Source organism: Myodes glareolus, chromosome 17 (genome assembly GCF_982192425.1).
Source record: "Myodes glareolus chromosome 17, mMyoGla1.1, whole genome shotgun sequence".
In the NCBI taxonomy this organism is placed as follows: Eukaryota; Metazoa; Chordata; class Mammalia; order Rodentia; family Cricetidae; genus Myodes; species Myodes glareolus.
The window spans coordinates 64,813,720-64,885,808 of NC_142042.1; the positions used below are offsets into that span (position 1 = coordinate 64,813,720).

The 72,089-nt window shown below is 42.1% G+C and overlaps 4 protein-coding genes across 5 annotated transcripts; 3 read left to right on the top strand and 1 right to left on the bottom strand.

Annotated features, from left to right (window-relative positions):
- The first annotated feature begins 2,740 nt into the window (after window positions 1–2,740).
- On the top strand, window positions 2,741–4,801 carry LOC125415008 (uncharacterized). The gene is made up of 2 exons (XM_085677983.2): window positions 2,741–2,899; window positions 4,037–4,801. The coding sequence occupies exon 2, from the start codon at window positions 4,056–4,058 to the stop codon at window positions 4,491–4,493; it is 438 nt and encodes a 145-aa protein (XP_085534109.1). The 5' UTR covers window positions 2,741–2,899; window positions 4,037–4,055; the 3' UTR covers window positions 4,494–4,801.
- Window positions 4,802–39,416: 34,615 nt separating this feature from the next.
- On the top strand, window positions 39,417–41,261 carry LOC125415006 (uncharacterized). Its single transcript, XM_087897298.1, has one exon. The coding sequence runs from the start codon at window positions 39,432–39,434 to the stop codon at window positions 40,926–40,928; it is 1,497 nt and encodes a 498-aa protein (XP_087753424.1). The 5' UTR covers window positions 39,417–39,431; the 3' UTR covers window positions 40,929–41,261.
- A 14,720-nt stretch (window positions 41,262–55,981) lies between these two features.
- Window positions 55,982–57,735, top strand: LOC125414997 (uncharacterized). Its single transcript, XM_048457100.3, has 2 exons — window positions 55,982–56,140; window positions 57,154–57,735. The coding sequence occupies exon 2, from the start codon at window positions 57,173–57,175 to the stop codon at window positions 57,602–57,604; it is 432 nt and encodes a 143-aa protein (XP_048313057.3). The 5' UTR covers window positions 55,982–56,140; window positions 57,154–57,172; the 3' UTR covers window positions 57,605–57,735.
- Window positions 57,736–66,073: 8,338 nt separating this feature from the next.
- Window positions 66,074–70,090, bottom strand: LOC125414983 (uncharacterized). Of its 2 annotated transcripts, none has more exons than XM_048457083.2 (2): window positions 70,067–70,090; window positions 66,074–66,688 (listed from the first exon to the last, which is right to left on the bottom strand). In XM_048457083.2, the coding sequence occupies exon 2, from the start codon at window positions 66,669–66,671 to the stop codon at window positions 66,441–66,443; it is 231 nt and encodes a 76-aa protein (XP_048313040.2). In that variant the 5' UTR covers window positions 66,672–66,688; window positions 70,067–70,090; the 3' UTR covers window positions 66,074–66,440. The 2 variants fall into 2 exon arrangements, with proteins under 2 accessions (XP_048313040.2, XP_085534108.1); XM_085677982.1 differs by lacking the exon at window positions 70,067–70,090 and adding an exon at window positions 67,374–67,521.
- Window positions 70,091–72,089: the final 1,999 nt, after the last annotated feature.

A 72,089-nucleotide genomic window follows, 5' to 3' on the forward strand; every position in this document is an offset into this window, starting at 1 on the left:
ATTTCCCTGCCTCTGTTTCTTTAGTCAGGGCATGTTCAGGTCAAGGGATGATTAACAATGACTTTAGCCTGCTCTTATAAAGCAAAGATTATGTAGCCATTGTCACTACCTAATAATTTGAGATAGAGCTGACAAAAGGTAAACCTGAAAGTTGGGTAAAAATGAGTAAGGGAGCTAACACAATCACAGAGGCAAAGAGAGAAACAGATCTAAACCCAACTAAAGCAGGCTGAAGTGAAGAAAGAGGCTTGAGGTTCAGGTGTGATGGTGACTCTGCCACAGCCCACAGAGGTTCAGGTTGGTGATAACACTAGGTAACAATGGAGTAGAGGGAAGAGGAAGGCAGCAGAAACATCATATGTGCTTTGCTGAATCCACATAACCTCTCCTCAGATCATCCTGGAAGATCCATCACAATGGGGTGCTCTCTTATATGGGATGCCCTAGACACTGTTGATGAAGACTCGTCTGGAGCAATGGCTCAAGGATTAAGAGCACATGCTACTCTTGCAGATGACCTGGGTTTGGTTTGTGGCACCCATATGGTGGTTCACAACTTCACTCCCATTCCAAAGGATTCAGCACAGTCTTCTGACCTATGTGGGCATCAGGTAAACACATGGTGCACATACATATATGCTAGAAAAGCTTTAACACACATAAAATAAGATAAATAAAAGTGAAAACAAATTTAAAGAAGTCTTCAAACATTGTTCAGAAAAAAATGTCCTTCTTTCCTTCCATCCTTCATTTGTTCATTCATTCATGCTTCAGTTCTACAATTTCCAACTACTATGCAGATGTGATACACCAGGCAGCAAGTTCCCATGAATGAGAGCCAGTGGCTATTGAAACAGAGTAGAAGGATGGTCTTGACTCAAGTTCACAAGAGGTGATCTAGCTGTGCATCCAGCAAGTGCCCTAAAAACATTTGGGTGTTTGTTTGTGGAGGGGAGGAAAGAGAAGTGTGGGATGAAGAAGAGGCACCATCTACACACGTGTTTTAAGATCATTTGGATGCTCCAAAGGTCACACCCTTTAACAGATAGTGTTTGGAATGTGGTCCTGAGTCAGTGACATCAGTCTCATGTTATGTTGGTCAGAAAACATTGCTGGTGCCAGGGCTAAGGGAATGCTTCTTCATATGCCCTCAGAACACACAGGTCTCTTGACAGGGCAAATCCCCAGAAAACAGCCAGTGTGAAGAAAACATGCTGTGTGGCACATGTTCAGATGTGTCTCATCCTAGCCACGCCCTGTACTATCTTAAAACCTCCTCCAGAGTAAAATCTACTAAATTAAAAATAGTCTTTTTAGGAGCTGGAGAGATGACGCAATGATCAAGAACATTGCTGTTCTTGCAGAAGACCCGAGTTAATTTAGTTTCCAGCACCTATGTAATCAGCCATAACCATCCCTAACTCAAGTTCAGTGGAGGTTACCACCTTCTGACCTCCAAGGGCCCTTTATGTATTTCATGTATGTGCATACATGCAGTCAAAATGCTCATACGAAATAAATGAATAAATCCAAAACTGTTGTTTTAGCCTCACGATCCTTTCCTTCCTCTCTCAGACTCTGACTGACTGGAAGCTTCACGGACTATAGGGTTTTCCTGCCCCCTTTGAACCAGTACCCCTGAGGGCTCTCAAGGACCAGTTCTGTGCCTGTTCAAACTAATGCTGTTCTTGTGATAATATGTGCTTCTTCTTCATGTAACAAATATCAACAGAGTGTCATTTCTATCAAAGGAGCTCTCTGCAGACGAAGGCACTTTCCATGGTAAATGTGGAACCCCTTTGAGAGAGACACTACATCGCTTTTAACCACGGGGGCTGCTGGCCTAAGAAAGTCTCTGAGCTATTTGGGTATCTTATTTCTTCCTATTCCAATTCATTGCCCTCCAGGGCTTTTACAGATCTAGAAATGCCTATGGTTTATCTGCAGAGCCTTGTATGTATCTAGCAGCCTTATTCCTACTTCACATGTTCATCTTGGTTACAGTGAGGGTTCCCTACAAGTCAAGCCCATTTCTGGCTCCCCACAGAGCCATTCAAACCTCCGCTGTTGGCCCTAAGATGAAGGTGATTACAAAGGCTTCCAGATTTTCAGGTATGGGGAAGAAGTCAGCAGGGCAAGGAAAGGGGAAGCCGCCACCGGCAGCTGGCTGGGTGGAGTGGGAAGAAAGGCTACCCTGGAAAACTGGCCAGCTTTAGCAGCTGAAACTTCAGAACCAGGCTGTGGGGAGAGGGGGAAGGCGTGGTGAGGAAGGAAATCAAGTTTTCCCAGGTTAGGGACCAGTCAGAAAGGGGTGCGGTTGAGGGGGGTGATAAACAAATAATTTTTAAAGTGTAGAGTTCCGTGGAGGTGGGAGATGTAAGGAATATACACCAAGTTCTGATCCATCCACGCAGTTTGCAGCGTTTATAATCGATTACTTCTGTATTCCAGCCCCACCCATCCTGCTCCCACGTTCCTCCCCTCTGTGCTTGTTGACATGCATACAGTAGTCTGCCAAGCAGAATACAAGGACTGGCCATCTAAGGAAGACAGCAGGTGTTGGGACCACTACAGACCTCCTCCAGGTCAGCTCATTAACCCTCTCCCAACACAAGCATGACACCTGGGCCTGAGGAGGAGGGTGACAGGGAACCCAGGTGACATCATTGTCAGACCGTCGGTGTCATTATACCAGCTGGGTGGTTTCCATCACAAAAGCTGAGTCAGAGGGTGAACTACGGGAGGAGGGTGAGTCATGGGTGACTGGTAAGAAATGAAAACAGAGCAGCTAGGGCAAGTCTGTTTCCTGGAGATGTCCCTTCTTATAAAAACCCAACTGGCCATTGCCTTCACACAAGATCCACGCTTAACAGAGAGCCTGCTCTTCTCTGCACATTAGGTGAGTCTCTGCTTGCAACGGATTTGAAATTCTTGCCTATTTTTCACTAAGGGAAACTATACAAAGCCAATGTCTGTAACAGGGTTGATGTGGGGTGCTATCTAGAGTTAGAGAACATTAGAATTTCTTGCTCAAACTATAGCACAGCTGGGGTCTGAAGGGAGATGGTTCAGACAGCCACCTTGATAGGTAGACAGCCGTGGAATCAGAGATCAGGGCAAGGGAAGGAAGGATCCACGTCGAGATGTTCACCAAAGATCACAGTAGGACACAGGCTAAGGCTTCAGCCCAGAGAGCTTTCAGTGCTATTGCAGCTCTCACTGGGAGGGAGCTCAATATACAAATTTAATACATTCAGTGGACCTGCCAAGCATGTTTTCTGGTCCGTATGGAGCTTAGCAAACTTCTAGTCTGACAGAGAAGGTGACACGTGTGGAATTGAGATGCCAGGCATAGACAGTGCTAGTGCCAGGAGAGATGTGGAAAGGGGACGTCCCGGAGGATGTGCGGCTCAAAGATCACCCCAAGTGGTGGTCCTACTGCGAACTATGATAAAAGAGTATTTGGGAAACAGACATGGAAATAGGAAAATCAACAGGAAACTGTGAAAGCCTGGACTAGAAAAGGCAAAACCACACAAGTGTGGACTGATAGGCAGGCGCCCTGCAGGTCATGTTCTGATTTAGTTCACAAAGAGGTTGTTTTCCAAAAGTCCTGGTGTGAATACACAACCCTCTCAGAAGCCAGCTATTTTTTTGAAACATTTTAGTGCTTTTTCTTTTATTATTAATGCTTTTGGTTAGTCTAAAGGCATAGGTTTTCGTGTGAGATTTCATAGGCATATGTCATTCTGCTTGGCTCTTTTCACTCTTGTCTTGGAACATCTTCAGTTAGGTGTATAACGTGACCAGGGAGAATGAAAGTAGAAAGGAACCCACTGAGATGGACCAGAGCAAACCATCCTTTGGCTCTTTCTCTTGAAAAGGTTCAGAAATTATGACCTCATGTTTTTCTTTCAAGCGTAGAAGGCACCATGGAAAGGGGCTCTTTCCTTTAAAAGGGCCTACAATGAAATTTACTTGACTTGAAGTTACCTTCTGTTTCAACGATTTACTAAGTCTGCTTCTCTGTTTCCAGGATCAAGTGCTATCTAAACATGAGTTCCCACCAGCAGAAGCAGCCGTGCACTGCACCCCCTCAGCTGCAACAGCATCAGGTGAAACAGCCTTGCCAGCCACCACCCTCGGAACCGTGTGTCCCCAAAACCAAGGAGCCTTGCAACCCCAATGTTCCTGAACCCTGCAACCCCAAGGTTCCAGAGCCCTGCCAGCCCAAGGTGCCTGAGCCCAGCCAGCCTAAGGTTCCAGAGCCCTGCCAGCCCAAGGCGCCTGAGCCCTGCCAGCCCAAGGCACCTGAGCCCTGCCACCCCAAGGCACCTGAGCCCTGCCACCCCAAGGCACCTGAGCCTTGCCAGCCTAAGGCACCTGAGCCCTGCCACCCCAAGGCACCTGAGCCTTGCCACCCGGTTGTTCCTGAGCCATGCCCCTCAAATGTCGCTCCAGAACCGTACCAGCAAAAGACAAAACAGAAGTAACGTCGTCCACAGCCACGCCATGAAGACCTGATCTCTGGATGCCAAGGTCCCTTTCCATCCATTCTGCTTATGTGTCCAATTCCCCGTACTTCACATGATGTGCCTTGGTCTTCATCCCTCCTTCTTTGCACCATCTAAAGAGATGTCTCTCACACTCGTTCTCTGGGGTTCCTGAGCCTCTCGACATGGTCCAAAGTCTCCTTGAATGGCTAATCTCCCTATGGCTCAGGATTCAACTGAAGGAGAATGGGGTGTGGGACAAGTGAATTTTCAGTGTTCTTCTCCAATAAATACCTTTTAAAACTCCACTCCTGACTGTGTGTGTATGTCAATGCTTTATCGAATTAACATTACTTTTTCAGTATCAAGCAAGCAGGAATAGCACAGCAAAAACTACTCCGGAGGTCTATAGCTAAAAGATGCCCAATTTCTGAGTGCGTGTATGGGGTGGGATTCTGTGTGTGTGTGCATGTGCATGTAGTTTTTATACAAACAAGACAGACACATTGGTACAGAAATATTCAAGGCTACTCAGTGTTTATTACTTTGGAAAACCACAGCTATTTCAGGATTTTCTTCTTTCCCTGGGTGGTTCCCATCCAAAGGTGCATGGTTCCTGCTCCATCTCATCACTGACTCTGAAGCCTTTGCCTCAAAATTGTCCTTGTTCTGTTGAATTGATTCTCTTAAAACTATTTCAACGAAGCAGTGCTGTGTGCTTCAGTCTGCTTATTTGTTCTTTGTCTTCTCTCTCTGACATCCATACTGCCAAACACAGAAACAGACTCCAACATCAAACATGTCTGCCAAATACACACAAGGGAAGAATCCTTCACACAAACATTCAGACACGTTTCAGCTCGGTTAGGTCTTTAAAATCATGCAACATACACTCTGCATTGCCCCAGTCAGTCCTTTTTGATCTGATGGTGTCCCCTGAAGATGGTGCCTGCCCTAAGAAGGAAAATGGTCCCCATGCCCTTCCCATGAAAACGTTCTTTTCCCTGCCCCCCTGTCTTTCTCCCTCTCCCATGCCCCTCTCATTTTTCTCACATTTATACACATTATCATTATATATTTTACTTCCCCAAATAACACTTAAGAGAAAATGCATCAAAAGAAAAGGGGGGAGAAAAAGTGTAAACAGGTTTCAGAAGACATATTGGTACAGATAAGACAACAATATAAAGTTGAGTGCAGGCCGGTTACTATAACTTAAACTATTGGATGGAGCAAGGGAGTGTTGAAAAGTATCTAGTTCATATTCCAGATACCTGGTGTGAGGCGTTAATTACTAAAGGTTGCCAATAAATCACATCTCTGAATTGCTGGACCAAGATCTATGGCTCTTGGCTTTGGTTTACCCTAATGACCCTCTTTCAGATTTCCCTGATGGTCAGAAGATCTGTGATCATGGAACTGACCGCAGAAGGCAAGGAAAATTTTCAGAAGGGTTACAGTGATCCCTGGGATGTGTGTAACAGGAGACACGTAGTACCCATGTTGTGTACATGTGCTCCATATTTACAAAGTGTTCAGGGATACTTGGGAAACAAAACCCGATTGCCAAGGATTTGCAAGTTGGGCGGCTGGCAGAGAGAATGACATCAATTGGGTCCATAACGTGTGCACTCATGTGAGATGACTGCAAATTATGGCTCATAGCCATGATGGAAAAGGTCATTGATGTTTCTAAGAGTAGTCACTGTTAAAGGGACAGGTTTTTATTTTTGCTTTGTACACAGATGTGATTATGTGAGTTACATACCATGATGTTTTCTATGATCTTGATACTGTCCTTGAGTTATAACCTTGGTATATGACCTTGAGTTAGATACTAGTCAGAACACTAGCTTTCAAAGAGCCTGAGAGTTGAGAAAAATCAGTCAAATTCTTTATACTTTGGAAGACTGAGGCAGAAGGATTACAATGGATTGTAGATTCATCTGGGATTATAAAGTCATTAGGGCCAGTCTCAAATTAAGTAGAAAAACATATTTGGGAGTATAGTTTAGTAGTCTACCATGTGACTAGCATGGGAGAAACCCTATATAAAATACCCAAGAGCACACACAAAAATATACACTTTGCTTATCTGCTGGATTCCACTGGGAACCAGCCATTTTTGTACATGTGTCAGCATTACATTCAACAGGAAAGGATGTGGCTGACGCATCATCCCCAACAGATAATGATTAGTTATTCTTATCTAAATGTGAGATCATACCATTATCAAACAAGAATGATTGTGAAGGAAAAAATTCTGGACAATATCAAGGTCATATAAAATACCATGGCATTTAACACACACAATCACATCCGTGTCCAAAGCAAAAATTAAAGCCTGGCAGTAAATGCCGCAAGATACATGTAGTGTCTTTGTCTGGCTGCTGAGTAAAAAGTGTTCACCATTCTATTCTTTGAATGTATCTGTATTTTAAGCATTGACCCATAAGCTGAAATTGCATTTATATATAATGTTTCTTTAAATGGTCTTTTTAACATTATAACAGTCTAAAATTTTGAAGAGCTAGAAGAAAAAATGTTTATTTCTGAAACCCAAAGCAGTTTCCACAACATTAGCCCCAGGATGAAAGTAATAGGGTCCACAGTCTTAAGTCTGTTGATTTGTGGGGTGGGGGAGCATTCGTGAACCCAGGAGCAAGCTTGAGTGTGACATCCAATAACACTCTATCCAGTTTACAAAGATTCTAGTCTCACTCCCTGAAGTTGACTGGCTCAACTCCACCATTCCCCACAGCTCACACCCTGAAGTGAGAGCTGTCTTTCTCTGAGTCAACGGTAGAGGGCACTTGCTGCCTTTTTATGACCAACTGGAGGCCCACAGGAAGGTTGCAGCACAGGCTCACAAGGTTCTTTGCTGACAGCACCTGATGCAGATAAAGCTATCAACACTCAGGTTCTTCTTTTCATGCATCTTGGTTTCCTCATTTATCTCAGTATTACTGTTAGGAGGACCACAAGTCCCCATGTGACAAGCCTGGCAGAAAGAAAAAGATGTTGAAAGGGTACATTTGTGTCCCTGAATCTAACAAACTACTGAAACAGTGCAGCCTGAAGATAGGGGTTTTCTCCAGGAATCTTATTCTCAGGGAAAGCAAAGGCCCTAGGCAGGGTGGTGACTTGACTCCCCAGAAAGACGTTTCTCGCAGTTCTAACAACCTGACAGACCACTTTACAGGATGAGAGTAGAGCCCAGGCAATGGCGTGGGTGGGCGGGACCACACTTTGATCAGAACAGAATAGATGGTATGTCCTTGGCCAGCTATTTAATCTTGAATCTCATTTAAGGACCTGGAAGATAGACTTTGAGGAGGGAGTATGCTGGATGTCCTTGTCTTTCTTTCCAATGTGGCCACACTGAATAAATCTTTTTCTACTTTCCACTGTTAATTTGGGTCTTTTAAAATATTTTTAGGTTTATTTATTTTATGTATTATATGAGTACTTGACTGCATGTACATGTACCACGTGTGTGCCCAAGAAGGCCAGAAGAGTGGGTCAGATCCGGAAATGGAGTTTCCCATGACTTTGAGAACCAAACCCAGGCCCTCTGAAAGAGCAGTAAGTGCTGTTAACCGCTGAGCCATCTCTCCAGTCCTAACATGGCTCATTTAGTCAGCAAATTGAGGATGAGTGGGTGCGGTTGGCTTCTGGGCACACAGGCTGTCTTTGATATCACCCACATGTGTTAAAGAAAAATGGCACGGTACCTGGTTTATACATGAACCTTTTCGTTTCATAATATTTTTACTAATTATTTGGGAATTTCACATCGTGAGCCCAAGTATATTCACTTCTCAACATTCCTAGGTCTACCCCTGAACACTTGTGACTCCTCCCCTCCAAAAAAAAAAAAAAAGAAAAAAAGAAGAAAAACAAGCCCAATTTGTGTTTTCCATATACTCACTGGAGCAAGGCCAAACTCCCAGGAGCCAGCTCCTTCCCACCTGCACCCCTACCAGAAGCCATCATTTCTGGAGAGCTACACTTCAGCACCCTTATCACAGTTTTCAAGGGTCCTCTTCCGTGGCTCTCTGTCTAGGCTGTTACATATTTTAGGGGGTGTGGGCACCATAGAGGTTGTCATAGGTCTTCTATGTCCCTCCTTCTCAACTGTGAGTCTGTAGTCATTAATACCATGGCAAAAGTTGCTTCCTTGCTCTTTACCATCAGCATGAGCATAGATCATGGACATACACATGGTTTCTGATGACAACATGGACCTCAGACATCCACATGGTCTCTAGCATCATCACATGTCGTGTATCTCATCGTGGTCCCCAGTGGCAGTACAGACCACAAACATTAACACTGCCCTCTGCCATTGCATAGGCCACAGACACCATCATAGCTCTCCATGGCAGCATAAGCCAAGGACATCATCATGGCCTCAGGTGGCAACACAGGCCACTGAGATCAACATAGCCCTCTACAGCAGCACGGGCCACGGAATCAACACTCTTCAGCACGGACCGTGGAGACCCACAAGAACTTTTTATAAATGAGGTAATACTAGATTGCTGGCTGTATCCTCTTGAGTTCTGGTTCAGGCGTCTCTTCCCTGAGTAACTGTGCCAACCACCTTCCTAGTCAGCTTCCTCCACCTCTACTTAGTTCCCCATTTCCTTTCCTGCTCTGCCTTTGCACCCCACCCATTTCCTGGTTTATGTTCAACACTTGCCAACTACACCTACTTCCCCAGAGTCGAGTGGCAAGACTGAACTATTTTTTCTCTTGTTAGGCCTCCTCTGGTATTTGTGTATTAATAGGCTCGGTCTCAATGTGCAGAGCCCTTGCCAAACTGCGCTGTAGTTACCATGTCACACACTCCACTTGGACTCAGATACGACTTCCCATGGAGGCAGAAACCTTCTCTGTATCCCCTGGGCACAGCCTGCTCCACCAAGTTGTCTAAGTCATTGAATGTCTGCTGGAGTATGAGAGTCCATTCTTTTAATGAATAATTGATTTGACAGCAACATCTGCCTTGTGGATTGGCAAAACGGTTCCTTTCTACCCAGTCACCCAGGTGACTCGGGCTCCTTGTCCTGTGTAGTTTGATTACCTTCCAGGTCTCTCCACTTCACACTGCTGTATTAAGTTGAAATGTCTGGTTACAGAAGAATAGATAAAGAAAATGTGGTACATTTACACAATGAAGTATTACTCAGCTGTAAAAATCCAATGACATCTTGAAATTTGCAGGCAAATGAATGACACTAGAAAAAACCATCCTGAGTGAGGTAAGCCAGACTCAGAAAGACAAACATGGTATGTACTCACTCATAGGTGGATGTTAGATGTAAAGCAAAGGATAGTCAGGATACAATCCTCAGTCCCAGAGAGCTAAGTAAAAAGAAGGACCCCACCCTAGGAGGGGGACATAGATAAAATATCCTGAGTAAACAGGATGCGTAATGGGGTGAGCAACAGGGGAGAAGGGATGGAGGATGAGAACAGAGGGAACAGGATGGTTGAGTTGAGTGAGGGACAGAGAGGAAGAGCAGTAAAAGAGGTTTCTTTTTTTCATTTTAACACATTCCTTAATTTTTCATTAAAAATTTTTTATTTAATTTTTTTTTCATTTTACATACCAACCACAGTTCACCCTTCCTACTATTCTCCTGACCCCCCTTCCCACCTTCATATATTTTCCCCACCTAACCCCCTATCCACTACTCAGAAAGAGTAAGTCCTCCCATGGGGAGTCAATAAAGTCTGACATATCAAGTTAAGGCAGACCTAAGCACCCACCCCCTGTATCTAGACTGAGAAAGGTATCCATCCACAGGGAATGAGCTCCAAAAAGTCACTTAATGCACTAGGGATAAATCCTGGTCCCATTGCCAGTTGTCCCATTAGACTCTCCAAGCCACAGAACTCTCACTTACATTCAGCTTGATAGAGGGAGCCATTATGAGGTTAGGGAGAAACCTGGTGCTAGCGAAATACCCAGGAACCCACAAGGATAAATTTAGCCTAAGTTTTCCCCACCTTTCTATTCCTGAGGATGAAACCTTTCTCTCTTCTTGTCTTAGGACTCCTCCCCTTCTCACTTACTAAGACTGTGGACCTAAAAGTTCCAAATGTAATATTTTCCTTTAAGTTCATAAATTTTAACTTCTATTCCTAGTTCAAACTTGACTCAACAGGTTTCCACTTCGCTGACAAACACATCCAAGCATCAGTTGCTGACTACAATCTACTTCAAATGACGTTGAGTCCTGGGCTTGCTGAAAGCTGATGTGGACCAGACCAGCTGATGTGAATGTTCCCTGTCTCTGTAGTGCAGTCAGTGAACCAAATGCTTCTAATAAATGTCCCATTGCCTGAATTCCCTCCTTACCTTTGACTAGCCTTTCAGCTTTCTTGGGTCCTGATAACAATGCCCCAATGTCAGCTTGAAGTACTTACAGAAATGAACACATCAGCCCATGTTCCCTGCCCAAAATAAGTTCAAATGCTGAGACAAAGGGGAGTTTCCCTGGCATTGGGGTACAAAATAGCTAATAATGCCCGTTAACGTACCAAGAAAATAGGCCCAGAATTATCAATTAATGGATTAATTAACGAAAATGACTCTACAATAAGATAAGACACTTTGGTTCTTTATGCAGAACCACAAAAACGAAGAGGATATTTAGGATTATAATTTGGTTGCACTCAAAGATCAGAGTTACAGGGCCTGGTAACAGAGGATGGTCACTGCCCTAGAAAAATCTGTTAGCTAATGGTTCTTAGGCCCCGATACTATCTTTAAATCCCTCAGCAAGCAGGACCCATGATTGACAGGTCCTGTCATTGGTACTTGTGAAGGGGGGAATGAAGGGCTCAGCCATGACAGGCTTAACAGGCACCACCCAGGAAAGAACCATTCAAGGAAAAAGTTATCTAATGTTCCAAAGGAAATACCTAATGTTCTCTCCATTGTCAATAGGATCTCCTGATGTTCCTTAGCCCAGTACACATTCATCCCCTTTCACCATGACAGCCCTACACAAATGTCAGCCAATCAGTTATGTTTGATCTTGTCTGTTTGGTGGTCTATATGTCTCCTGTATCTGAATTACCATTTTTATCACATTTCAAGGATTTTCTGCTATGGTTTTGCTGGAAATGTATTTTATGTTTTCAGAATGAAATTATTCTCCTTCTATTTCATGAATCTTAGATTTAATCATTTCATAGTTTCCCAAAAATCTTGAAAATTCCGTCACCCTTCATATTAATTTATGTTTGAATTTGTTTAAATGTTGTAATTCTTCCACCTTGTATTTAATATTAGATATTATATTACTTTATCCATTCTATTTTTTAAAAAAGATAGAAGTTCCTTGATCCATCCTATTGATGAAAATTTCCACAGAAATTTTTATTTTACTTATTGTGGTTTTCATTTCCAGGATTTAAGTTTGATTTTTCATAAGTATTTCTTATTAACATATTTACTTATTTATTATTTTGTATGTATGCATATATGTGTGGTACATGTGTGTATAAGTTGTAAACAGAGACTACTCTTTCATTCCCAGCCACCCAAACCTGAAAAATCGCACAGAAACTACATTAATTACAACACTACTTGGCCAATGGCTTATGTGTATTCCTAGCTAGCTCTTACATAAATGAACTCAATTATATTATTTTATATTTTACCAAGAGGCTTGTGGTGTTCCAGTAAGGTTCTAGCATTTTTCTCCTTTGGCAGCTTCACGGTGCCTCCCTGACTCTGTCTACTCTCTCTCTCTATGTCTGTTTGGATTTCCCACCTTCCTTTATTCTGCCCTGCCATAGGCCAAAGCAGCTTCTTTATTAACCAATGGTAACAAGAATATTCACAGCACACAGAGAGGAATGCCACATCATCTCCCCTTTTCTGTCTAAACAAAAAGAAAAGTTTTAATTTTTACATAGTAAAATTACATATTAAAAAACAGATATCAAGTAAGAATTACAGATACAATATTTAGTCTATTTGTTTCTGGAAAATTAAAGAAAAATAGTCTATCGTCTATTTTATCTTTGTGAGCCTAAATTTCATATCTAATTTATCTATAACTATAACTATCTGTCTTCAATTCCATCAAAGACCCCGGAAAGATAGAATATTGCCTAAGTAAACAGGAAGTGCATAGTAAGCAGCCTCCAAAGACCTAGAAATAGCAGAGACATCTTGCTGCCTGGACAGTCGCACAAAGTTCTTTTGTTTCTTTTGTAACGTTGCGGTACCCATCTTCAGCCTACAGGCCCATAGTATCTTGCAGACTTTTCAGTGAAGCAGGAAATTTGAAAGACTGTTTCATCTATATTGGAATTTTGTCAGTCACTTTCTTTTGTGTCCTGCAGAATGTCTGGCAGACTCTTTCATGAAGCAAGAACCCTGAAGGATTGTCTCACCTTTATGCAAGTTCAGCAGTCATTTTTCTGTGGGTCCTGCATGTCCAGTTCATACAGCATACCATCAAGCAATCCAAGCAAGACTAGTTTGTTGACAAAATGGCTAGCCTTGTCACATTGAAGGCAAATTCCATAATGAGTTTATTTAATGCCCATCAACCTCTCTGAAGTAATTGGTGCTGCCAGGAGCAGATATGTCTCACTATTGAGAAAAGTCTAAGTTCTTAAAACCTTTTAAATGCCACATTCTGTAGGTTTTTGAAGTGTTGAAGATTATCTATCTAACTGAAATATGTCTCTATATATCTAGAAAACCTAATTAACATGACTACAAGCTTGACTATTATAGATGACTGTAAATCTATAATTTTTAATTATACATTACATTTTTAAATGAGATGCACAAACATAATACCTTAAACAAGAGAAGAAATACATAAACACAATGTAACAAAATCAACCTTAAATTTGTATCAGTAGACCAAGGTCCATACCAATGCAAAGTATTCATCTTTATATCATATCCTCTCCCCCCCTTTTTTAGTAGAAATTGAGTGTGATCATTAATCATTTATAATCAACACCCTTTAAATGAAAACAAACATTTATGAACAATCATTTTGGGAATTTAGGTGTTGTTTTCTCCAAACTGCCTTCTGATGTGTGTTGGGCAAAGTATTTTTAGGGTTCATGGAGACCTTTTGGGGATCTTGTTCCATCAAACCACATGAGCCTGAAAGGAATCCATGGGTTCTCATCTTCTGTGGAAACAAAAGCAGAACCATTTTTCCAAAGCAACATATTCTTAGACCCAAATTTTGAGGTCAAGATACCTTTAACATATAAGTGTGTGTGTGTGTGTGTGTGTATGTATGTGTGTGTTGGTTTAGTTTAGCAGTCCCCAGAATCAAATGTCTCTCTGCAGTCAAAAACTTCAAAGAAAACACAATAATATTCATAATCCAGACTCCGTGTATATTCCATCATCAAGTCTTATTTTTCTTTACTCCTTTAATCTATGACTGTCCGTACTCTTTTACTGTCTCTTTAAAGATTTTTTTTGTTTCTCTTTTTTTAATTTTTATTTTTCCATTCAATTATTTACACTTACTTCCCTCCTCCCAATCCCCTCCTGCTCCCCCACACCTTCTCCTCCCTCTCCCACCCTCCTTGAGAAAGGGTCAGGAACTCTGCCCTGTGAGAATTCCAAGGCCCTCCCCCCTACAGGGCTAGGGAGCTGTGCATCCATATAGACTTGGGTCCCCAAAAGCCAGAACATGCCGCAAATACAAGTCCCAGTGCCTTTATCATGGCTTTTAAAATTATATATTTCATTTTGTAACTGTCTATACATTTTTCCCTCTCTTTCCCAAGCCTATGTATATTTTTAGACATACTATGACCCTTTCAGAGGTTTATTTCTGTCTGTATCTGTCTTTATTGCATATCTGTAATTATTTTCTAACCAGGAGCTCTTTTAAAATAGTAAATGGCTTGGTCACAGCAGCCATGGACGCTGGCCCTACTTCTCTTGGCCTTTCACTATGGCAGAGGTATGTTTTCTGCCAGCTCTGCGAGCCATGCTCACCACCCCAGCTCTAGGGATACAATGGGTCCGTGTCCCCATTAAGAAACTTGTAGCACTCTGCTCACAAGCGCTAAGTGCTCTGTAGCAGGACCTCCCAAAAGATCCAGAGCAGTTCATGCTGCCAGTACAAACCAGGAAGCCATTTCTTAAAGGAGCCACACCTCTGCTTTCAGCCTGCAAAGAAAAAAATATACGGTTACCAAGAAGCTGTGCTTGGCTCCCATTTTTGTGGGTCTAGAAGCTCTCTTTTTTTCCTTAAACTTTTTTTAATGTCTTATGTGGATCAATACCCCAAATTGTGGGTGTCATTGGTAGGACGAGACTGCTCTTTTATTCCCAGCCGCCCAGGTTCAAATAATTGCACAGAAACTATACTAATTACAACACTGCTTAGCCAATGACTTATGCATATTCCTAGCTAGCTCTTACATCTTAAATGAACCCATTCCTATTATTTTATATTTTACCTTGAGGCTTGTGGTTTACCAGTAAGGTTCTAATGTCTTTCTCTTTGGCAGTTTCATGGCATCTCTTCGACTCTGCCTACTCTTTCTATATATCTCTGTTCAGATTTCCCACTTGGCTATATTCTGTTTTGCCCTAAGCCAAAGCAGCTTCTTTATTAATCAATGTTAATAAACCATATTCATAGCATACAGAAGGGAATCCCATATCAATAAGCAGTCAAGCACATATGTCCCATGTGTGTGGAAGCTGAAGGCTAATGTTAAGTCTCTACCTCTATCACTCTTCACTTTATTTTTAAAAGGAGGCCTCTCACTGAACCCAGAGCTCCATTGGTTAGACAAGCTAACCAATGAGCTTTGACCACCCTCCTATTTTCTTCCCCAAAGCTTGGATTATAGGTGTGCAGCATCATCCCCAGCTTGTATATTGAATGTGGGGAATCTGAACTGAGGTCCTCATGTTTTTATAGCAGCCATTTTATCCCTTAATTCCCACTCAATTTCTTTAGTATTTCCATCTTTTTATCAAATTATTTGGTTTTTTTCCAATTTATTTGGGGAGTGTGTATGTGCATATGTGTGCATATGCGAGTGTGTGTGTGTGTGTGTGTGTGTGTGTGTGTGTGTGTGCTCATAGGAATGCCCTCAGAAGCCCAAAAGGGGTGTTGGATTTCCTGGTAGTTTATGAGTCACCTGACATGGCTTCTGGGAACCAAATTTGTGTTCTCTAGAAGAATAGCAAGTGTTCTTAATCACAAGCCCACGCCTCTAGTCATCAAATTCCCCTTTTATATTTTGTATTAACTGTCTATTTGTATTTCCTCATGACTTTTTCAGGATCTTTCTGATTCTTTAAACATTTTATGGTTGCTACTTTGAGTTGTTTATCTGAGATTTCATTTACTTCACCTGCATAGAGGTCATTTCTATGAACTCGCAATTTTGAAGGGATTATAATAACATGATATCCTTTTCACTTGTAATTTTTGCATTGGAACTTGTGTATCTGAAGTTAAGCCATAGGTTGTATTTTATTTTTGTAAAGTTTATTTATTTTTTTTTCAGCAGAACTGTGCACACAGTTCAAGAGCAATTTAGTTCTTGTAATACGATGTTGCTTTCCTTGAGTATGTGCTAGTTGGGTCATCCTGAACAGTATCTAATACTCTTTTACTTCTAAAATACTATATTCATTAAGTACCATCAAAAGCTAAATGTGTGTCCTTATACTTAAGCATAGTTCTCACCCCTCAAGGAGACTACTCTTTGCAGCAGATGAAGACTATTGCAGAAAAATCACAAGCAAAATATAGGGTTATGAAGCCCAATCCAGTGAATATATGTACCAAACTTTCTTGTTGGACTGTCTTTGGATCACTAGCCTGCAAATAATGACCCAGAGACTTATTAATTATGAAAGCTTGACCTTAGCTTAGGCTTTTTTTCTAACTAGCTCTTATAACTTAATTAACCTATTTCTATTAATCTGTGTTTCTATTAATCTATCACATGGCTCTGTTACCTTTTCTTAGTCTGGCACTTCCAACTTGTTCTGAGTCTGCCGGCAAAAATCCGATGTGCCTAGATTCATCCCTTGATCTCTCTATCTACCTGGAAGTCTCACCTATTCTCTTCCTGCCCAGCTATTGGTCATTTAGCTATTTATTAAACCAATCAAAAGGCACTTTAGGTACAGACACATCTTTACAGTGTAAAGAAATATTATGTAATAGATATATCTAAAAACATATCTGGCACAAAGGGTTCAGATAACATTGTGGAAATGGGAGCAGAAAGGTTCTAAGAGCCAGAGCACAGAGAGTTTGCTGTGAGGTAATGTCTCTGAGAAATGCCAGAAACTAAACCCATAAAGTCTCATTAACATGACTGCCCAAACATGAGCCGAACGAGGTTAACAATAAAGGATTTGCCAAAGCAGATGGGGAAAATACTGTAAGCCCTCAATCATATACAAAGATATTCAGGCAATTAAGGCATGCTGGGAGTGGGACAAATAGTCTTATCCAGGTTGAGAGCCCACCAGCTGATTGTTCAGTATCAATGGTCAATCATGAAAATATACATACAAATAAAACTATACAGACTGAGTGGGTTACATTTAGAAATATATGCGTATGTACATACATACATGCATGAAACAACAATTAATGAAAAAGAGGCTATGAATTTGAAAGAGAGCAAGGAGGGGTAAATGGGAGAACTTTGAGGGAGGAGGGAAGAAAGAAGTTGAATAGCTACAATCTCAAAATATAAAAGAAATAATAAAAAAGGTAACCCCACAATTAAAATATGGTCACATTCAAATAAAAATTAATCACTCCTTAAGCACCAATTGTTTTAGGGAGTGAAGTATCTTACAGTGGTCTGTTACTAACAGTAACTGAGAGTCTGTGTGGAAAGTGAAAAACCCCAGGGTAAAACCATTGGCTCATACAAGGTTTATAGAGAAAAACAGAGGAAGAACTGCACATAGAAGGCACAGGAGATGAAGTAAGGAAATTGATGGCAAAGGATGGATTACCAATATTTCTTCAAACTATGTGTTACATCCCTAACTCTCAGATGGATATTGCATGAGCCCAGTCTATATTCCTCAGGAGAGAAAAATGGAAAGAAAAGAAAAAAAAAACGAGATAAGTTACTTAGAGTATAAAAACATTCTGTCTTGTTGCTTTTCTGGATTCTGTCTTGAGAAGCAGTGTTGTTCCAGATTCATCATGCAGTCCAGGTCACTTTCTCTGAGCTTTCAGAGAATCCTAAGTTGCCCCACTATTAACTCAACAGGGTCGACTTCTTCAGCTCCAGATGCTGCTTGTGGAGTCCCATGCAGGTCACCTGGTCTGCTCTTAGTCTACACCTTAAGCTTCAGACTCACTAAATTGATTGCTTTTGGATTCACAGTCTCACACAGCCAACACTACTGTATTCTCTGTGCCTCTGGATCCTCTATCTCCAAACTCAGGTGTAGAGGGAGCCACAGCAGGCTGCACTCCCGCTGCCCGGCTAGCTTTACCCGAAATAATTACACGGAAACTGTATTCATTTAAACAGTGTCTGGCCCATTGTCTTCAGCCCCTTATTAGCTAACTCTCACATCTTGATTAACCCATATCTAATAATCTGTATGTCACCACGAGGTTATGGCTTACCGGCATGAGTCTAGCCAGCATCTGTCTCAGGAAGGGGAATCATTGCCTTCTTCCCAGCATTCTGTTCTGTCTACTCCACCCTCCTGTGTTCTGACCTATCAGGCCAAGCAGTTTCTTTATTAATTAATTAATGAAAGCAATAAACAGAAATAAGACCCACCTACATCACTCACGGTTTGGTCCCAAGTTTCTGAGCCCTCTGCCATAGTTGTGCCCCACTCCCAGCTCTGTACCCCTCTACTTCAAGGCATCATCTTACACTAGGGACATTTGTTAGCAGCTCCTGCTTCTACCCTTTTTGCTGTAGGACAGCATGGCTGAAGCTATGCTTAATTTCCCTTCATCGTACTACCATTTTGTGGGGGGTCACAATGTGTCCACACAACTGAAGAGCACGACATTCTCCTGCATTTCAAGCAGAATGTATCTTCATTTTTATCCAACGTCAATGTCACTGCCCCTCCTCTCACTGGAGTCCCTGGCCTTCCTCTTGTTGCTGCGATCTCCCTCACACCTGGGCACCGGTGCCCATACATACCAACATCTTTTTGTTTCTGCAACTCAGATGGAGTGTATGTTTTGTAACATGTTTTAACACAGATTCTCATGATCAGAGCTTAGGACAAAGTCTTATGAGCATGCTAGTCTCTCTGGGAACAAAAGCCTAGAAAAAAGGGATATGAGACAAAGGTGAATTTAATCAAGCACCCCAAAACGAAGATTATAAAGAATGTTACTAAATAGTAAGTCTCTGTGAACAACTAGAACTTGAGTCTCAGGATTTGTTGAAAGAGCAAAAAAAAAAATGTTACAGATATATTGTTTCTGAGATGAAGAGAGAAACATCATTTATAAGCTCGTGACCTCCAAGAACTGAGACCACTGCATCATCAGAGATGCTGAAGTTCAAGCTTTCATGCTGCAAATTCATTATAAATTCTCACAGACAGCTAATACCTTGACATCAGAAAACCTGGGTCATGAAAATAAAGAGTCCTGAGAAATTTGAAGAGTCAGTCTCTACATCAGTGATAGGTGTGAGAGCAAGATCCAGGAGATTTAGAGGGTGATGGAAAGGTTCCAAAAAAAGCCTCAAGAAAGTCCCAGGACAATTAAGTTGGAAGAAAAACAATTACCCATCTCCTGAGAAGAGAAACAGTAGAAAAAGCTAAGATGGCTGAGGATGTGGGATGCTCCCTCAAAATCTGTCAGAATTATCTTCTCTGCAACTGAGGCCAGATCCCTGGGCATAAGAAACATTGCCAAGGAAGAAACAGAGTTTCTCAAAAGACTCAAAACTGCCTTAGACACTCACTATGCCAAACAAACAGAATTAGCAGGGTTGGGGTCAAAGTGACTCAATCTGTGGATGACAGAAAGACTTTGGTGGGGGAAAGGAAGGGCCACTCAGAACAGAAGAAGGAAGCTATCTTAGGGAAAGAAACCTAAGAAGGATCTATAATCTAAGGGGAGCAGGAAATAGAGATACTTCCCACACTGAGTGTCAGGTCATCAGAGCCACCAAGGGACCTAATCCCATTCACAAATGGGTTGATGGAGGACAGAGGTGCATGAGCACAGAGCAGGATCTCCAGTGGAGCAGAGATCTGGCCAGAGCTCCCACGACTAGGCTCCTGAGAAGTGTTTGATGAGTAAGAAACCTTGAGCCAACTCTAAAGCAGAGCTAATGTGATACCAGAAACTTAGGTAGGGTGTGGCCCTGACATCACCCCAGAGGAAACAGCTAATCAAATGCTAGCATTAAGGGAAGTGCATGCCAAGGAAAGGCAGTGGAAGCCCATGCTCCTGATGAACCTTCACCTGCTTCCTAGCTCATGCCCTAGCACAGACTGACTTGTTCCCTAATGGAGTCCTGAAGCTCTCATTGGTTTGAAATCCTCCCTCTCTCCTCGTCCTCTTCCTACTCCTTATTCTTCCTCTCTCTTTCTCTCACTTCCTTCTCCCCTCCTCCCTTAATTTCCTCCGGACCTCTTGCATTTCCCACTTTCACGGATCTGTAAATATATTCGGATCAAATTGCCCACTGACTAAGGGGAGACATTTTCCTTTTACTAGCTCCCTAGGCTCGGATCCTCTGCTCAGAAGGTACTCAAATGAATCACGCATTCTACATCCTCCATGTCCTCTGAAAGAACCAGAAATGCTGATCCCTGACCCCTCCTGCATTTCACATCAATTTTCAAGAGAATAAATCTGAGTTGAAGATTAGAGACCTGTCCAAGAAGCATGACTTTCTCGTTCCAGAAACCAAAGAACTTCCTACTATTTTAATTTGTTGTCCCCCAAGAAATCCATTGTCCATATCAAACAAACCACAAGGAGTTGGCACAAAAGACACCCAGGTGATATCATAGTCAGAGAGAAAGTACACAAGAAAGAAAGAGGGAGGGAGGGAGGGAGGGAGGGAGGGAGGAATGAAGGAAGGAAGAAAAAGTTAAGCCAGAGACTTTCATTGTAAAAGAACTTGCCAAAATGAAATTCTACTTTCTTAGAACTGATTTTCTGTGTAAAATGCCAGGGGATCATAAGCCAGCCCATATCAAAGTTCCTAGTCATGGTCTACCAATATCCCTAACCCAGGTTATTCTATAAATTTCTGGACCATGCTCTACTGATGTCCATGAACCTGGCTACATGGATGTTTCAGAGCCCATGTACACCTCAAGGTCCCTGAGTCTGGTTATACCAGGGTTACTGAACCAGGCTGTACCATACTCCCTGGACCATGCTCTACTAAAATCTCTGATCCAGGATATATTGATGTCCCTGAGAAGATATATAGCAAGCTTCCTGGGGTATCCTTCGCAATGGGCAATCCAGGTCCATTGCAGTGGACGACCAAGCAAGCATAACACAGTCTAAATACTGACTCCCAACAAGCCAACCACCAGCTCATGAACACTCTCTTCCTGCCTGTTTCTGTGTCTCTTTTGCCTGGAGACCATATAACCACATAATCTATTTGTAGCCTAAAAATATGTGTCATGATACGTTTCCTATACCCTCTGAATTAGGCAAAGGTCTTGGTGCCTTGGGTGCACTCTTTAGTTCCTCAGAATTCATGTGAAAAGTGATTCTCTATATTCCATTTTGCCCATTAAATTACTTTTAAGTCCATTCTTGTCACTGGGTGACATTTGCTGAATCTTGCCCATTCTTTTGCCTCCCTTTGTGAGATAAGACCTATAGACGGATAAGGGTTGGTATAGATGTCATCTCCCTAGTCACCATGAGCTTCCAAGGAAGCACATAGATTGAGGTTCTCTGGATATTTTGTTGTACAATAAAACCCAGAGCTTGTCACCTAGACAGTCATGGTTAAAACACAGGTCTCCTCTTGTTCTGTTCCATCATTCCTGCTCCAAGTCACTAGTATTCCAGTATCCTGCCATGGGTTCTTGCATATGAAAAACAAATAAATAAGAGTTTCATAGTCATTATTGTCTATTTTCCTTCATTCACTTTACCTTTCAGATACTCCAAAGCATGCGGACCCACACACCTTCACAAAGAGATATATAATTAATGTGCTGGTTGGTTTTTGTCAACTTGATACAAATATATACATGTCTAGAAAGAGGAAATCTTAGTTGAGAAAATGTCTCCACAAGACTGGCTTATAGCCAAGCCTGTTGGACATTTTCTTGATTAATGATTGGTGTGGAAGGGCCTCGCTCACTGTGGGAGGTACTGCCCCTAGGCAGGTGGTCCTAAATCGTGTAAGAGAGCAGGTTGAGCAAGCTAGGAAGAGCAGGCCAGAAATCAGCATTCCTCCACAAGCCTCTGCTCTAGTTCCTATCTTTTAGTTCCTGACCTGACTTCCTTCAGGAAGGGAGTGTGACCTGAGACTCACATTTTGTTACCCAGCTATCCAGCCACACAGTTACCCAGAACATAATGGCCCACAGCCCAGAGAGTGGATATCTGTGTTTCCCTTCGTCATAAATGGGATGTTAATGTCATACCATCAAGGCTCAGGAAAATCACGAAGATAGGGAAGAAATATTGTAAATATTCTTATTTACAATAAGAAATATTGTAAATATTGACCTGGGTGAAACACTGTCAGCCCAACTTCACCTGTGAATCACAGCAGTTACACAGTTCCTGCAAAGACCTGCAGGAGTTCAATGCAGTAAACACTGCAGCATGGAAGGGAGGGCGCATGAAACAGCACCCCTAGCTGAGAATCTATTGGCAACTGAGGAGGAGGAAGATTAAGTTTCTTTAAGTGTATATAGCCTTTGGTGTGTAGACCAAGATCCGGTGGATATTCCTACCCCATGAGTATATGAGCAGAACAAATTAGACTTAGTAGATTATAAAAGATAGACAGACAGATAGATGATAGATAGATAAATAGATAGATAGATAGATAGATAGATGATAGATATATAGAAGATAGATAGATAAATAGATAGATAGATGATAGATAGATAGATAGATAGATAGATAGATAGATAGATAGATAGATAGATAGATAGACAGATAGATAATCAGGCAGGCAGACAGAGGCCGGCTGGCCGACGGATGGACAGACGGACAGACGACAGACAGACAGACAGATAGATGACAGAACATGAAGTTGGGGAAGGGTAAATGGATCTGAAGTAGTTAGACAGGAGTTGGTGAAGGAGTAAGAGATGCTGTTAGTATAATCAAAATATACCATATATGGATGAATTGTCAAAGAATTAAAAAACATTATTAAAAGATAAAATTAAATACTAAAACAGGAATATATCTTCAGCCGTGATTACAGGAATGAGGATATTTGATTTACCCCAGACAAATAATCAACTTGGAGTTTAGTGACCAGTGAGTTATTAAGCTTTAAAAATCATGGGTGAGAGTTAAAAAGAACCTCTAGATAAATCCCCTTTTTAGTTGTTTAGAGTCCCTCATATTCATAATACCAGTAGCTGTACATTTTAGATACCATTTCCCACACTGGACCTGAATACTTAACTGTGACAAACCCTGGAGTCATCTCTGGGCTCTGGGTTCTTTCATCACTGGAATAAACAGTGATATGAACCTACCTCAGCTTGTACATCCCTTACAGGACAGATGATGTCATTCTCTCTGCCAGTTTGACAATTACTCATTGCCTTGTTGAACAATCTCTTCAGACAACTGCCACACAGGTCTGTCACTGCCAATGGAATTTGTGTTGGTTACACACCATACAGGAACTACCTACCCCAAAGAATGTTACATACTTATTTAAAAGATTGTCATAATTTTTTTAATCTCATAGAAAATGTTTAGAATATATAAACAAAATTCAGGCCTTTAGAAAAAAATGAATGAAAAACACCATCATGTTAACAATGTGTGCATACATATGGCTCATACAAAAAATTCTGACACTAAACATGGAAAGATGAAAGTTATCTCTGATAGCACTCACTCTCTTTTTTAATAGCATTGTGCTCCCCCCATGATATAGAGCTACTTAAGTTCAACATTAAAAATACAGAGGCCAGCAAAGATGTTGCTAGACTGGAAGAAACATATCTCTTATCCATCAAGAATGTTCTTAGGTTCCTAAAGATCCCAGATGAACACACAGTCCAGGGATACAGACCATGCTTCTCTCTTAAACATGCTCATGGTTCCCTCTTCCCAATTTCTTCCCAGTCTTTTGCTAGAGGGCTTCCGATATTCCCACAACCCCTACAGCAGCAGCCCAAGGTATTCTAGTTCGGGCAGTTGATTTTTTTATGACACCAGTTAAGTACTAAATTAAGGCCTGTCTCCTTTCTGCCTATATTTCTTCCTCTCAACTCTTTCCTCCAGTGACTTGGTAGAGATCCCAAAATGTTGGGATTTTGGTAGAGTGTTTCCCCCTGTTCAGTATTTCAGAAAGCAGAATGCTGCTTCTGATAGCTTTGAAATTAATACTACACACAGTTCAGGAATTTTCAGGTCCACAACTTGAATGACCTCAATTTGCACAAATAAAGAAATGCACACTTGGTTTCTCATTAGGGTCCTCTCTTGATTTACTCATCTTTATTTGCCTTTGTCCCAGGATAACTATGATATCCACAATTGTTGAAAAAGATTCCATGTAACAAATTGAAATTCAGAGAATTTGATATATCCTGGGTGGCACTTTTTAAATTCTAAAATTAAACAAATGTCACTCATAGATCTTTGGGTCTATCACTAGCTAATGAGTTTCTCTCCAACTCCCAGCTATAGAGTTCTTGCTCTCTGTTCTATCTCTTGATCTGTATGTCACCTCCTACATCACACCAGCAAGCCTTACATTTCTCCAGAGCAAAGAAGGGAGTCTAGATTTGCAATCACACGAGACCCTGCTGAGCCTAGACATCTTGGCAAGTCCATTTCTCAGATGTACCACAAATTTGGCATTTGCAGGAACATCCCACACCATGGTCTCACCAGATTTATGAACACTGGGTTCATGTCTGATTCCTCAGATGACTCTGTCTCCCCAGTTCATCTGACTTCCTGAGAAAGTTCCTTCCTTCCATCATCATGTGGGCAAGAAAAGGCAGGGCACACTCTTCCATAATCTTCTTTGAAAAAATATAAGCATAAATTTAAAAATTACATGAAACATTACTAATGTATTTGTTTTATACTATAACATCATTTTTCATTAGCTCTGATTACTGTGACATAGAAAACAGAAACCCACTGAAAAATGTCAGTCTTCAAATTTCTCTAATTTCTGACTCATTTATTTAATAAAACTATATAATAATTATAATTAGCAATTGTCTTATTAAAAGATAACACATTAAAATAATTATCGATAATTGATACATAGGCACCATACATATTTGATACATATGATTAATTCATATATATATACATATACATATATGTGAAAATGTTGGGATTTTTAAGCCTGAAATACATATTCCGCTGATTTAGAACCACAGAAGTTTATTTTGTGAGGCCACCATAGCTGCAATTGTATGACCAGGAGCCTCTATTTCCCTTTGTGTTTGATATTATTTTCCCAGTCTCTCTACTTCACACTGTTGTGTGGGTGTGGAAAGCGAGCATGGAGAAAGCAACTTTCTAAAAGCCTGACCCACAGGCGGTCTTCACCCCTTTTTCCGCAGTTTACTGAGTACAGCACAGTCCTGTGACTCATCTGGACGGACAGAAATTGGCAAGTGTGCTACATGTGCGAGGGAAAGGGATGAAAAGGGGAATATTAGTGGTCTTTCAAAACCTACAGTCTTTTCTCTACATCACCAAAAATACGCTGGCTTCCCTTCACATAAAAATATTTCCTCTTAAAGAAACAAACGTTTGAGACTAAATTATTCTCATCCCTCTTCTCAGTATCTGAGATCTCTGAAAGGCATGCAGTCTTCTCCATCGTTTCCTCATGTTTTCATGGACCAGAAAATATTGACATAAATAGCTACCTTTTGTTATAATCTGCTGGCCTGCTCTGTCACCTGGGTACCCCGTCCCTTTAAGATACAAGCCATGCCTACTTTCAACCTCTCCCTGCCCCCTTCTTCTGCAGAGGCAGCTTCTGCCTCCCTCCCTTTTCACTCCCTTTCTCTCCTTCCCCCTTCTCCCCTTCCCTTCCCCTCCATAACTCACTAAATAAACTCTATACCCAAACTCTCTTTCTACAAGTCATATCTGTCTGCCTCTCCTGCTGTAGTCTCCCACTCACCAAGGGGAGGCCTCAGATGATCCACCGCTGCCCCTTGTGGGACCACTCCCCCACCACCTGTTTATAACAGATAACACCTTTCAGGCTGGAGAGATGGCTCAGCACTAAGAAGACCTGCTCAGTTCCTTGTACCTACATATGGCAGCTCACAACTTCCTGTAACACACACACACACAGACACACACACACACAGACACACACACACACAGACACACACACACCCAACTTCACTGTGTGGAGAAGGAGTCACTGTCCTTTGCAATAGTCTACTGCTTTCTAATAGCATACTCTACAATTAAACACAGGGGCCGGGGGGGAGGGATTATTCAAGACCCAAGCTGCAGCACATGCATATGATAAAGTTTTATTTACAATTAGAATCAGTAAGAGATTAACAAAATAACTTGTCACCAATCTTATCCACCTCAGAGCATATTTTCCCCTCTCTTTGTTAAGTGGAGAACTTTCATCTTTCATCTTAAATGAAGCACACTGTGGCTTTTCCTTGGCACATATTAATATTAGAATTAGAATTCTTATATTCTGAAGCCATTTTTTCTGTAAAATAAGGATTGTTTGAAAAAAAAAAAAGCCCTGCATTATGATGGCAGGAGATCTGATAACCACGGTGAATACTAGGCGACTAATAGGGGGATAGTATATATAGTATGGAAATGTTGGACAAAGAGGCGATTTATAATCCAAAAGAAGATAATGAGAAGACAATAGCTTTCATAATTCTGCTCAGGATGAAATAGAAATTACAATTTATGATTGTTTTTAATTTGGGAAATTTCCACCTAATAGTTTTTGACAGTGGTTCACTTTTTATAGCTAACACATGCAAAGGAAGAGCAGAGGTTAGAGGGAGCTAGAGTAATATTTTATCTGTAGGGTTGTATGTCTCAATAGCACACTTTCGTCTAAGCTGATTGCTCCTCGTACTCAGGGTCTCTAGTAGTGTCCATGGAGATGGCTGCTGCTGTAAGCTACGTGGCCAGTGTGAATGAGCGCTCAAGCCTCCAGGAGACACAGGCGGTACAGTTCTTCTCATAGCTTCATCCTTTTATTATTTCCCGACACAAAGGATGCTTGTGGGGCAATGACTGAGGTAGCTGCTGAGGTTTGTGAAGTGATGCCAAGCGAAATAAGAGAAAATCCTTAACGGTCTTGTGTATGCACTGTTCTCACACAAGGAATCCATTGTTTACATGTAAGTTCATGAAGAATATGCTTTCAGGGTGGAGGTCATGTATACAAGAGATCCCATTTGTTGAAGATGCTTTCTTTCTTCCATTGTATAACTTTAGCTTCTTTGTCAAAAATCAGATGTCCATAGTGTATGGGTTAATATCAGGGTCTTCAATTCAATTCCATTGGTCCTCCTCTCTGTTTTTATGCCAATGCCAAGCTGTTTTCATTACTATAGCTCTAGAATAGAGCTTAAACTCAGGGATGGTGATGCCTCCAGACATTCCTTTATTGTTCAGGGATGTTTTAGCTATCCTGGTTTTTGTTGTTGTTGTTGTTGCTTTTCCATATTTGAAAATCAGTATGGAAGTTTCTCAGAAAATTGGGAATCAATATGCCTCATGACCCACCAATACCACTTTTGGCCATATGCACCCTCTCCTATACTGCCCAAGGACCTAGTTGGGGACATCCCCGTGAACACGTGGGAACCCCTCAAGAGACAAGTCTCTTGCCAACCCAAAAATGGCTCCCTTAATTAAGATATCTTCTTCCCTGCTCCCATATCCGCCATTTCTCCATCTCAATCATCTCACTCCTCCAAGCTCTCCCCAACCCTCCCCTTCTCCCTTCTCTCTCCCCCTCTTTTCTTCCCCCCGCCTTACCCCCACCCCCATGCACCTAACTTTTGCTGGGTCATCTTGTCTGCTTCCAATTTCCAGAAGGATCTATATATGTTTTTCTTTGAGTTCACTTTATTTAGCTTCTCTAGGATCATGAACTATAGTCCCAATGGCCTTTGTTTATGTCTAGAATCCACTTATGAGTGAGTACATACCATATTCATCTTTTTGGGTCTGGGTTATCTCACTCAGGGTAGTGTTTTCTATTTCCATCCATTTGCATGCAAAATTCAAGATGTCATTGTTTTTTACCGCTGAGTAGTACGCTAATGTGTAGATGTGCCACACTTTATCCATTCCATTGAGGAGCATCTAGGTTGTTTCCAGGTTCTGGCTATTACAAATAATGCTGTTATGAACATAGTTGAACAAATGTTTTTGCAGTATGATTGGGCATCTCTTGGGTATATTCCCAAGAGTGGTATTGCTGGATCTTGAGGTAGGTTGACTCCCAATTTTCTGGGAAACTACCACACTGATTTCCAAAGTGGTTGTACAAGTTTGCATTCCCACCAGCAATGGATGAGTGTTCTCCTTACTCCACATCCTCTCCAGCATAGGTTACCATTGGTGTTTTTGATTTTAGTCATTCTAATATGTGTAAGATGGTATCTCAAAGTTGTTTTGATTTGCATTTCCCTAATTGCTAAGGAAGTTGAACATGACAGAGACCCACACTGAAGCACTGGACTGAGCTCCCAAGGTCCAGTTGAAGAGCAGGAGGGAGAATATGAGTAAGGAAGTCAGAACCGCGAGTGTTCCTGATCTAATGGGAGGTCACCAAAGGCAGCTGGACTGGGACTGAACGAGCATGTGATCAAACTGGACTCTCTGAATGTGGCTGATAATGGGGGCTGACTGAGAAGCCAATGATAATGGCACTGAGATTTGTCTGTACTGGCTTTTTGGGATCCTAGTCTGTTTGGATGCATACCTTCCTAGGCCTGGATGGACGGGGGAGGGCCTTGGACTTCCCACAGGGCAAGATACCCTGCCCTCTCTTAGGACTGGAGGGGGAGCGGAAGAGGGTGAGTGGGGGAGCAGGAGGGAAATGGGAGAAAGGAAGGAAGTGGAAATTTTGAACTGTATTATTTATAAAGAAAAAAAAAGAATCTTGGAATCAACTTTTTAGGCCTCAGTGATTGCATGTAATCTGTGAATTATTCTCAAGGTCCCCCAAATATCTTAGGAGTTCCTAGACTTCGCTACAACTCAGAAGCCACATATATCAGGTACCAGGCTGTTGTTTTTCCCAGGAAAGCCTTATTAGCATTGGTTCTGTAAAGGCAATGTCAGTTCATTACGGATGTCTGGTCATATTTGGCTCTCTGCATCATTCTCAAATGTAATATACTCATCAAAACTTTGCCATGTAACCAGAACTTCCATTACTGGTGGCTGTTTCTATACACGGTGGCATAGGCAAGGACATGGCAGCATTGTTATTTATTAAAAGTCACATGCAATCTAGTTGAAATGGCTGCCAAGAAATTGAAAAGGCTCTCCTCCATCATTCTGTCTCCAATTCTTTTCTTTCTCCCTCATTGGGAGTCTGACAAGAGAATACAGTCATATAACAGGGATAATTAGGAGCTACTTTGTATATTCTTGGTAGTTCACATTAGAGGTTTCCCCCATAGGTTCACATGTTTGAACATTTATCTCCAATTTATGGTATTGTTTGAGGTAGTTATGGAGCTTTTAGAACATGGTGCTTATAAGGTTTCAGAGCCTGAATTAAAAATTAATAGAATAATTTTTGTGGAAGAAATTTAAAGACGGGATAACATTGAGTCTGTGCAATGGTTATTTTTGATAACTCTTACAAAGCTCTACAATGAAAGAGTATTAGCGGGGCAGGAAAAAAATATGTAGTTTGGTGAGGAAAAGAGGACTAGAAATCAAAATGTTCCAGCCAAGGCGTGTGCTTAAAGAGGCTGCAACTGTAAGGAAATTGCCAGCATCAAGAGAAGGCCTGTACTCTCTAGAACAGTGGAGAAGGTGAGCTCTGGACAAATGTTCACCCAGATAATCTTCCAACTTGTAGACGGAGAAAGCCTACGGAGTTATTTTCTCCTAGGAAACAAGCGCTTCAACTCACAAAAGCTGATACTAATATAGTCAAAGTGGACTCAGAGTCCAGCCCAGGCAGGTAGAGAGACTTAGCAGTGAGGTCCATGTGCCAGTGGCTTTGGAGGCATGGAAGATTCAAGAGTTGTGGATTTATCCTCTGGGGTTCAGAGAGCCTTCAAAGTCAGGCAGTGCATGCCAGGGGAGTCTCCCCACGAAGGCTTTGAAAGGACAGGAGGCAGCTGTATGATGTTCGTGAGAGAGAAGCCTGGTCTGAGCTGAGACGGCAGTATGTTAAAGATGCAGGATCCATGAGACGTCTGACAAGGAGAGCTGTATGCACTGTGGAGCAACATATACGGAAAAATTGGAAATGTTAACAAAGAGATAAACATTTAAAAGGGAACCCAAAGGGGAATAATGGTTGAAGACAACTTTGTTTTCCCCTTGGAGCTTTAAAGCTTTAGTGTATACATTAAGAATTTTAAGCTTTTTAACTTAACTTTTTGTTTATGGTTTAAGAAGTAGTAAAGTACATTCTTTTTCATGCGACTGTGTAGCTAACCCCATCCCTATTTATAGAAAAGATTCTTTTCATTAATTCAAGAATCTTGGAACCATCTTGCAGGTACATTGCTCTCTCTCAATTCAGTTGCATTAACCTATACATGTGCCTCCATGAGAGCAAAAAATTGAGTCAAGTATTGAAATAGCAAAGCATTTCCTCCCGTTTTCTTTTGAAAGCTTTGTTGGTTTTTTGTTTGTTTGCATATTTGTTTGTTTAGTCTTACTATTCTGCATAGATTTTACAACCAACTTGTCCATTTATATGTGGAACAAGACTTTAAATTTTTTCATTATGGAGGTTGACTGTTGAACTTGAAGACCAACTTTGGACTCTGCTGTTCTTTTATGATATGAAGAATCAATAATGATTCAGAAAACAAAGAATGGAGCTAGTCTTGGAAGTTATGGAGAATTTGTTGAAGTGAGGTGATGTTAGGATCCACTGTTTGGAAACAGCTTTTATGATAATCCCATAGATCTTTACTATTCTTATCTAGATCGAGATAAAACAACCAAGGCCAATGGCCTTCCCACACAGCTGCTGAGTCTCAGGAGCCATATCCAAGGAAATGTTGCATAATTCTAAACTAATTAGAGCCATCTAGCAGTATTATTCATATAAATTAACTAGGATTTACTTCCTAGAAGGAAATACAATGTCTGTCTTATATCAGAAAATGACTTTAATAACAGCTGTCTCCTCAAATGGACAATGCATGACACAGAGAATCCAGCCTTGGTCAAACCTATGAAATAAGGTGGCATGACTGGTTTTCTTTCCAACCAACTTGGAACACAGGAAATAATCAATCCGTCATCAACCGATATCTGGGATATGGCAAGTGCTGATGCATGTATGATTCTCCATTGGTTCTATGATTTAAAACTGTTCTCTACCCTCATACAGCAAAATATTGTGACACTGACATTGTTGGTATCAAATGTCTTATGTAAATAAAGCATATCATAATACTAACACTGGGAAGCATATTGGGAAATTCAGTTAAGGGATCACCGGGATGTTATATTACTGGAAAGTCAGGATCTGAGAAATAACTACATTTAGATAGTCAACAGCCTACCTCCATGGGCATGTGTACACTGAGGCTGTAGAAGTGGCAGGGAAAGCATGAACAAGTGATCATTAGCATGAAAGTGTGAAAACATCTGCTAGGCTTTATAGGGTATAATGCTTATTTCTTTTAATCATTCTTAGCCCTCCCTGACTCCGCCATATTTCAGACGTGTTCATCTTGACGAGATTACTGAGTCCGAGGAGATGAGCTCTAACCTCTTGAATGATCTTGCCTGATAACAATGATTTTTAGCATATTTGGCAGCTTGGGCTACCATATATAGTTTGTGCTCATGATATAATTTATTGATTGCTTTTGATTGTTCACTTGGGAGCCTCCACTATGTTGTATCAATTGTGTTTCTAGATGGGCTTTCGAGTGAGTTCCCATTCAGTTTCAATAGAAAGCAAGCACCCAAAGCTTGGCGGCCTTGCCTGGAAACACAGTTTGAGAGGCTGAGAGAATTAAGAGCTGTCCTTGTGACTGCAATAGCAAATGATTAAGTGGCAACTCATACGTGATCATTCTGCATTCCACCCTCTGCCCTCACTTCCTTTGCTGATTTTTATCTGTGTCTCTTCACGGTCATGCACCCTAAATGTTACAGCCTATGACAAATATATCAGAAAATGAGTAAACTCAACAACTGGGCACTCACAGTACTCTACTTGAAATTCTAGTTTCTGAGAACTCTAGAGAAACCTGTAGGTTCACTCCGAACATTATGCTGATCTACAGATAGCATTTGTCTAAATCATGACTAAACATTGATTTATATCACTGGGAAATTGTGTACACTAATCCCCTTTGTTCCAAATAAAATACATGTACATTAGAGATCTTAGCCTTAGCTGAGATTACATTTAAACAATCTAAAACTAAGTTTTATGCCTATATAGGTTATTTCAAAATGTATTAATAAAGGAAAGGAATAAGAAGGAATAACATTAGTTAAAAGTGGGCTGGAGAGATGGCTCTTACAGAGGACAGAGTTTGACTCTTGGCACCCATATGATGTTTTCTTAAGATCTCTGTAACTCTAGTCCCAGGAGAACCTAATGCCTCTGGCCTCCACAAGTACTGGAACTTGGGTGCATACATATGTAGAGATAAAATTAAAAATAAGATATAAGCATTTTTAAAAAATAAAAGCAACTAAAAGGAAAATGAAAAGATAAAGACCGTAAAATATTAAGAGTGGCTAGGTCTCGCTCACAGGCAACCCTCTCAGAATGTATAAGACATGTATCTCAGAGGGGTTACCATGGTGATAAGAGCAGAAAATGATTCCTCTCAGCACAGGAATTCTACTGGCAAACCTGGGGCCTTTGGAAATGGACTACCCTGTACTTCAAGGTTCCACACATGTCTCAAGAGTACCCAGGGACCACAGAATGTGTTATCAGATACCTCTAAAACAGTGAGAAGATGGGGAGAGGGCTAGCTACGAATCAGAATGGGGTGCACAAGAGAAATGGCTTCCAAACTGAACATCAGGTGAGAAACACACAGAAGTCGCAGCAGACTCACAGGAAATGTGACAGAGGACAAAGGAACAGGAGGCAAAAGTCCTGTGGAGCAGCACATCTGGCTGGAGCCGCACATCTTGCTGGAGCAGCACATCTGGCTGGAGCCGCACATCTTGCTGGAGCAGCACATCTGGTTGGAGACCCCTGTGACTAAGTTCCTTAAAGGTGGTTTGTGAGGAAAGAAGCTAAACTCAACCCTAAATAAGACCTAACTGATAGCAGAGCTGGAAGTTGGTGGGTAATGTGGTCCTGGCACCATCCCAGAGGGAGATGCCTGGCTAGACACTAGCAGAGAGAGAAGGGAAGGTAGGGAAGGCCGTTGAAACATCTTTACCCTATCAGCTCATTCTGCAGCTATCTTATAAGACAGCAAATCAGTGCCAACAAACTCCCTTAACATAGTGAGGGCTGTCTTTTCATTGTTTCCTTTCTTCCATCCTCCTCTTGTCTTCACAGTCCTTGTCCTTCCCTCCCTCCAACTGCCCACTCTCTCTCCTCCTTAAAGCTATGAATCTATTTATAAAAATATCAATGCACTGACTGAGCACCAACTACAACGAGAGAGTCTGTGAGAATAAAGTGGCTTTGAAAGCCTGTGTGGAAGTGTCTGAGGATGGCGGCTGAGGATGGCAGCCAAAGATGGCAGCCGAGGATGGCAGCTGAGCCTGGGGCATCGGGTTCATGACAGGTAACACAGTGGAAGTGTTTTGTGGATGTTCAGACTTCATAAAGGCAATGCCTGGTAGGAGATTATGTATTGAGGGAAACTGTGGAGTAGAAACCTAAGGTTCATTCTATTGTGATCAAAGAAAATATGTGGACTACAAGTTCATAGATTCAGAGGCACTCTTGTTTCTGTGTCACACAAGAGAAGGCTGTGGCCTCCAGTGTTGTTTCATCCTAGGAGACATCCAGGCAATCGTCACTGTCCACTCTCAGTCATATCTATAAACCGTGGTGAACATGGTATATAGTGGATGCCACACTTCTCTCTCTACCAAGTCAGCAAACCAAGACACAGAGAAGTATCCAGGGCCCTCAGACTGGAGTAAGCACTCAGCTTTCCTAGCATTCTGAGGTGATACATAGAAAGCCCACTCTGGTGTCTCCTCAAGCAGAAAGCAGGAAAAAACATAATGTCTAGAATACATGGTACAAAGCAGAAGGTAAGAGGAGAGAAGTCACAAAAACCAGCGTACAGATTCTAGTGGTAGCACAACATTCCTTCTGCAACACCATGGAGGAAGAGAGTCAGCTAGCAACTTATCACACCTGCAATGCTGATCTGACCACTCCCAGATCACTAGGAGTGCTAACTAAATTCTTCTTATATGGCCAGTCTTCAGGTGAGCCTCACTCTATAACCAGTGACACCCCCCCAAGAAAAGAAAAGACCCTCATGATGTCATGGTGAATTTTCACAGCTAATAGGCCATTACCGGAGAGGGTTTTGTTGTTGTTGTTGTTGTTTTGTTTTGTTTTGTTTTTTTCAGCTTCAGGCTCCACACAGAGTAATCAAGCTTTAAATAAATAACAAAACTCAGGAGTTACTTTTGTCATATGAAAGAGTTTAGTCAGCACTCGCCTCAGCCTTTCACTGAATAGCAGGTAAGCTGTTCATCCTGAGCCGTGGAACCATAGGACCCCCCACCTCCCATAACTCCTTCTAACTGCCGAGCTCCAATAGTGGAATCTGTTGGTAAAGAAACACATCCCACAGCTATTCTGGCCTAAGTGTGAACATCCCTAGAGGCTCTTTTGTTGCACACTTTGAAAAGGACTTCAGAGACTGTGGAGCTTTTTGGACATTGGGCCTAGCCGGCAGATATAGGGCCACTTTGAGTTTCATGTTTGTCTGACTTGCAGTTTGGCTCTCCACATCCTGATCTACTGAGATGCTAACAAACCACACCACAGCAGAGCAGTCTCCAGCTTCTGGGTCTTCTGTGTTGCAATGGGTGTGTTTAAGACACAAGAGCCAAGACAAACCGACCCTCCATTAAGTTGTTTCTGTTCAGTACTTTGCCTCAGTGATGGGAATAGTAACTAACACAGTGGCCCAATGGATAAGAGACAATTTCAGTATCCAGAAGCTCCACTGCTTACAGTGCCCAATGAGTGATCTTTACCAGACAGCAAAACAAAGCCCCGTGTTCCATCTGAGTTCAGAGGTTCATGCTACTGGAAATCCCGAAAGCAAGGTGCAGCTCTCCAGGGCATTGCCTGCTGGTCTCATACTAGGGTAGAATACTAGAAAAGGTTCTATCAGTTTCAAAAACACCTGCAGGCCCAGAAATGTGATTGTCTCCTAAAATTGGTGTAGGAGTTCCTTCTGTTTGTGTGTTGCTTTCATTGGATAATGAATAAAGAAACTGCCTTGGCCTAGTTGATAGGACAGAACTTAGGTAGGTGGAGTAGACAGAACTGAATGCAGGGAAGAAGGGCAGAATGGCAGACACCATGGATCTCCTGCCTGAGACAGATGCTGGTTAGAATCTTGCCACAATCACACGGTGATACACAGATTAAGAGAAATGGGTTAAATTAAGATATAAAAATTAGCCAATAAAAAGTTATAACTAATGGGCCAGTGTGTAAATGAATACAGTTTCTGTGTGATTATTTCGGGTGTAAGTTAGCTGGGCGGCCGGGACGGAACGCTCTCCATGCAATAGAGTGGCGCCCGTATGATCAACTAAATCCACATGATCCATAAAAAGGAATTACAGAACAATCCCATTTACACTACCTACAATAATAAAGTATCTATTAATAAACTTAAAAATAAGATGAAAAATGTCTACAATGGAAAATATGAAACACTCATAGAAGAAACTAAAGAAGATACAAACATATGGGAAGCTATTCCATGCTCATGGGTTGGAGGCATTTATCATGTCAAATTATTCATGCAATACCTATCAAAATACTGAAATATCAAAAATCCTGAAATTTGTAAGACCATAAAAGTCCCCCCAAATAGTCAAATCTATCTTGAAAATTCAAATGAAGGCACTGCAATATTTGACTTGAAAACACTACAAATCTGCAGAAACTAAAACAGCATTGTATTAGCATAAACCCTTACTTATTGACCAATGTAACCGTATAGAAAGCCCAGAAATCAGCCCAATGCATTTACATCCAGCTGCACTGAGCAGAGGAGCAAAGAACGGTGCTGTGCAAACAGTTCCATACGCTGAAGAATTATACTAGACTGCCTCTCCCTCACTGGTTTTAGAGGTAACCATGAATAGGTCAAAGGACTTAAATGCGTGATGGAAATTTCTGTAACTGCTGAAAGAAAGCATGGGGAATTGTTCTAGACATTGACCTGGGCAAACACTTTTAGATATTACATAAAACATAAACAACAAATCGCAAGTTGACAAGTGGTATTAAATAAAGCTCAAAAGCTTCCGCACAGTAAAACAAAAAAGCAGCAGTACTAAGTGATAACTTCAGAATTGAAAAAGAAATACTTTTAAACTGCATATGTGATAGGAATAATATCCATACTATATAAGGAACTAAAATCTCTCAATAGAAAGAAATGACGTAATAATCCAATGCAACTATTGGGTAAAGTACTGAATTTATCAAGTGAAAATATGAATAGATACATTAAAAAGAAGTTCAGCAACCCTAACCATCAGAGAAACTCAAATCAAAACTACAAGGAAATATCACATCACCCCGGTAAGGATGGCTATTATCAACAAGGCAAAACCCAACAAACTCTGACCAGGATACAGAGAAAAGAATTGGCGGGAATGCAAGTCAATACAGCTTTTAAAGAAACAGAAAAGGCTGAAAGTAAAACTACTTTACAACCCTACAATTCCACCATTAGGCACCGCCCCCTGAGAAATTATTCACCACGTTAAAGAAACCCCTTAACCACAAAGTTTATTGCAGCCCTATCTACAATTAATGGATAAAGGAAATGGGCACACACAATGGGACCCTTTCATTTGTGACGCAGGACTGGAACTGGAGATCACCGCGGTTAGTAAAGTGGGAAAGGCAAGCATCACCTGAGCTTGCTCATATGTAGGAAGTAAAACACAGTTTCTGGATGCTGAAGGTAGAATTATGGCTATCAGAGACTAGAAAGAGAAGTGGAGATGGGGTATTTAACGGCACCATTGAGTAGATAAGTGAGCACCAATGCGTAGTATATTTCAAAATGGCTGAGAGGATTTTGAATGCACTTGCCCTGAAGAAGAAATAAAAAATCTAAAGTGCTACCTATACTAATAATCTTGATTTGATTTTTCTGCAATATTTGCATGAAGCAAACATTACTTTGTTTTGAAGGTGCATATTATTTGGTAATCAAAAGTTTTAACTTAAAAATTTTAAAAGCCAACCTGTCTCTTTAGGACTCCCTCCACAGTGAAAAGAACTGGTTCCCAAAACTCTCATACTTTCAGCCTCCTATTTCCCCTCACCAGCAGGGTCCTCTGGCACGTAAGTTCTTCATTGACATTTCCCTGGGACCTTCCAGAGGAACAAGAAATACCTCTGCATACACTCCAAATACTGAGAGGCTGAACTGGATTAGTGGATAGGGTTGTTTCTAGTCCAAGGCATCTATCATTTCCTTTTGATTTAATACATCACCTCCCAAGAAGCCTGATCCCCGTCATAGCAACCACACCACAAGGGTGGACAGTGGAGTCAGGCCAGCTGACATCACCATCAGGCAGTAGGCATGAATGCAATGTTAAGCCACGGATTTTTAATTCACAAAAGCTGGAATGAAGGCAGAGCAACTCCAAAAGCCTACTTCCTTAAGGAAGGGTTCCTTTTCTGTATAAATATCCAGCTGGCCAGAGATCTCTCAGCAGATCTGAGAGTCCAGAGAGCTTCGTTTTCTAAGGTAAGACTCCCCACTCAGAACTTTCTGCCATTCTTGCGTGCTGATCTTGCTTGGAAACCGTCGACAACCTAAGGGTTTGTCCACTTATTCTCACTGCAGGTGTTTCACTTCCCTTTCCAGCTAGAGCTATGGGGTGAGGATCAGAAAAGGGGGGCTCTGTAAAGAGCAGCATCCGGCTAACAGGAAGTTGTGGATGAGACAACACGACCAGGCACTTCCGTGTCCTCTACTCGAGTTGAGAGTTTTCACCATCAAAGGCACTGCTCTATGCATTTGGATGCTCAAATCTTAAAATCTTCTTGGCTCCATGAACCTATAATTCATCACAAATACAATACGGGGTTTACTAGAAATGGAAGAGACAGAGTCTTGCTAGGACAGAAGAAGGAAGAGGACTTGGAATGTGATAGAGGCCTGGGGTGGGAAGGCATGGTGGGCAGGCCTGGATGAACAAGCAGAGTGCGGTGAGAACTCACAGAAAGCAAACGTAGAGGACAAGTGTGAATTGGGGCTCAGATGTGAATCTTGCAAGTAGGAGGGAAGGTTCACAGGGAGCCTTCCTATGGGAGTTCCACTCTGGACATTTTTGCCTGAAATGATTGAAAACCTAGGAACTTACTGCTGGTTTGGATTGTTCTGTTCTGTTTATGGTCTATACATAGGTAAAAAATAAAAAGTCATGGAACAAAAAAAAATATATAAGAGCTCCATTCACACAGATGTGGAAAACAAAATAACAAATTCAAGAGACTAGAGAAGAGGAAGCAGGTTTTCAAGTACCATTCTGCATTAAGGATGCCAGCAGAGAGAGAAGACAAAGGTGTCCACAGTGTTGGACTAGTACAAGACAAGATCTCGAGAAATTCCTGGCCTCTCTTCCCATAGGACAAGACTTCCCAAGTTCTCTGTTCTTTTAGTTTAGGATATAGAGCTTTGTGTAATGAATAATTCGCAGCTGGAGGCTGCCCTCTTTCCTGCTTGTGGGCTCAGTCACACAGCAAACTGCCAGCCAGAGGAGAGATGTTCTAGGGTCTCCTGAGATCCTTGACTCTGATAGATGTGAAATGAGTCTCATAATAAAATTGACTAAAGTTGAGCAGTGGTGGCACACGCCTTTAATCCCAACATTTGGCCAACAGAGGCAGGTGGTTCTCTGTGAGTTGGAGGCCAGCCTGGTCTACAGAGAGAGTTCCAGGACAGCCAGGACTGTTTCGCAGAGAAACCCTCTCGAAAATCAAAACAAAACAAAAAAACAGAAAGAAAGAAAGAAAGGAGGGAGGGAGGGAGGGAGGGAGGGAGGGAGGGAGGGAGGAAGGAAGGGAGAGGAAGGGAAGAAAGGAAGGAAAAAAGAAAGGAAGAAAATGACTATAACCATTTATTTCTTATACAGAGATGGTCAAATCACTTTAATATTTTGCTGTAAAAGTAAGCAGCAACTATAAAAATAATCTACGATTTCCATCCAGCTCAGGAAAATAAAAGTGTCTTTAATTTATAGGAGAAAAATCAATGAAAAATATTTAGTATTTTGCCCATTCCCTCAAAATGACCTAACCAGTCATCCTGTCTCTAGGGTCAGCATCCTTTGAAGCATGAGCTCCTACCAGCAGAAGCAGACCTTTGTCGCACCTCCTCAGCTTCAACAGCATCAAGTGAAGCAACCTTGTCAGCCTCCACCACAAGGAAAATTTATTCCCATAACCACCACGGAGCCATGCTACACAGATGTTCCACAACCAGGAAACACTAAGATTCCAGAGTCTCTCAACACCAAAGTGCCTGAGCCAGGCTACACTGTCGTCCTTGAACCAGATTATCCCACAATGCCTGGGCCATGCACTACCAACACCACTAAACAAGACTATACCACAATGCCTGGACCATGCTCCACCAACGCCACTAAACAAGATTATACCACTATCCCTGGGCCATGCACTACCAATGCTACTAAGCAAGATTATACCACAATCCCTGGGCCATGTTCTACCAACATCCCTGAGCCAAGTTATACAACAATGCCTGGGCCATGCACTACCAATGCCACTAAACAAGATTATACCACAATCCCTGGGCCATGCACTACCAACATCCCTGAGCCAGATTATACCACATTTCCTGGGCCATGCTCCACCAACACCAATGAGCAAGATTACACCACAATCCCTGGGCCATGCACTACCAATGCTACTAAGCAAGATTATACCACAGTGCCTGGGCCATGCTCCACCAACACCAATGAGCAAGATTACACCACAATCCCTGGGCCATGCACTACCAATGCTACTAAGCAAGATTATACCACAGTGCCTGGGCCATGCTCCACCAACACCAATGAGCAAGATTACACCACAATCCCTGGGCCATGCACTACCAATGCTACTAAGCAAGATTATACCACAGTGCCTGGGCCATGCTCAACCAACACCGCTGAGCAAGATTACACCACAATCCCTGGACCATGTACTACCAATGCTACTAAGCAAGATTATACCACAGTGCCTGGGCCATGCTCAACCAACACCGCTGAGCAAGATTACACCACAATCCCTGGGCCATGCACTACCAATGCTACTAAGCAAGATTATACCACAGTGCCTGGGCCATGCTCAACCAACACTGTTGAGCAAGATTATACCACAATGCCTGGGCCCTGCTTGACCAACACTGCTGAGCAAGATTATACCACAATTCCTGGGCAATGCACTACCAACGCCACTAAGCAAGACTATACCACAATGCCTGGGCCATGCACTACCAATGCCACTAAGCAAGACTATACCACAATTCCTGGGCCATGCACTACCAACGCTACTAAGCAAGACTATACCACAATGCCTGGGCCATGCACTACCAATGCCACTAAACAAGATTATACCACAATTCCTGGGCCATGCACTACCAATTTCTCTGAACCTGGCTATGTGAATGTCTCAGAACCCAACTATACCAAGGTCCCTGATCAGGGCTACACCAATGTACCTGACCAGGGATATTCTAAGGTACCAGAGCCGTGTCAGTCTAAGGTTACTGAGATATACCCCACAAATGTCATTCCACAATTAACTCAGCAGAAGACCAAGCAGAAGTAATATAGTCCATAGAGTAACATAGTCCATAGCCAACCAGGCCCTTAAAGAACCAGCCACCTGCTGCTGAACTCCTTCCTGTCTGCTTCTTCCCCATTGTCTAGGGTTCACAATCTTTTGCCACACTCTCTACTGTACCCTGAAAATGCATGCTATGGTCTCTTTCTCTATACTCTCCAAGGTATCTTTAGAGCCTCTGAGTTAAGTGGAAGATCTCAGTGCCTTGAATGTTCTTTGATTCCTCAGAGTTCATCTGAAGCAGAACTCTATGGGATTCTCTATGAGAAAAAAGTGCATATTTCCTGCTTTGCCTCCATTAAATTGCTTTTAAGTGCACCCTTGCCTCTGTGTGATACATGATGAATCGTTCCCACTCCTTTGCCTCCCTCTGTGAGTCAAGACTTATATCCTGACAAGGTTTGGTATAGATGTTATCTCGTTAGCATTAACCATCACAATGTACTCCCAGGGGGCTGTGAAGACACATTAGGAGGCTCCCATGGAAGAGTCTCTAGGTATTGTATACTGGCACTCAAAGGTCCTTTATTTGGCTAAGCTATACCCAACCATTTTCGACGCCCTAAGCTACTACCTCTCATCCTCAGTACTGCACCCCAAAGTCGGGATTCACCTTATTACGCTTTAGTACCAGTTTTCCTCTCTCTTCTCCCATTTTCCCTTTTAAGTAGCCCTGATACATACCAATCCACTCTTTCCCTGCACATCTCTGCACGCTCTCATGATGAACTACACAAATTCTACCCTCCTTGACTCCAGGAGTCAACAACCTTCCCTTTCTCCAGAGGCCCAGCACAGAAGGAGTCCTGCATCTGGGGACATGGGAGGAAAGGATGCAGAGTGCACACCTGGCAGAGGTGTTTTCTCTGGCGCTCATGACAGTTGGTGTCCTTGTCATACAAACATGCACACACTATGCCCTCACTCTGCTTACTCCACCCACCATTTTACTAGTGTTGCCTGTCCTGGAATAATGCACAGAACATTTTATCCAGTGATTAAAACAGGATGTGAGTTTTATGCAATGGCATAGAATCCACAATCCAGAAAATGGAATAAGTTAGGGAAGTGCAGGTCACTGAGCTGTGAAATCCCAACAGTGAAAGGGGGGTTAGAGGAACACTGAGTCCAGCTGCTCCCTGGTTCCATGAATGAAGACAAACATGTGTTTGCCTCACACCTAGAGCTTAGAGTCCCAGCTCCCTGCTGTCTCCTACAGCCCGGTCTCTGTTCCAGGGATGGCAAACAGAGGACGAGGTAATGGTGAGCCAGCTCCAGCAGCAACAAAATATAAATTTTAGAAAAGCTGCAGCAGTCCCTAGGGAACAGGCTGTGTGTGTGTTAAGTTCCACTGTATCAGAGGTGTGAGTCAGGTGCCCAAGCAGAAGCAACATGTTAGGCAAGTACTTCAAGTAGGTTTCCCAAGAGTTCCAGAGACGCAGGGGAGCTCAAGGAGAAAACTCACCCTCCAGATCGTCACAAGATGATGAGAAGTTGTTAGGAAGGCAGGAGAGGACGTCACCCTTCATACCTGTTGGGTACGTACGTGCAGAGGTGGCTTCACATCACCACCGGTTTCAACGGTGGAAAAGTCTAGAGATGAGTGCAGAATGAATCACTATTAAGTAAGCTAATGCTAAGTGCAGAGGCACGCTGTGTGCTGTGCAGCCACTGTGAATGTAGAGTAAGGCACGTTCATTGATCCTATCATTTGTAGCTGCCTATTTTCAAAATATTTTTATCATATATATATATATACATATATATATATATAATTTAACTTGCCTGTTATATAATATATATGCTACCTGTTAAGGTAGTTTAAAGTGTTCAATTCTGTGGCATTGATTCAATGTGTCTTTTTGTTAAAATACATGCAAATGAGATTATGAACCACGAAAATCCTTAACACTAAATTCAGCAAAATATAAATGTTGGTTCTTCCTGCCAACTCTTTGTTAATGTTCATTTTTGACTGTCTTTTAGAAGAATTTGCATCATGTAATGCTAGCTCATACTTATTTTATGACTTTTATTGTGACACTTAATATAAGCCCTATGAGCTATCAGTAAGCTAACACATTTCGTGCTCTGCCCTTTCAAAGCCACTCCTGGGGTCTTCAGCACAGATCTCCTGCGAGACCTCAGGGACCCTTCTGGAGCTTTTGCTGACAGCATTCCAGGTACCTTTCCTTCCCACAGACACTTCTTAACTATTGCATTTTCTCTGTCGTCTGTGTTTATGCGTCAGGATTATGAGTGCCACACAGTGTGTGGAGGTCAGAGGACCACCTTCAGAGACAGGCTCTTACCTTCTACCATGTGGGTTCCAGAGATCAAGCTCAGGCTGTCTGCCTTGGTGACAAGTCAGCCCCTTTACCCACTGGGCTTCTCTCGGCCTTCTTCCATCTCCATATGCCAGGCTTCTCTTGCGGATCTGGGAAGAGCCAACAGCCACTGAGATCAGCAGCCCAAGAATTTCCAGCTCAGACAGTTGGCCAGGCCATTTCTATAGATCTCCTTCATTTTGATTAAACTGTGACAGTTCCTGTAACTAAAGAGATTTTGCTTCTCTGGTTTCTTTCCTTCTCTACCCTATTAACCCTGTAATGGCCAGAGAAAGTGTTTACCGATACCTTATCATTCTTTTTTAATTGTTTTTATTGAGCTATACATTTTTTCTGCTCCCCTCCCTTCCTCCCCTCTCCCCTTCCACCCTCTCCTGTGACCCTGATGCTACCAATTTACTCAGGAGATCTTGTCTTTTTCCACTTCCCATGTGGATTAGATCTGTGTATGTCTCTCTTAGGGTCCTCTTTGTTGTCTAGGTTCTCTGGGGTTGTGGGTTGTAGGCTGGTTTTCTCTGCTTTATGTCTAAAAGTCACTTATGAGTGAGTACAAATCATTTGTCTTTCTGAGTCTGGGTTACCTCGCTTAATATGTTTTTTCTAGATCCATCTGTTTGCCTGCAAATTTCAAGATGTCACTAATTTTTACCGCTGTGTAGTCCTTAGTTGTGTAAATGTACCACCTTTTCTTTACCCATTCTTTGGTTGAGATGCCCTAGGCTGTCTCCAAGTTCTGGCTATTATGAATAATGCTTAACTGACTGCTCCCTGGTTACCCCAGCAATGACCAACTACAAATCAAAAGGGGGAATTTCCAATCTCCTTCCCACAGCACTTCCTGTGGAAACTGGGAGAAGGACCCCCACTATACCATATGGGCCTGACCTCTGCTCTGAGGTCACTCCCTTCCCCCACCACACTGCTCTTTGTCTGACTGTGGCCTTAATACTCATCTCATAACCTTCCTACTCCAAAAGATAATCTTTTCTCGGTGCCCTGGAGAGCTTGAAACTCAAAACTTTTCAGACTTGTTCTCTCCCACCAAGCTTGTCTTCTGTGATTAGCAGATTCTCTCCTGCCCCCAATGTCAGGCTAATGTTCAGAGTGCTGCTTCTAAAGAAAACCCTGAACGTCAAGCCAGCCATGTATACAGTTTGGGAACTATCAGGTTGACATTTCAGATTGCTGGGTCAGTATCATAACTTCTACACATAAATAAATGATAACTGCCCCCCTCCACCCTGGCTCTGCTTTGTTCTCTAAGTCTTCCTTCTGGGGCCATAACCTCCATGGCTGATTTAAAAACAAAACAAACAAACAAACATAAAACCTCTACTTTCTGATTCAGGTAAAACCAAGTTATGAAGCAGTTTCTAGTATGTCTGTATTTCTGACTGAGAAAAATCTCTAGATGGGTCTAGGTCAATCACTCTCCCAGACTATAATTCCCAGCTCAACTTTGCAAGTTCCATCTCCTCTTCCCTGTGGTGCCCCATTGTGCCCTAGAGTTGATCTCCTGCCTCATATTCACCACCTCATAAACTTCAAAAAAATCAACCACCTAGCTTGAGCAATTGATCAAATGTGCCACAACCTATAGCAAACCACTTACATCTTCCACGTCGCCCTCGCCAAACTTAGGATTCCTGGATGCACATGGGATCTCTCCTGACTTGCATTGCATAACGCATATAAAGGGAACTTTACTGTCTAGCTTGGGGCTCCTCTGTCAACTCAGAGCCCAATCCACCACCCAAAAAAATTACTAGAGTCATTTAATGTTGGCTAAGATGATGAGAGGTTTATCCCTCTGCTGAATAATGCTATGGATTTGATGACAATGTCTGAACCACTTTCTTCTAACCAGGTACCACCTACTGAGAACACCCTGGGGCCTGAGTCTTCTGGAACTTGGGAGTGACAAAATTCCTGCAAAAGCAATTTACTATCCGGTCTCAAACCTCCCCCATCTCTCTCTCTTTCTAACACACACACACACACACACACACACACACACACTTTTAATTAAAAAAATAAAGCAAAACAGGATTGACATGGTTTGCAACCAAGTATGACAAGCCTGACAAAGTGAGTTTGAAGCCTGCAACCCACATGATAGAAAGAAAGAACTAATTCCTTCATGCTGTCTTCTGACACCGTGGCACATGTGCACACACACAGCAAAAGAAATGTTTTAAGACTTGTTTTTATTTTTATCTTTGTGTAAGAATTGTGTGTGTGATGTGTTCAAGTGGTATCAAACGATGGTGTTAAATCTCTTGTAGTCACAATTACAGGTGGTTGTGGGCTGCCTGATATGGGTGCTGGGAACCAAACACATGTACTCTGGAAAAGCAGGAAGCACTCTTAACCATTGAGCCACCCCCCTCAGACCCAAAATTCTTCAAAGCAACTTAATGGGGGAAGAGTTTATTTGGGTCATGATTGCAGAAGGTATCACAGTGATAAAGGATGTGGGTTGATTCGGTTGTGGTAGGAGCATGTAACAAAGCCCCTGGCACAGCAGCAAGACCAGGAAGCAAAACCCAAAGAGTATATAACCTTCAAAGGCCCCTTTGGTAACCTATGTCCTACAGCTAAGCCCCCCATTCCAAGAGTTCTACAGTCTCTCAAGTAGTGCTGCTAGATGGGGACCTAGTGTTTAAACACTGGAGACTGTGGGAGATATTTCTCATTCCACCTCTGCTCCCACAGGACCATGACCATCCTGTAATGAAAAATGCATTTGATACAATTTCAAATTTCATGCAGTCTGTACTGGCTAGTTTTATGTTAACTTGGCACAGCTAAGTCATCAGTGAGGAAGGAACCTCAGTTGAGAAAATGCCTCCATAAGATCCAGCTACAAGCCATTTGCAGGCGGAGTAAGTCATGAATAACAAATCAGTAAGCAGTACCCTCCATGGCCTCTGTATCAGCTCCTGCCTTCAGGTTCCTGCCCTGTTTGAGTTCCTGTTCTGATTTCCTTCAATGATAAACAATTATCTGGAAGTATAAGTTGCTTTGGTTATGGTGTTTCATCACAGCTATAGAAACCCTAAGACACAGTCTAAACTATCTTAACACTGTTCAAAAATAAAACGTAAACAATTTCTTTTAAAACTCAAGGCAATCTCTTAACTTGGAGCCTCTATAAATAAAATCAAGTTAGGCACATGTAGGAACAGAGCAGAAGGAAAAACCAGATCAAAAAAGACTGAAACTCAGTAGAGCAAACATTAAATCTTATAGATCTCTGTCAGCGCTGAATGGATGTAATGGCACCGTCTCAGTTCTAACAGGAGCCATGTGAAGAAATGTCCGCTCACCTATACTCACAAATACATCAAATGCATCTATTATGTTTCCATTTTTAAAAACAAGATTATTCAGTATTATTTGATATGAACAAAACTATGATGTCAACTATATACATGGAGAATGTATATATACAGATACACACACATCATATACACACATAATATATACAGCATAGAGAGAGAGATCTCAAATAAAAAAAATTGTTCAGAATATTATTTTAATATAATATCTTTTTCATTAATTGGCGTGACAAAATAAAAATAAGCAGAAAAAACATGTCAACAAATATAAGTCAAAAGTCATTAGCATGGTTACATATAGAAACGTATAAGGTTGGTTTTACATATACAAAGTGTATAAGATAGGATGTTGTGGAAAGACTTTTTATGAATATATAAAATCTTCACTTTAGAGTTCTCACTATGGAATTAATTTTTCCTCTACTCTTACTGAATTTTAATTAAATTTTTACTGAGATGATTACAGTCTCACACAGATGTAAAAGAGACACTGCCAGGTCACTCCAATGTTAACTGTTTGTGTAACCAGTATTGCAAGCAGTATGTGGGTATTGATGTCCACCTAGCTTGTTCGCACTCACACCTACCAAACACTAAAAGAGGCCGTGGCTATCAGACCCACTTGATGCTAATGAAGCTCTCACCTCCTGTATCAGTGAGGACAAGGGGAACTGGACTCCATCTCTGCATAGTAAACCGACACAATTCCAGTCCTACTGGGGTGGTAGCAGAGGGGGCCTGATGGAAACTATAGCTTCCACCACGCCCTCCCTGGAACACTATGTCTGTAGAGCACAAGAGAAAGTAGCTCCACTGCCACCCAGCAGCCACACAGAGTCCCACCCACATGTCGAGTGATGCTGAGCAGGGATCCTGGACTTTTACCTGGCAGTAATAAAGCAATGTTCTCCTTCCTCCTTAAAAATATGTGAGAGAAATATATTTTTGAAAACACCCCACAAGGTTTGAATAACAAAGAGAATTACGGAATGTCAGAACATAATATGGAAATAGAAAAAGCAAAACCAAGGGGTGAAAATCTCAAACCAAATGCAAAGAGACGATAGCGACATGGGTGTCAATCTTCCTATCACGAGTGTTCTGGATCCCAGCAGGCTGGAGGGGCTATCAGTCAGGTCAGTTCAGGTGCTGAGTTTCTTAGCATTCCTGAGGCTTTTAGGGCATTAGTTCTTCACTGTGAGCTGTAACACTGAGGTCCACTCTCCTATTGGGAATGATGGGATTCTTTGGTATGAAAACATTTGCTTCACGGTTCATATGTGTGGGGAACATATACATCTAATATATATGAGATTTGTTAGAATCCTTTTCAGGCTCACAGGTTGTGGTCCAGTTAGTCCAACAATGTCTGTCCATCATTAGAAAGTCCAAGAATCCAGTAGTTGTTCTGTCCATGAGTCCGGATGTCTCAGCTGGTTCAGTATATTCCGAAGATGTAGGTTCTAATGCCAATGAAGGAATGAGTTTGCCAGTGAGAGCTAGAGAGCAAGCTTCCTTCTCCCACGTACTTTATATAGACTGTCAATAGAAGGTATGTCCCAGATTAAAGGTGGATCTTCCTATCCCAAGAATCCATATTAAATTACGTCTTCATACTTCAAATGATTTAATTTTAAAAAGTTCCCTCACAGGTGTACCAAGAATAGCCATCACGAATGGTAAAATTTTATCATTTGAAGCGGGAGGGTGTAAGAGTCAGCACTTTCCAATGGATACCCACGCCCGACCCAGGCTGCGCGCTTCCTGAACTCAGGCCCACGAGAAGGGACACACACAAAAGAGACTTGGCTCATCTACAAGAGTAAATGGCAACTTTATTAAACTCAAGTCAGGTATTTATACCAGTGGGCTAGAAGGATCGAAAATGCAAAGCCTCCTCCCAACCAGAAGCAGGAGGAGAAGATTAAAGCTTCCCGGCGGCCCCTCGGGCAGGGTCAGCTAGGGGAGGCAGGCTATTGGCCCACTGCTAAGACCTTGAATACAAGTGGAATCACCATAACAAAGAGAACCAGGTTCTAGCTAGGTTATCCCCTCAAGCCAGAGCTAGTGCAGAGTCTCCAGGAAGCCGGAGGTCACACGGCCCTGCTAATCGCCAGGAGAGAAGGGAAGAAACTTTGGTAGCTACAGGAGGGGGCTTATGGTACCACACTCACCCACAACTTAAAAAAAAACCCACAGCTGGCTCTGAGTTTTTTGTTTAATAGTTTATTGTATATGAGAGAAGCCCCCATTATAGATATTTAAACTTTAATGTATGTATATATGTATTATACGTATGTATGTATGTGTACATGTGTTTTAGGAAGCTTCTATTTCAATATACCTTTCCCAAAGGTCTTTAATGTTTGTTCTCCTTCCCTATTATCCCTTCTCTACCCTTCCCTGTCACCCCTACCCATTTATCCTTTCCTGTCCCTTTGTTATCTTTCCTCCCCTTTATAGCACCCTCATTCTCTCTGTCCCTTCTTTGAAATTTTCTATGTATCCTATTAGCTGCTTAGCTTCTGTGGGTACCCAACTGAAAGATAGAAATCTAAAAGTTTAAAGTTCATTCTGAGTATTTCTGGCTCCATCCACTCTCCTATAAACCCCAATATTCCATTTTTTCTTTACAACTCAATAAAACACCTCTGTGTTTATACCACACTGCCATCATCTGTGCATCAGCTGATGGAGAGCTAGGCTGTGCTGGCTAGTTTTTGTCAACTTGGCACAAATCTAGATATACATGGACAGGGGAATCTCAGTAGACGAATTGCCTCCATCAGATTGGTCTGTGACCTTGTCTGTAGAGGCATTTTCTTGATTGCGAGCTGATGTGGGAATGCCCTAGCCCACAGCTGGTGGTGTCATCCCTAGGCAGGAGGGTTCTCAGATGAAAAAAGATTAATCATGTTGTAGATGTATTTCTATCTTTTTGATAATCCGCCACACTGATTTCTACAGTAGCTTCACCAGTTTGCCCTCCAAAATGAAACTAGATGAAAACTCCATCTTTCAGTTTACATAATGCTCAAACCAAAATTGATCAAGGACCTCACATGAAACCCAATACACTGATTCAAGTAAGGAATATACTTCAGTTTATGGCAACCAGAAAGGGCTTCCTTCTCAGGAATTAAGAACAACATTTAACAAATGGGACGGTATAAAACTAAAATGTTCTGCACAGCAAAGAGTAGCAGTCAAGTGAAAATTACTAAGGATTTTACACAGCAAACATTCTGAGAGATGTTAGAGGGAAATGGAGCAAAAGTAAAAAGTGGAGATGGTATAATACAGGAAACCATGGATTTCAATAAACATAAAGAAAATATTGTCACTTTGTAATTTTTAAAGTCCTCAGTACCAAGGGCAGGAGACAGGTTTATCACATTGGCTGCAATACAACAGGAAGGAATTATGGTAAGTTCCAAGATAGGTTATAATTTTCTTTTGATTAATTTTTTCAAATTTTTAGCGTATCATTTTCCCTCCTAACTCCTGCAAGTTTTTTTTACTCACTCAATTTCATATTCTGTGTTCCCTCAAAAAAGCAAGGAAAAGAAACAAAATAAAACAAATATGTCAATAAGATAAAGAAAAAAGAACCAAAACAAAGCCAGATGAAACATAAAGGTCACAAGCAAACAAAACCTTTGTGTGTTGACCAACTACTGTGCATGGGTACCACCGTGGAGGGTGGTTGGTATACCCAGCGGTACTCCACTGAAGAAAACTTACGGGGACGGCCAGGGAGGGTGGTTGATACACCCAGCAGTATGCCACTGAAGAAGACTGATTTTCCCTTGCCTAGCAGGTATCAGTTTCAAATAGCTCCTTGCTTAGAGGAGGGAATTTGTGCCCACTTCTCCTCAGTGACAGGAATTACATCAGGTTTGAAACTGTGCAGGTCTCATTCATTCTGTCATAGTCTCTGTGAGTTCATATGTGCATCAGTCCTGGTGTGTCTGGAAAACACTGTTTCCTTAGAGTCAACAACCACCTGTGGCCCTTAAAATCTTCCCGCCTCCTCTTCCGCATAGATTCCCGAGCCTTGAGGAGAGGGGAGGAGACATCCCATTTAGGACTGAGTGCTCCAAAGTCTCTCACTCTCCACACGTTGCCCAGTTGTGAGTCTTCATACTAATTATCAGCTATTGCAAGAAGCTTCCCTGATGAGGACTGAGTAATGCATCGATCTATGGTTATCTGCACAGTAGTATGTCATTAGGAGTTTTGATTGCCACACCCACTTTCATTTAACAGAATAAGTATTAGGTTTTCCCCTAGACCCATGACATATGTAGTCCAGGTTCGTAGTCACTTCAGCAGTTTCAGTGTGGGTTCTATCTCATGGAGTGGGCCTTAAAGCCGACTAAAATATGGTTGGTTATTCCCATAACGTATGTGTCACTATTATCCCAGTCTATCCTGCAGACATATTGCTGTTGTCAGTCCCTGGGTTTGTAGCTGAGTGATATTATTGCTTTTCTGTTCAGGCAGTGTAAGAGTACCTTCCAATACTATGAACACTGGTCAGTAGGGATCAAGTTTCTAGTTGTGCACCAGCTGGATTTCGCTGTTCAGTGATATAAATTGTTTCTTTAGCAATAGTAACTTACTATTAGGCTCTGCAGAGTAGCCAGTAGCATTGGCAAAAGCCTTTAGCCAATAACTCAAAAATATATAATCCATTCTTGACACAGAAGGTTCTTGGTAGCATGAAATCCCTAGTTGGGGCAGTGTCTCTCCTATTATATGCTATTAAATTCCTTTCATATTTGTCTACATTTCAGGGAGCTTCTGCAGTAGTAAGTTTCTATATGGATTTTCAAAAGGCTTTTAGAGTTAGTTGCCCCTCCCCATATCCTCTCCTTTACCTTTCTTTCCCACCTCTCTCTCCATTTAATACTCCTATTCTACTTTCTGCTTTTCTCTCCATAACACTATGCTCTATTTTCTCTTCCTTGAAATCACCTTCCCTTCACACTGGACCCTTACTAGCTACCTAACTTATGAAATTATTCAGATTGAAGCACATATCAAAATCTTAAAAGCTAACAGGCACGTAAAAGAGAAAATATTTCTCTTTTAGGATCTGAGTTACCTTACTCAGGATAACTGTTTCTAGTTCTTCCATTTACCTGAAGATTTAATAATTTCGTTTTCTAATCAGATGAATAATATTTTATCGTGTAAATATAAATTTCCTTTATCTGTTCATCAGTTGATGGACATCTAGGCTGTTTACAATTTCTGGCTATAATGAATAGGACAGCAATGTACATAGATGAACAAGTATCTCTGTAGTAAGCTGTAGAGTCTTTCGGCGTATGCCCAAGAATAGCATAGCTGGATCTTGAGGTGGATTGATTTTCAACTTTTTGAGGAACCTCCACACCGATTTCCATAGTGGGCATACCAATTTGCACTTCCTCCAGCAATGAGTAAGTCTTCCCTTTCCCCTCCATCTTCATCAGCATGCGTTTTCATTCGCTTTGTTTGTCTTGGCCATTCTGACAGAGGTAAGCTAAAATCTCAAAGTAGTCTTAAATTGCATTTCCATGACAGTTAAAGATGCTGAGCATTTTTAAGTGTTTCTCAGCCATTTGTCTATCTGTCTTTCTTTTGAGAACTTTCTATTAAGTTCTATACACCATTTTCAGTCAGGTTGTTTGTTTCCCTGATGTTCAGCTTTTCCAGTTCTTTGTATACTAGAGATACTAGCCCCCTACCAGATGGATAGTTGGTAAGGATGTGTTTCCCATTCTGTGACCGCTGCTCTGCTGGAATGATGCTGTCTTTTGCGATACAGGAACTTTTTAGTTTTATGTGGTCCCAGTTACACACGTGTGTGCTATGTGGTCCCAGTTATTCACATGTGTGCTATCCGTGTCCTATTCAGAAAGCCTATGTCAATGAGCTCAAGCCTGGTCTCCATGTTTCTACTAGCAGATTGAAGGTATCTGGTCTTATGTTCATGTAGTTGATCCATTTGGTGTTGTTTTGGTCAGGGTGAATGATACAGGTATATTTTCATTCTTCTACCTCCAGCTATTCAATTTGACAAGCACAACTTGTTGAAGATGTCTTTTATTCAGTGCATATTTTTGGTTTCTTTATTAAAATTCAGATACCTATAGATGTGTTGAATTATGTCTGACATTTATTTCTATTCCATTGATCAATGTGTCTGTTTTCGTGTCAATTCTATGCTGAGGACTGAACTGGTCCAAGATTTTCCCTGAGGCTCCATGTGTGGAAAAGGAATGCATTTCCTCTTCTAAAACTTGGCACAACCTGTAATGGCCTGGGGCCAGAGCCCTGTGAGTGCAATGGCTTTGGATACTGAAAACCAATTTTTCCACCATGCTGGGTAAGGTTGCTAATCCCAGGGCCACTGTGTGCTCATCTATGGTCTTCTTGAGATACCCTGTGTTCCTTAGGCAACATTTCTTGATTTTCTTCCTTCTGACTTCATCCCACTGTGTGATAGTTTCTGCTGGCACTGTCCTATTTCTGCCCTGAAACTAGTGTATAAAATGCTCTTCTTAGTAAGTTACCTAGTCATAAGACATAGCTTATGTGGAACCTAATTCCAAACTTTCCTATCCCTTTATCCCCTGATCTCCTCATCTTCTCTCTCAGGACCCTGTCACTCAAGGAGGACCTGCTGGTACAGGTCATTTCTGTATTTAAAAAGGAAAGTAACTCACTGGTTCTATTATCACATGAATAATTAAACTTAAAAAGTTTGATGAAAAAAATCTCAATAGGTAAATTCACTGAATTAAAATGATTTTAGATGTGAGTTTAATTCACTCATACATATAACTCTTTCATTCTAGTGTAGAAACTCTCAAAAACAAAAAATTCCAGGAACAAGGCATTTGGGCACCTGAAGAGCCATTCATTAGCACACTCTCTTGAAGATTGTTTAAGCAGACTGTGGGAAGTGAGTCATTGTGTTCTAAGATGGACTGGCAGGCTGACAGGTTTGACTGTGACCTCTGTCTCAGCCCCTGTGCCACTGGAGTACACCAGGCAGCTCCAGCATTTGCTTTGGATCACTGCTTGAAGGATTTGCTTCAGATAGTATTTAATTTGAACTTTCTGTCCTCAGATATTCAAATGACTTCAGTTCTTTTGGGCCTGTGCAAAATCACCTCCTGGTGTTCCTAATTGCTTACATTGTTTTTTTTAAATTATTTTTACTATAGCACTAAATATAAAGTTATTCTTGTTTGTCAATTTTTTTATTATTTATAATGGATTTCTGCCTTCTCCACTAGTGTGTATAGTCCAAATGATTCAATATCTTTGTTGGTTTTCATTGATACAACCAAGTGCCAAGAATACTCCCTGATGGCCTATAGATACTCAAAACTTCTTTGAATGAATAAACTGGGAGAGCCTGTTTTTTTTTTTTTGAATAGGACTAAAGAACCTGAAAAATTTCCATCATCTCCCACAGCCCACTAACTGCAAGAAGCTTCACTAACGCTGAGCACACCCCAGCAGGGAGGTTCCAGGACATGTCATTACCTGAAGCTCTGTAAGTCACTCTTTCACAAGCCTGTCATGTGGCCTGCAATGGCCTGCTCGGTCTCAGGATAGTCCATGTGTCACCATTGGGTGTTGCAATCTCCCACAGCACCGAGTCTGAGATCTTGAGGGTTGAGAGCATTTTAAATGTGTTTTGAATATGACAATAGATGGACATTGAAGGAATTGGAATTTTCTTTAATGCAGTCAAGAATGGCATGGAAATTATCATATTCTGACTTCATTTTTTTACTGTTATTTTGACATTTTCATGGAGAAAGTTAAGCAGATGGGATTAAAACAAACAGAGAAAAGGTAGCTTCTATCTGAGAAAGAATCTTTTCATATTGATTTCAAAGAAGAGTCAACAAAATATGACTATTTTCCCCCAAAGAGCTTTTCTCTTAGCAAATATTGTTTGCTTACATTGAACTCCATGGTAGACCAGAAAAAATTCAAGATTTTCGTCCATTTTCCTCATATTTTATATCAATTCAACTGTTTGTTTATTTGGGGTTTGCTGCATAAGTAAGGATGTATTTTCTTTGAATAATAGTGTAAAAAGAACAACTTTCTAGTGAACGACAATTTTCTGATAAGGAAAGAGGAAACAAGGTGAAGCAGCCTATATCACAATGGTGGACATTGTGTGAGCTGAAACCATCTTCACAGGTTAGGTAAGTGTTGTCCTAGCTTAGGAGAGAAGTTTCTCCTGAAGGAGAAACCCCTGTTTACACAGCCCCTCCATCATGTAAGACGTGGCTGAGCTTGAGAAAAGATTCTCTGCTTGCCAGGCTTCACTGAGCTCTGTCGCATTCCCTGTGCATTCCCTTCCTAGAGTTTGTGACTCTATCCACCACCGTGAAACCTACCTTGCTATTCCCCACCAAAGTACTGGTCTCTTCTCCGTTCCCATCTCCCCTGTAACCAGCTGCCTAAGTCTTTGCCACACTAGGTAGAAAAAGTCGCTGGAATAGAAGAACCAAATCATTTGGGACCTGAAGCTTGATGGGCCTCTCACTTTACACAGCTCAGAGTTTCCCTTCTCTAATGGAGATTCCCAGCCTTGCACCTCTTATTTTTGTGTCTTTTCTTGGAAAAGGAGTTCTAGAGATTAAAAACAGGAAGAAAGAAAGAAAGAAAGAAAGAAAGGAAGGAAGGAAGGAAGGAAGGAAGGAAGGAAGGAAGGAAGGAAGGAAGAAAGGAGGGAGGGAGAGAGAGAGGGAGAGAGGGAGGGATAATGGATAGAGAGAGAGAGAGAGAGAATCACTTTAAAGATTTTGTCTGTTTGCTTATTTGTTTTTTTTTTTTTTATGTCCCTTTTGGGCTTGAATCCACTAAGTAAAGGATAAGTAGATCTATGACCTAAATTGTTCCAAGGAAAAAAAGTAATGACATTATGCCCATTGCCTCCCCGAAGAACCTGAAACACCTCCTAGCTACCCCTCGTTCACTATATAGTCTGATCACACCAATGCACCCATCTAAACTGAGGCATCCCAATCACACCAATGCACCCATCTAAACTGAGACATCCTGATCACACCAATGCACCCATCTAAACTGAGACTCTACTTATGACATCTGTAAATCATAGTAGATTTCTGTTACCTGATTTCTCAGAATTTCCTTATTGCTCTTTCAGCTCATAGCATCCTGCCTGAAAACATCATATTTGAGGTGTTGGGAGGTATTCTTCAGGGTTTATGCCCAGACTGTACGATTGTCAGCATGTGAAAAAGGTCGCATTATTAGTTTCATCACTTAGGCTAAGCCAATAAGTGGGTGAAGCACCTAGGATGAATCATGTCTGACGGGTAAGTAGTGAAGATGCGGCAGCCCCAAAGGCTCCCATTCCCTCAAGGCAGGGCCTGTTCCTTCTATAAAAAGCCAGTGTGAAGAGGATGCCACACCAGATCCCAGTGACCACACTGCCTATTCTCTGCATCCCGCATACCAGGTAAGCTTCTCTACGTGGATACTTCACCACTTACTTTATGCATTTATGTAACTTTTTACTGGGGCCTTGTTTGCATTTGGGGTGTCTTTTTCCTCCTCTTACTGAAATTTAGTCGTAGATAGAATGCAGATGAATCACCTGAATTGTAAACCGTAAAAACTTTCACATAAAAGTAATCACGATTGAAGGAACTTTAGACGTAGTTGGTGTGTGCCACCAACTCGCTGTGTCTGTGTCTGGGTAAGAACACGAGCCTATCACACTTCTAGCGACATCATTTCGTTATCTGCAAGTTTAACGCTGAGAATTTTATTCTTTCCATGAAAGCATTCGTTAAGAGTTTGCTGTATCTGGCGTTTGGGACTGTAAAGGGTAATTTAGAGAAGGGCGAATTTTCTCTACAAAACTGCATCTCAGTTAGAAGAATAGGAACTAAAAGCAGTACTGTGAGGGGGTCAGTGCCAGGAGACAGGGCAGGAGCTATGGCAAGATGGGAAGACAAGAAAAATTTCCTAAGTGCTTGCTCTAGGAAAGCTGCCTAAAATTGGCATAGCAGGTGATCTGCAGCAGTCGGGCCTGTCTGAGCAAGCGGGGGGAGTGAAGCACCTGAGATGGAGAGGGCGTGAGCCACATGTGCTGGCGAGGTGATCTGGAGGGACCACAGGCGTTCTACAGGCCACAAACATCTTACTTATTGTAGATGGGCTGTGAGCATTTTAATGCTTTTATTTTCTACATTTCACATCTCCACATGAGCCAACAGCATCAATCTCACATTCCTGCTAATGCCCTCTGCTGTGTTGCTAGCTGTGCCTGATGATAGGGTGGAAGAGGGAGGAACTGGAAAAACCAACTAGTTTAGAACCAAACTTGTCATCGTTAAGGACCCTCACGGCAAAGAACCATAGTAGAGAGAGAAAGAAGAAGCTCCACTTCTCCATGCATTGGAATTGGCATTGCCAGTGGATTCTCATGAAGCCATTCCCTCTGTTAATCATCTATTCTGTTTCTAGGCCCGGCCATCTTTGAAGCATGAGTTCACACCAGCAGAAGCAACCCTGTACAGAACTACCTCAGTTGCATGAGCAGCAAGTGAAACAGCCTTGCCAGCCACCACCTCAGGAGCCATGTGTCTCCCAAATCAAGAAGCCCTGTGACACCAAGGTTCCTGAGCCCAGCCACCCCAAGGCTCCTGAGCCCTGCCACCCCAAGGCTCCTGAGCCCTGCCACCCCAAGGCACCTGAGCCCTGCCACCCCAAGGCTCCTGAGCCCAGCCACCCCAAGGCTCCTGAGCCCTGCCACCCCAAGGTTCCTGAGCCCTGCCACCCCAAGGCCCCTGAGCCCTGCCACCCCAAGGCCCCTGAGCCCTGCCACCCCAAGGCCCCTGAGCCCTGCCACCCCAAGGCTCCTGAACCCTGCCCCTCAACTGTCACTCCAGAACTAGCCCAACAGAAGACAAAGTAAAAGTAATGCAGTCCAAAACTGTGCCTCGGAGAGCTAGCCACAGGATGGATGCTGAGCCCCACCCTTACATCACAGTCCCATCTCTCATTTATACCTGAAAATAAAGCACTACGAAGCTTCTTTTGCCTATATATGTGAGGTCTCTGAGTCTCTGAATTCAACTGAGGACTTGGTTCCTGCCCTAGTTTGTCTACTCAGAATTCTTCTGTAGAGGGACCAAGATGCAAGCGATTCGGTTCTGCTATGTCCCCATTAAAGCTCCTTCCGCTCCTGACTATCAATTGTTGCTGACTCAGTAACTTCTTCCTCTTCCTCATAAAGCCAAAGCTACTCACAGACACAGGAGGGCACACAGGGACTTCCTTCAGTTAACACCTGACCCTGGCACTAACACCCAACCCTGGCACTAAGACCCAGTCCTGGCCCTGGTGGGTGGGATGCTCCTCCCACTAAGGATGCTTAGAGTGCCAGAGGAATATTATGTAATGCCATCAGAGGCTTTGCTTTGGAGAAGTGAGACCAGAGGAGGATTCTCCTCTTACAACTCCATGAGTCATTCTGGAGTTTAATTAGTACCTGCCCAAGCTAAATCTGATGTATCTAACCCAGGTGTTCTGTTCCCAAAATAGGCCAGCATATCCATCTGCTTCTGTGTCAAGGGATCTTCTAACAGATGTGAATCTGTCCCTTCTCATTCATTTCTTCTGTATACACACAATTCAAATTCCCCTTAACAAATTCTAAGACTTATCTCAGCAAGCCCTCTTCTTTCTGTGTCAGGGAGTCTCTTAGAGGGATGTGTTTGGCATTCCACCCCACCATCCAAAACACACACTCGCTCACACACACGCTCACACACACTCCCATACTCACATATACATACACACACACACACACACACACACACACACACACACATATATATATATACACATTCACACACACACATACAGATCATGCACATATATGCTCATATACTCACATATACATACACATATATGCTCACATTTGCACACACAAGCACACTCACATACAGACTAACACACACACATGCATATGCTCACATACACTCACATTCATACACACAGTCTCTCTCTGTCTCTGTCTCTGTCTCTGTCTGTCTGTCTGTCTGTCTATCTCTCTCTCTCTCTCTCTCTCTCTCTCTCTCACACACACACACACACACACACACACACACACACACACACACGCACACTGCAGTTCTCATCGAGTAACAAACAAAACTTGATTCACCAGATGTTCAGGCCAGAGCTCTATATGAACAGAAAGAAAACTTATATCCCATCAGAACATGAGCCACTTCCAGGAAGCTAAGTGAAACTTCAGTTGCCCATGTAACACAATTAGCTTTGCATGTCACAGATAAGTGTCTCCAACACATCTGTTGACCATGTCAGAGACTTATACATTCATCTCAACACTAGCCTGAGTTTCAGAAGTCTTGATGTTCTCGTTTCCTGGTCCTGAGGCAGCTGAACCTCGGTTCACTTCTGAGTAGACGCCGTTACAGGCAGAGTGAGGATTTTGTTGGCGTTGGCCCAGCTAAGGACACTACAGAGGTGACACCTGGAACTAAGGAAGGGGCATTTCATCGAGAGACGCTTTCAAGAAAGACCTGAATCTAAGCACAGTGGGGTAGGATGGAAATAAGACCCCGAAGTAAGAGCACACAAGCTGCCCAGAAGGGAGGTTGACCCACCCATGTCTCAGGAAGTTAAATAAAAAGCTTCCATTGAGAACGTTCACAAGAAACTGTTCTGCACTTTGAGGAAGTGGAAGCCCTGGAAAAGAGGCGGATCTTCATTTGTTCAATCCCCAGGAATGGTTTGTCTCTCAAACACAATTGCCACAAGTCTTCCTTTCTTTCATAGCATCTTTCTATAGATTTACCCCCTCACACACACCCTACGTTTTCTTTCCTCATGATACAACAGAAAATTTCACTCTCATTTAAGAGCAATATTTAACATTTATTATTAGATTACTGCACAAAAGATCTCCAGAAAGACACCAACTTTTTTAAAAAATTTTTATTCGTTTTATATATCAATCACAGTTTCCCCTCCTTTCCCTCCTCTGACTTCACCTTCCCCAACCTACCTCCCACCCACTCCCTCTATGGGTAAGGCCTCCCATGGGAGTCAACAAAACCTAACACATTCAGTTAAGGCAAGACCAAGGCCTCCCACAGCATCAAGGCTGAGCAAGGCATTCCACCATATGGAATGGGGTCCAAAAAGCAAGCTCCCGCAACAGGGATGGATCCTGATCCCACTGCTAGGGGCCCCTCAAACAGACCAAGTTGCACAACTATCGCCCGTATATAGAGTTCAGTCCCATGTAGGCTCCCCAGGTGTCAGTCTAGAGTCCATGACTTCCCACTAGCTCCCTTCAGATGTCTCTGTGGGTTTCTCCATCATGATCTTGACCCCCTCTTGCTTGTATAATCACTCCTCCCTCACTTCAACTGGTCTCCAGGAGCTAGGCCCAGTGCTTGGCTGTGGATCTCTGCATCTCCTTCCATCAGTTACTGGATGAGAGTTCTATGATGACATTGAGGACATTCAACTATCTGATTACTGGTGAAGGCCAGTTCAGGCACCCTCTCCACTATTGCTAGTCTTAGCTGGGGTCATGTTTGTGGATTCCTGGAAATTTCCCTAGCACCAGGTTTCTCCCTTGATAGAGATCCCTCTATCAAGATATCTCTTTCCTTTAAGTCTAATATCCACTAATGAGTGAGTACATACCATGTTTGTCTTTCTGTGTCTTTCATCCTCGTTCAGGATGTTTTTTTAATATTTCCATCCATTTGCCTGAAAATTTCAAGGGATAACAAGCCTACAGTCCACACCCCCAGAGAAGCCAGGAGGACCCTAAGAGAGACATACATGGATCCCCCTGGGAAGGGGAACTAAAGATCTCCTGAGTAGAGTAGGAGTGTGGGGGGAGTGTGGAGGGTGGAAGGAGGTGTGGTGTAATGCCCTGCTGACCTGGCACCAGAGGGAGAGCAAGGAGCCTCAACTAGCCCCTGAAACCCAGCTGGGTTATACCTGGCCTGCCTCCAGAGAGTTTTCACACAGCCCCTAGGCTTTCCGTTGTGTTGCAGATAATTTTTGTGGTCTTCTGTGAATCTTAACTGAGAGTTTCCCTTGGATACAAAGCCTATGCAAAACTAGGTCTAGAGGAAACCCGGAAAACCATAGTACCTCATGAATCAGGTCTTTGCGCCTGGTATTGCATTGTCATAAGCTTCTATCAGTTTGCTTTGAGATATAGAAATCTTCTAACTAAAGCGTAAATATAGGAAAACAAATAATGAGGCTGAAAAGTGAAGAGAAAGCGCTTCAGTTCAGGGACACTGAGCCCCCTGCAGACACAGAGGCTAAGATCATTTTCATGTGTCTCTGTGTCTTCATTTCACGATCCCACATAAACCCATACACCAGCGCCGAAATATTCTCAACATGGGGGAGAGGAGAACATGAGAGATTAAGAAGATTGAGTTGGGGGAAGAACAGACAGGGAGAGCAAGGAAAGAGATATCTTGATAGAGAGAGCCATCACGGGGTTAGCAAGAAACCTGGCACCAGGAAAATTCCCAGAAATCCACAAGGATGACCCCAGGCAGAGTGGAGAGGGTACCTTAACTGCCCTTCCCCTGTAATCAGATTGACGACTGTTTGGCGGGGGCTTCACCCCAGCCCCTGGCATTCCTTTTTGGAATGTTGGGTGGAAAGTTCCATTTCAAGCCACCTCCCCTGAGAGCTGCGGCAGTCTAGACTCCACCTCCAAGAAAACCCAGCAAACAGTGACCCCTTCCCAGAGAGGGTCAAGACCATACCCACAGGCTATTTAAACTGTACCCCCAGAAAGCGAGAAACACATGGTTCACCTTTCTGCTCGTTGTGTTTTCCCGGAAGTCCACCCAGGAGTGCTGGCATCCATTGAACCTGGGCTTCTTCTAATCTGGTCTGATTTTGGTCTGATTTGGATTATTGCATCAGTGGAGAGATTTGTCGGGCTGGAAAAAACTTAACATTTGGAGGTCCCACAGGAGGGGGGGCTTTTTCCCCCAGGGGTCCAGGGTTATGTGTTGGAAAACGCCCTTCTTGCCCATGCTCTTCGCCTGGCTAAGATCCGCTTTGTCTGGGTGAGTTCCCCTTTTTCAAGTCCCTACGGCCCAGGGTCCTTATGTTTGTTGGGTACACTGTTAAAGCCGCAGCCACACTGGACCCCCAGCCTGACTAAAAGTGGTGAGACTGTCTTTGCCGAGGTGGGATTCCATGGAATGGAGACATCTGCCCACGCAATTCTCACACCCCTCTGTTTTTTGACTTAAGAGTCTTATCATAGTGGACACATTGTGGTAGGCATTGAGTGCCGAGATTTGGCATAGACTTGTAAAAACAGACACTTGCAATTTGAGGCCGGATTTCCAAACACCCTTGTGCTGCCTTTTGCAAAAATCTTTTTTAAATTGGGGTTATCTAACACCTAACATAAAACAAACAAGGCTCCATATGGTCATGGTTTCTGGATGCTGTGCTTCTGCTCCACTCCCCTTCCCTGCTCCCCTCCCCACTTCTCTGGCTGTTTGCTGTTTGTCTCTTTCTGGGACTCTCTACAATGGATCTGTTTTCCCCGTCCTTCTGTCTTTTATTTCTGTTCTCTCTTGCAGCGTCTGCTAATCTGGTCCTTAATGGGACCACATGTGTGTTTCCCTGGCTTCTGCCACCTACACCAGGGTTTTTAAGTTGGTCAGCTGACACAGGTTTCTAAAATAAAAAAAAAATTATTTGTCTGTTAAAACAATGTGGTCACACTATGCTTTTATCTTTTTGTGTGTATTAATAGTATGCTTGTATTTCTCTCTCTCTCTCTCTCTCTCTCTCTCTCTCTCTCTCTCTGTGTGTGTGTGTGTGTGTGTGTGTGTGTGTGTTTTAAGATCTGTAAAAGTTATAACTCCAGCTTAAAACAGCTCTGGAAAAATAAAAACACGTGGGTAGCCTCCATTTTGACCTCAGCTCCATCTTGGGTAAGAGCACCCACATGCGCTAGTTTTCTTTGACTTATTAAAATATTCCTTTTAATCTTCTTACATTTGCTAGCATTGGTAAGCTGTAACGAATTGGGTAAAATACATGTCTAAATTTAACTTATATGTCTAATTTAAATATAATTAACAGGTAATGTCACTCAATTCTCAAGTGCCTTTACAGATCTGAGAGTATGGCATTTAACAAAAGAGCTTCGAACACAGACATGCCAGCTCCTGCAGCATCCTTTAGCTCCTCCAAGAAGATGCATGGTTAGTTAGAGCATGCCTCAAGGCTTGCCTTTGGGTATGGCAAAGCCACCCACACAGCAAAAAATGGCCTTCTACCTTATTAGCTTCCTGGATTCAACCCTGGGGATGATTGTCTCATCCTGCCAAGACAGGCATACTAACTAAATCTTCCCCCCACAGGAAAATCTTTGGACCTCTTGTACTCAGAAGCTAATGGCAAGCACTGCTTCTAAGGCTGATGTTCTCCAAAGACTACGGAGAGACTTGGGGTTCCCTACATAGCTAAAAATGTTTTCTGATTTCTGCTCATTTATCCCTCTTAGATTTGTGCAAAGACCTTTGATGACTTAAGGTAGTGGTAGCTCATTATCTCAGTTATTAAATTTCTTGCTAAAAATACAGACAGGTGTGCCTATTTCAGTGGGAGGTATGGCTGGAGAAGCATCAGGTTTACTGCCATCCTGGAGACCTCAGGACTCTGTTCCTTGAGGAAGATGAGAAGGCAGGTGGCTAGGAGAAAAATATATTAGTATTGGCCCTATGAATGGGGCTAGCCATGGGAAGGGCCATTGACTGCCAGAAAGAATGGGACAGAGAAGTGCCCTGATTGTCCAGGAGAGGCATGGGTGAATAAGTGAGATATGAGAGCAGATATTCCCTTTTAAAACCAGATTTTAGTTAGTAGGTGTTCTTTTGAGTAGGAAGAATTGGTACCAACAGGTGAAGTCCCAGGAACTGATGTAGGTGTTGGTGTTATCTAGAGGGTCCTTTTGTAAGTTGCGCTTGGCACAAACAGCAGGAGTGATCTGTAATAATGCTTGAAAATGAGTGGGATTAAAATAGGCTCTGGAGAGTGTTAGGGTTTTTTATTTTTTTATTTATCTATTTTTTTTATCAGACCTGGTTTTTGATACAGCAGCAGAAACCTGCTGGTATCTGTAAGACAACTAGAACAGGAACATTTTAGAAGACAATTAATGAGAATTGGGAATTCTGGATCTCTGAAGATACATCTGAAACCTGTTAATCCCGGACTATGAAGCCTGTGAAATAGGCACACCTGTCTGTATTTTTAGCAGGAAATTCAAAGCTTCTTCACAAATGGTGTTGGCATAACTGGATGTCAGCAAGTAGAAGAGTGTAAATAGATCTATATCTACCACCATGCATAAAACTCAAGTCCAAATGGATCAAAGACATTAACATAAATCCAGTTACACAAAGATGATAGAAGAGAAAGTGAAAAGTAGCCTTTAATGATTGGCACAGGAGACCACTTCCTAAATATAACACCAGTAGCACAGAGACTGAGAACAACAATTAACAAATAGGACCTCCTGAAACTGAAAAGCTTCTGAAAGGTAAATAACATAGTAAATAAGACAAAACAACAGTCTACAGAGTGGGAATCCTCACCAGTCCAACATCTGACAAAGAATTGATCTCCAAAATATATAAAGAACTCAAGAAACTAGACATTAAAATTCCAAATAGACCAATGACTCTGAGATACCATCTTACACCTGTCATAATGACAAAGATCAAAAACACTGATGACAACTTATGTTAGAGAGGGTGTGGAGTAAGGAGAACACTTCTCCATTGCTGGTGGGAATGAAAACTTGTACAATGACTTTGGAAGTCAGTATGATGATTTCTCAGAAAATTGGAAATCAATCTACCTTAAGACCCAGCAATACCACTCTTGGACATATACCCAAAGGATGCTAAATCATACCACAAGGACATGTGCTCAACTGTGTTCATAGCAACATTATTCATAATAGTCAGAACCTGGAAACAACCTACATTGTCAACTTTATAACATGCTGATCAACTTCCCAAGAACACTTTCATGTCCCTGTCCTTTGCAGCACCTATTAGAGAGGTAACTCAGCTTCCTTAGGCTGGGCTCACACTCTGCGGAGCTTGAATGATTCAGGCCTATCTTCACTCACTTCTAATATGACAACCTTAGCAATGTTGTGGTAATTGTAGTTTAAACTTAATAGAAGACTCATCTACTTACAATCCCATTTGGACACACAGGACCACAATATGTAAGAACTAACTTGGTTAGGAGGCTGGACACTTAGCAACTGAACTGTGTGGCAGCAGTGACAGCAAATCTTATTAACATTGAAAACACCAAAATGTTTCAAATATGGAGTCAGAAGACTTAGGTAAATAATGGTAATAGGATGTGGGTTGTTAGAGAAAGAAGGTGACTTGTGTATAGCAGAGACAGAAAACCTTCCACCTTGGTCCCCTTCCCTCCTTTGATAGTGTAATCCCTACATTTTAAGGACTGTTAGGAGTTTGCACTGGCGCTCTATCAATTCCCCAAAATGTCATTTTTCTGAAATATTGAATAGAAAATTGAGTTTGACTAGGAAATAAAATGTTCAGAATAATACATTTAAATCGTATTTTCTGTACCAGGTACAAATAAGTCACATTTAAATAACTTATACGTATAAATAATGATGGCCAGGGGCTGCTGATGGCTATTTACTAAGAGCTAATTCAGTCTCAGGCATTTTGCTAACCTAATGAAAGTGCTGACAACTCTATGCACAGAACAAGTTTATGGTGTACATGTTAGTCTCCTGAACTGGGGAAGAGGAACTGAATTCCTCAATACTTAAATAATTTGTTCCTCAAAAGAACTAAATAATACTTGAAGACAATAAGAAGAGCTTGAAATATTTTAAAAATAATGTTTACTTTGGCCTCAAATTCAGAGAAAATTGATCATTAGGGTTTTGCCTAGCACTCCTTGCAGTTTGATAATAAATGCCCTCCGTAATCTCGTGTGCTTGAATCCAGAGGTTAGAACTGTTTAGAAAGTTGTGGATCCTAAAGAAAGGGGAACTTTGCTGGTAACTGGGAATGGGGTTTGAGATCTTGCAGCATGGCCCACTCTTTGTCTGCTTTCCACTTCTTGTGTGTACATGCAATATAACCATTCACCTGCCCCCATGCCGCCAATGCCATGACTGTGCCTTCTCAAGTTGTAAGACAAAATAAGCTCTTTGTTCCTTAAGTTGCTTCCTGTGAGTTATTTATGTGCAGGATAAATAAGAGTAAATAATACAGAATAAGAGAGAAAAATCATACTACCCATAAGGAAAGTTTTCAAAGAAATAACATCTCTATACCATCACCAAAATTGTACTTTATTCAGTAACAACAGTGACAATTATCTTAGTTGTAAAAGCCCCTGCCCATGTGACAGGCAGACTGGAAAGGCTCCTCAGAGGACACTGGGGTAACATCTGCTGCTTTCCCCTCTGTGTATCTGGGATGCTGTGCCACAGAGGAAGGATCATTCTCAGCAGCCCCTTGACAGTAGCAGGAGAATAGTCTCATGGAAATGCCTTCCCTAGCAGAGATCATCTTTGGCATATCAGGGGTGAAGGATGGAAAATATTCTCCAAAATCCATCACAGGTTTTGAGTTGCTATGGAACTGGATGAGATGGAGTCCCTTCTCCTATCTTGGTCCTGGTGACTGCTGAAGCCCTCATTTGCTCTTGGGTGGGCACTTCTGCTGACAGGGTGAAGGAGGTTGCACAGGAGGACACTTCTGCTGGCATGGCTCTGGGCACTGTGGAGGAGGACAAGGCTCTGGGCACTGTGGAGGAGGACAAGGCTCTGAACACTTTGGGGGAGGACAAGGCTCTGGGCACTTCGTGGGTGGGCACACAGGAGGAGGCTGGCAGGGCTGCTTGCACTGCTGTTCTTGGTAAGACATGGCTGAAGTCTCAGGATCTGAAAGACATTACATAGTGGTTCTCACAAGAAGTGATTTTCATAAAGAAAACTGGCTGATAGGATTTTGGCAGTAATTCTCTAACATACAAACAGTACTCCCAACTCCTTGTCTTTTAGGACTTCCTGGATTTTCCCTTCCAGTTTAGTGTTTTGTTTCATTTAACTTTGTAGATCCTTCTTTGGTTGCATTTCCCATACCCAGAAACATCTCTGTTTCAAAGAATATAGTGTTTCTTGCACAAAATAACATATTCAAGAACAACTGTCCCAATTTCTGAAACCCTAAGTAATCTCAAAACCAATCCTTATCAGCATTGGCACCTGTAAAATCCCAAACAGAACACGGGTTTCACATCAGAGACACCTAAAGAAATTCAAGAGTCTAATGCCTGCTAATGTCCTTTGAAAAGGACACCAAAATGTAAGAAAATAAAAATACTCTGTTCTGTCACCATCTTCAAAGCAATCCTTTCCTATTGTCTTGGTTTTCCATATGGGCATCAACCACCTATACACAAATGCAGAAACAAGCTAACACAGTGTGGATCACTCCAACACGTTGCTGAATTTCAGATTGGTAACTAACATTCAACCAATGATCACAGTTTGAAATCATCAAGTGTTCTCTCTAAACTACATGAGAAGACCACAGACAGAGATCAATTCAGGAAGTCGCACTTACCAGGTTCTCCGTAGTCCGGGTCTTGAGTAGCAATGGTATTACTTTTCTTCATCCAATTCTTTTTTATAGGACTGGCTGCCCCACCCAGTAGGACATAGAGCCGCTAGATGGTGGGCTGGTCCAACAATTTCCTAACTAAAATGCAAATCTGGGTGTAACTGGTTTAACCAGAACTCTCCAAAACAGGAAATATCCTGTCCTTGGACATAGTCACTGGGATGCGTGCAGTGACTCAGAGGTCATTCCTTCTTTCCTTCTTTCTCCATTTCAGTCTTTTGTTGCAGCTGGAGAAACTGGGGATTTTCCACCTGGTTGCCAAAATTGTCTTTCTTGGTTTTAGATACTATCTCTTTCATCTTTGCCGTTCTGAAAACCATCTACTTCAACTGCTTGCCACTTTGCAGCATGTAGGTTTATTTACTCTCGTAAGACTAAGACCTGGTCTGCCTCTTAATTGTGAAATTTGATGACTATTTCTCAATAAAGCCATATGTAGTCAATGTGTTTGTAAGCCTTGTCTTTTCTCATTCCTTTATTGTCCTAAGAAGACTGACTGTAAATAGCACATTACATGTTTAAAGTGTCATTGTTGCTTGTCTTGTTGAAATGGTTAAGTCTTCCAAAAATCAATGTAATTGAATTTTAACTAAAAAAACAAAAGCGACTATAAAAATAATATCACTTTATAATTAGAGATGGAAGAATAGAATGAAGAAGATGAAACAAAGCCTTTAACTGGCCTCAGATCTGCTCTGAGAAGCACACAGGCACTGAATCAACACCAGCGAAGTGTGTCAGCTTCCTGTGACTGTCAGTGCTTCTGACAGTAAGGAAGGGTTTAGCCAAGACTGCCCTTATCCGTGTCTCTAGAGGGAAAGGATCATCAGTTCAGCACCTGAGGCTAGGAAACACCACTGATGGATGGCTCACTCAGGCTAGTGCACAAACCACAGGGCAATAGAATTCATTCAGCAGGTCACTTACTTCGCTCCGTATTTGCAATCACATCTAAAGCATCGTCTGAGAAGAAAAAATAAAGTCTGACTTCTGATAGCCAAAATACAAAAATTATCTGGCCACCCGGAATTGTAGTGTCACATAGCATCATCTGAGTTACTCTTGAGGCTCTCATTCTAGATATCTCATAACAAAGGGAATAAAGGGTTAAAGGGGAATGATGGAATAGGAAGGGTTAAGTTAGAATGGCAAGTCGGGATAAAGGAGGGAATATAGAGAAGGATAACTAATGCTAAAGGCCAGTTGATAAAGCTGTTTGGATGCCTACTGCCATATAAACTTCCTAAAATGTATTCATGTACATATGCAAAAAGAGTTTTAATAGTGTTACCTCACAATGGGAGCCCAAGTACTGTAACTTGTCACTTTACACTGGCAAATAAAAACCCCAGTACCGGGAAAAAATTGTCTCTATTGTGCTATTCATCAGTAGGCTCCCATAGACTACCAAGTATTATAGGCTATTGATAATACTCTCGGTTACCCTCGAGAACTCCATTGTTTGACCCTCTGCCTGGCACTGAAGACACTACATGCTTGAGACACAGAATAAGGAGAGAGAAAGCAGACACTCAGCTGGAAACCTTGTCCCTACTAACTATCTTTCATGACTCTGGAGTTTCATAGGCATGCTTCCAGAGAATGAAAATGATCCTCAGTCTCACCCATCTGTGAAACCTATGAGTTATAATGACTGGCCTGAAGACATATGACTGGTGCAACACCGTCAAGAATGTTATGGGAGCAGCAACTACTTTCTGATTATATCTAAAGACTTGCTCAATGAGAAGGAACCCATACCTGCTTTTGGTACTATTAATGCAGCCAAGAACCTGTGACTGAGTAGGTCACAGGCCCTAGGGGAGAAGGCAATATTATTGTTCTGCTAAATGGGCATATCATTGAAATGATTCCACATGGCCTATTGCTATACCCATAGATCAGTGTATCACTTGTTCCTCATCATTCTTGCAATATGGTAATTAGCACCAAGTCACTCAGAAGGTCAATGTACAGAGAATAGCAGCTTTAGGCATCCTCAGTATTTTCTACATTGTTGGATTGAGTGGGAAGATTGTAAGAATCAGAGGTTGTGGGTAACATCAAAGAAACAGTGTTTCCCAAACACATATTACAGTTTTACATATGAACCACAGCAGTTGGGGGGCAGTACGGACAAAAATCGATGCAAGCTCAAGCCAGACAAAGAACTCAGCACAGGCAAATGAAGGTAACCATTTGCATTTGACAGCTACTGGGAAACAGTTGGTTTGCTTTAATGAGTTGTCTCCACGTAGGTTGACCACACTCTAGGATAAGTCACACTGCCAAGTCTCCTTGAGCGCTACAATCTGATCTTGGTAGACAGAGGGAGAAAACTCCAAGTTGGGTTTTCAGTGAGGGAACAGTTAGAGAGGGTTGACAGAGGAGTTGGTAGATGAGGGGATTAATGTAAAATCACACAATCTGAAATTATCAAAGAACTAATAAAGTATTATTTTAAAGGAATAATATCCAAAAGAGAAGTGTCATGTTTTCCCAGAAGTTGAATTTAGCGACAAAGGTTAATATGTTCTTATACTTATATTTAAATTTCATGATGAAAACTTTACTCTTTATTTACAATAAAAGATATACTTACTAATAAAACAGTTTTTAACATAGGGACTACTAACCCTGAAAGCACTGGCACCAGGGTTGGGGCAGCATGAATCTCCTTCCAGGATGAGACACGCACAGAAGTTCCTTTTAAAGGTGTTCCAAGAGCAGTCACAGAAGAACAAGGTCACACAGCACACTTTCTCCAATATGATCCTCCAATATCTGAGATATGGAACACATGGTCATACATATGTGAACACACACTCACAAAAACACAAAGGTCCTTTCTATCTATCATCCATCAATTAGACAAACATATAATTAACTTAGTTTTATGATCTTAAAGGTCAAATAGCCCTCAAGTTAACCCAGGCATTTCCATTCTTGTTTTCTAAGGAATTTTATGAATCGATGTTTTGTCAAAAATGGGGAGCATGGCATTTTTCTAAATATTTACTGTGTTCTTTCTTGTTTCTGGTTCCCAGTTTCAAATCTTCAGATGTGACTATTAGACTAAGAGAAACCAGGAAAGTGTTCAGTCCATTGCCATCCCTTTGGGACTCAGCCACCACTTGAGGCTCAAACCCATTGTCCCCCATAGCTCTTCTTTATTGTCATCCTCATTCATTCCTCCCAGATCATTTCTATTCCATTGTGACTCCCTGCAAACTATAGACCTTCTCTCTACTAGGGACCCCACAGCCACTATGCTTGGCTGGGAAGCAAGCAGGCTACCTGTGCCTTCCTTCCCTTCTTCCTCCATTTTGATCTCTCTAGGATATTCTCAAACCTTCGCATGCTGTCCATCTGAGCCCTTCCGAGCCAACCTCCCTCCCTGCAGTACCCAGCCAGCACTCCTGATACAGAACTACAGTGTCCTTCCTTGTTGGACTCCTCAACCACTCCTCCCAGTGCATCTCTGCTTCTTTGGAACTTAGCAGTCATTTGAATTATCAATCCAAGGTCACCCTGATCCTTTCTCCACACCCGCCTTAGTCATTCTTCCCAGCCCATCTCTATTACTTTGGTATTCCCCTTCAACTACAGAACAGCCCTCTACCAAGGTATGTGCTACAGCCTGGAGTCAAGTTGATGTCTGGGGGCCTTGCTGCTTGGGCCATATTGATGTGAGTGCCCTGTGCTATCTCCTGAGGCCATGTGTCCGGTCCCTGTTTCTCCAGTGAAAAATATCCAGGTCTACAGGCCTACCATAGCCAGAGTTTACATCAATGCCATGGCCCAAGTTACCACCAAAGGCCACTTAAATGCCTTTGGTCTGGACTGCTGCATGAAGCCATGTTGATGTCTGTAGGCCCTGCTGCCTCCAAGGGCCATATTGACATGAGTGACCTGCACTGGCACCTGAGACCAAGTTGATGTCCATGCAACAGATTGCCTCCGAGGTGCAGAGGACCGTGGGAATGTTCAGCGGTGACAACTACTGTTTAACAAGTCGACCCATCAAACACATGATTCCCTAATAGGGAGCTCCACCTGGTAGAGCCGTGGGGTCACTGGCTGTGAAAACCAGTTGTTTCTGTTTGCAATTTTTCTCATGAGTCACTTCATTTCTTCCTGAAGAACTTCATTTCTTCCCCAATAACAGCTTTGGGTGTATTCCCAGTGATGGTGTGTTTATCTTGTGAAAATGTTCATCTACTGGGCACAAATATAGCTGTGGATGGTCAGAAGGATGATTTCTACTATCTGTATAATTTTGACGAATAGAAATACTAGGGTATTTTACATTCCTCAGAATGACATAGTTTTCTCAGTCACAAAGACAGACTTTTACATGACAGCTAACTTTAGACTTCAGAGAGAATTTAAAGCAGGCTGGTTGCCTCTGGAGACAATATCTCATTGCCCCTGAATACAAATATAAAAGGTTATTTTCCCATTTGTCATTTTGCTAGTTTAAGGCCAGAGCTTAAAACAACTTTAGTCTGTGCATACTCCCTACCACTCAGGGTCCAGCTAACTAATTGTTATTTTTAAGTCTTGGTTTTCAATGTCATTTTCTGTCTGGGAACCTTCACCAACTTAGAGCGACATACACAGGTAAACAGGACATTCATATCCTGAGAGAAAACACAT

Bases quoted from the DNA above. Each gene is read 5' to 3' on its own strand.
- LOC125414983 (XM_085677982.1), bottom strand. From the start codon at position 67,425: ATGAAGAAAAGTAATACCATTGCTACTCAAGACCCGGACTACGGAGAA. The intron at 66,689-67,373 runs GTAAGTGCGACT...AATGTCTTTCAG, and splicing joins CCCGGACTACGGAGAACCTG to ATCCTGAGACTTCAGCCATG.
- LOC125414997 (XM_048457100.3), top strand. From the start codon at position 57,173: ATGAGTTCACACCAGCAGAAGCAACCCTGTACAGAACTACCTCAGTTG.
- LOC125415008 (XM_085677983.2), top strand. From the start codon at position 4,056: ATGAGTTCCCACCAGCAGAAGCAGCCGTGCACTGCACCCCCTCAGCTG.
- LOC125415006 (XM_087897298.1), top strand. From the start codon at position 39,432: ATGAGCTCCTACCAGCAGAAGCAGACCTTTGTCGCACCTCCTCAGCTT.